Raw genomic sequence first — 72,089 nt, forward strand, 5'->3', positions numbered from 1 at the left:
CAAGAGGTGGAGAGGAGATGAGCTGGATGATGTGAAGAGATTCCGAGAAGCGTCTGCCAGCCTGTTGTGAAGAACTTTTCTTGTGAGAGGAAATGCTGCAGATGCTATGGTCAGTTCAGAAGGAGGGGGAGGAGTAACGCAGCTCCTGGCCAAGATTCCCCTGCAGCCTGTGGTGACGACCATGGTGGAGCAGGCTGTGCCCCTGCAGCCCATGGAGGTCCACAGAGGAGCAGAGATTCACCTGCAGCCCATGGAGGACCCCACACCGGGGGAGGTGGAGGCCTGAAGGAGGCTGTGGCCCGTGGAGGGCCCGCTGGGACAGCCATTCTGGAGAGACTGCACCCTGTGGAAGAGATGACCCATGCCGGAGCAGTTTCACAAAGGACTGTGGCATATGGGTGGGACCCCATGATGGAGCAGGGAAGGAATGTGAGGAGTTCCTCCCCGACCATGAAACAGCAGTGTAAAACAACGCGTGATGAACTGACCGCGACCTCCATTCCCTCTTCCCTGCTGTGCCGCTCGGGAGGGGAAGGTAGTAGAGATAATGTTAAGCTTGGGAAGAGGGAGGGGTGGAGGGAGGTTATCTTGTTCTGTCTCATTATCCTGCTGTTTGTAGTAATAAATGAATAGTTCTCCCCAAGTCGAGTCTGTTTTGCCCATAACGGTAACTTGAAGGACTTTTTTCCTGTCCTTATCTCAAACTTTGAGCTCTTTTCCTTATATCATCTCCCCCTGTTCTCTTGGAGGATGGAGGGAGTGAAAGAGAGACTGCATAGTCTGGTCCCAATCAGGGCTGAACTACGACAACAGGTAAAATTTTTTTGAGGATTTTTTATATATATCTAAATACTGAGATCAAGATGGCAGCTGAGATGAAGTATTCCTGCGGTAAGTCATACTATGTACTGGAAGAACATTGGCAGAAATGGACCCATATTACTAAGCCTCAAAAGAAAGACTAGAATATATGCAAGTAATCCTTCTGTAAAAATAATTGAGGCTGAAGCACTTTGTCATGTTTTTTTTTTTCTTTTGATTTTGTATCCATGAAAATTGAATTTCTGCCTGTCTATTGAAAAAACAATGTTCAATTACTTTTCAAATGGGAAGGGGGAAAATAAATAAATAAATAAATAAATAAAAGAGTACTTCCCCTGCCTGTAGTCTTCATGTAATTACAGCTTCCTCAGTATCTGACTATTCCTTTTTGGCACCAATTAACTCTTATTTTTCATGTTAAATATATCTTTGAACACTCTCAAAATATCATTTTCACATTATCTTGTGTAGTCATATGTTGGGGCAAAAATATCATATGTCATATTACTGACTAGTTTATATTTTTTTCTAGTCAAAATGAAAAAAATAGATTGATTTTTTTTTTTTTAGGCCTATCATTCTTCTGTTCGTTTAGCCAGATACTTTAACTTCAAAAAATTAGACTTTTAAACTTGGACTTTTAAAGTCTTATTAAATTTAAAAATTAGACTTTGAAAGTCTAAGTGGCCAAAATGTTTTAATGGAAACTTCGGCTGTTTAGCTTTCACCTGCACATAATTGAATTATATATTCCTGCATAAGTCTCTTCTTTTTTTTTTTGGTTCACAAGAACATGAAACCTCTGTGAGAGACTGTGTCGAATATTTGTCTCAACATTGTCGAAACATCAAACCACTACCCAAACAATGGCTTCCCGTTATCTTGCCAGCCAACTCCTGTTGTCTTGCGAACCTGAATGAAGAGCTGGTTCCGAGAAATCTAGCCCTAACACACCCCCCACCCCACCCCCCCCATCCCCCACCCCCCCGCCCGGCATGCGCCCAGAGATGCATATCACCCGGTAATGGGCATACATACCCAATACAATGAAAACAACCAACATAAAAAGGGAACATTTTTTGCCCGAATACACTTCTACTTCATTCATTCAACGGAATACACGTTTGCTGAAATACACATCCACGGAACCGACATAGAGATGACCAACACCGGATGGATCGTCCCCTCATCGAGCGAACTGGACTGTCGGGATGCCGCAGCTCCGTGGTGATATGTATTACAACCAAAACTGTTTTTCCTCTTTCCTTTCTTTCTCTCTTTTCTTTCACATTTACAAACTTCTTGTCAGGTTAATAAAGTTACCTGGCACTTGACTCCATTTTGCGTCTTAATTCTGTTCCCGAGAATACGAGCAAAACGATGCTCCGGTGTGTGAGAGGTCGGTCTAGCCGTTCCTAGCCTCCCAGACTCATCTGAGGTCAGCTAGAACGCAAGGGGGCCTTCCTCTCATCTGAAATTGGAACATGACAACCTCCCAAACATTTTGAAATTCTTGTATGATTAGAGATACTCTGTGAACTATCCCGCCATTTCTATGTTAAGAAAGATGATTTTAAAACTTACCTATGTTATTTTTTTTCCAGTATTTACCTTCTTCAAGCTTCTTCAGCTTGTAGCAACTAAATTTACACTGTGAACATTGAGTGATCACAAATTGTATTAAGCAGGAAAACAAAAAAATCCCCCCACCATGAGAATGTGGAGATTGGTCTTGACAGGCTCACTAACCTTCTCCCGAACAGCAAAAGAAGCAGAAATCTACCATCATATTAAAACAAGCTTGTGCCCCCAAAACCTCCCTTTTAAACCAATGATAAAGATAATCCAAATTCTGTTTGAGATTTTCTTCAGTTTGGAAGACATGACTTCTCATCTTTGGCTCTGAAACCCCAATTTAACAAATCCAACCAAAAATGTAAGAAAAAGAGAGTTTTGGGTAAAAATTAATGGAACTATACTGCATTAATGCTTTAGTGATTTGTGTCACTAGATTTTGTTCTATCTTCAAGATTAAAGACTTTTTCAATATTTTTAATGCGCATCTGTTGTTCATATTTTTTAGTGGAAATTGCTAGCAAGTCAATTTTTATTAACTACAGATGAAAATTTTTCTGCTGAACAGAAAAAAAGAACCTAAAATTATTTAGAATCATAAAATTCTACAGTCTTCCTTGATCAAAGAAAAATTTTAACCTCAGGTTGAATGAATGACAGTTAGTACCTACTGTACAGCTAAAAATAAGGCAACAAGAAAGGCAAAGAAAAAAATGAATTTCTGAGTTGTACCCAGAGAGAGCTCCTTAAAATCCTGGCTGCTGGGAGAAGTCGTGGGCGCTGTCAATTAAGTTTGTGAATCTGGCTCTGACCTTCAGTAGAAGGGAAGGCTTTAGAATAATAGTCCTAAAGGCAGTTTTGAAATAGCTGATGCCAAAGTTTTATCTCATTTTTCTGTCCCTCTACCAGGCCCAGAAAAACTATCTCCCAATTTTCTAATTAACTATGTCCCTCTTGTCAGCAAATTAGAACATCAGAGGAGATCCACATCATAGCCACACACATATATTGTGTAGAGAGACACTGTCCTGGGGTTTGAAAGGGGAACTATCTTCCTACTTATTAAGTCTAGTTTCACAACAAGTAAGTCCTTGTTTTTCTTCTAGTGAAGGTTCAGATGGAATTATGCATCTTTTATTTCTTAAAAAAGAATCAGTTAATATTTACTGTAGCCTACAGGTACAACTTTTAGTCATTCCTAGCAAAAGGTCACAGGCTTTGTACTGACCTGACAGGGCAAAACTGCAGGACTTGAAGAGGTTTTTCTTGGCCAGAGCAAGTTTTATCCTGCTTTAGCAGTAGTAACAATTCTGTAGAATCAGGGGGCTATCTCCTTGCCTGCTTCAGCTTAAGTCTGGGAATAGCACATATGGTAAAGGTCTGCTTTAGGGTGTTGCGTAGCAGCAAGAAGTTGTGTTAGTCAGGACAGGTTATCACACAGCTTTTGAACTTTAGCTGGAACTCAAAGAGAAGGAAGCAGAGCATACTAGGTGATGTAAAAAATAAATTCAAGTGAATGCAAAACTGAAGAGGAGAAAAGTTGCATTGTGAACATCACATGCCTCCAGGTGAAGGACTCAGAACAATGAGGAGTTATTGTAACCCCCACATCACCACTATTCTTTCTGAGAAAGACTGATGCTGTCAACTTAAGACTCAGAGGGACATTGGAAAGGCAAGCAAAGCACTGGTGAAAATTAGTAGATGCTAAGAACTTTACCTAAAATAATTTTACCTGTATCATTAGTGTGGCTTTTCTGTATTAATTTGGACAGTGTCAGCACTATTGTACCTAGACTTGTAGTAACTACTGTATTGTGATAAGCCTGCTAAAACTTTTATTTGAACTAAGAGTAAATTATTTGCTTCATTTATGAGATGTTGGGTTTCTCTGTCCATATCAGGATTTTGGATGTAATATAATACAATTTCAATTTGTAAAAATTTAAATAATCTATTAATCTCCCAATGAAACATAAAAAATGTCACTTAATTAATCTGATAAAATTCATGTGGTAATTGAGGGTTATATGCCCTTATGTAGGAGATCATGAAGTGACAAACATGTGAAATAATGACTCTACTTGCTGTATACTAGTGAATAGTCACATGTAGGGCTGCAGGAGTATTTATTTTTTTTTAATAAAGATTTCTTAGGATAAGAAAGCTTGTTATAATGTGTGAAAAAAAAAAATAAAAAAAAACCCAAACCCATACATTCTAATTTTATGGTAGCATGGTAGATTTAAAAAGAATAAAATTATTTTGACAGGTCTTACACAATACAGACTGCAAAACAAGCATCACCTGGGAAACATGTAATGCGTGGTTCAGCTGTGGGAAACGTATATGAAAGACCAAAATGTCTATAGTGAAACATAGTTTATGACCTTAATCCGGCATGGCAGGTGTTAAAAATTTTGATCAAAATCTTAAGACCCTCTTCAGAATAACAGCATTCTTACCATTTAGCATTTTCATCACTTTCACTGTCAAAACCAAGAATTCGCATAGACTATTTTCTAGGCTTATTTCAAGTCTAGTCATGAGAATTATATGGATAGTTTCAACACCTTATACCTGGAGAAATAGTGAAGTCTGCATTGCTACTTTGACCTTTTCAGTATTCTGTGATTCAGACGACCATCTCTGCTCTTCTTTACAATTGCATGAACCTGGGAGTAAAAGCAGAAATCTAAAAAAGGTCAAGTCAGTATAGCAAAGTTCAGTTTGACAGAATAGGCTAGACATTTGAACCTAGAAAGAATCTCTACCATAAAAACAGAAAAAATACCTAACAGCTACAAGTAGCATCACAGTACATCGCCTGGGTTGTAAAACAACTTTTGGTTGAAAACAAAATCCAAACACCAGTAAGTGTTTCCATTCCCACAGAGTCTGTGGTGCTAACCCAGGCAGTGGAATTGCACCGATGGGCTACACTTTTATAAACATTCCTCACCCTGCAAAGGCTTCCTGCGTAGTAAGTTCAAAGAGTAAGGTATTTTTTAAAAAAGGAACATGAAGTGTAATAAAATGGCTTTTAAGATGGATTCATGTTATGCTGAGATCTAAGCACAGATTTTAAATAATTATTTTTTTCTTAGACAGCCAAAGAAGTCCATCCTTAAACACTGCATGTTTTTTTTTTTTTAACAGACCTTGCTCTGAACTCTAAGTGAGAGTCTGTGTATCAAGATCCTTATTATTCAGTTTTCAACTGGTTATAATGCAGTACAGCTATAATTTCAGTCCAACAGTAGAGATATGACTATTCAGGACAGTGAAATGTGAGAGTTAGGCAAATTATAGGAAATCTTCTTTCTTAGGCAAATTATAGGAAATCTTTCTTCAATATTAACTCAAATTTTGAGTATCAGTGCTAGAATCCAAGGCTGAAGAAGCCTCATGGACACATTCATCAACCTTGCTATTGATAATACTACATATACACAGACCTTGTGGGTCCCAAATACTGCTACTTTAAATTATATCTATTAGATAATGGACAGCAGGAGAAAGCGAGCTGAATCAGAGTTGAAGAATGGGTCTGAACACTGCTCAGGGATGACTTTGCACAACAGGACTCTCTCAGATTATCTAGAAGTTATTCTGAGGGACAAAGTAAAGGTTGGTGAGAATGTGAAATCTTGAAGTGGAATATGCATTTCTTCCATCTTAACAAAAAAAAAATCTGAGGCAATTCTATCAGTTATCTAGATCAAATCCCTTAAAACTTTGGACAAGATTTCATTGGACAGGACTTGTAAAAGGGAACTCTGTGCCATGGCGGAATGAGAAAAGCGCTGTGACAACTTCAGTTTCTGTAGTACTAGTGAGGGTACACATAAAGCAATATAATGTATTCTTATTAGACTTTTTTTTTTTCTTTCCTTTGTCAATGTGGAGCGCAGCTATCATAGTTACTGGTGGTGCAAAAGATTTCAAAGCAAACAAGGTTTCAGCAATCCTTACCACATTCTGAAATTCATCAGCTGCATAGCTGAGGGAAAGGGAGATTTCTCAACGTGCCAGGTTTGGGAAAAAAATGCATTCCAGCCTTTTGCTTTGATTATTCCTGTAAGTACATGGGATTAGATCCTGAAGAAACTGCCCAATCAGACCTTGATAATCTCATATTGATCCCAGGGATATGGGCTAAAGGTAGAATTAAGAGACTATTTTTTATCAAATAAATATAAACTGTCTTTTATACCAGCTATTGCAGGTTCTATCTTGAATAGCTGACTTACAGAGTGTGCAACAGGGAAGCAATATTCTCTAAAGCTATGTAAATTCAACCCATCAAAAAAAACTCAAACAGATCTTGAAACTCATACTTTTGGGCAAAATTAATTTCAAAAGCAACTGATAACAAGAAACAGGAGATACATGCTGCCTCAGAAAAGGAAGTATTAAGGAATGGACAGGTAGGGAGTAAAGGGAAACGGAGAAGACCATGAAAGAAGGCATAAACCTGGACCTTAATCACCTATGAATTTCTGGAAAGGGTCTTGGTCAGGTCATTTGCAGAGATACAAACTGACATGAGAATAATGAATTTAGGAAGTGACAATACCAATCACATGCAGAAGAGGATTCTCAGAAGAAGTCATTATTAAAGCAGCTTAAGGGAAAGAAGAAAAATTTCAGATAGGGACAGGAAACTAAAAAGCACACAGACGTCACATCAGGTCCAAAGACACACAAATTCATGTACATGAACTGAGATAGAGTTGGTGAGGACAAAACATAAAAACATCCAATAGATATTGTCAAGGGAGCATCTGTACATTTGGGCAAGAGCACACATGGAGAAGCCTCAACTGTGCTACTCCTGATGACTGGAATTTTAATGAGAAAGAAAAGTGATGGGTGAGTTTGCAGAAGCCAGTGAGACAAACAACCTGCCTGTCAAGTTAATATGTCACATCCCATCAAGTTGTGATGGGGTGTTTGAAGCCCTATACAATTACACAGTTCATGTAGTTTTTATTCTTGTAGGAATAAGATCAGTTGTAAAAATACTGACCTGTATAAAGAATAAACTGATTCCATGGGCTTCTGATCTGTTAACAGCAAAGGCAGCTAATAACCCAAATAATTTTTATCCTGAAAATAACATAAGAATAAATACGGACCATTGCAAACTGAGCAACAGCCGTATTACATGGGGCTTTCCAGGTAGATTATTTTGTTCAAAGAATTAACAATGACACAGACAACATAATTTGTTTTAGCCTGTATAGTCAAACCAACATGCATTTGATGTAGAAGTGGTATACCCAGCCAGGTAGAGATTCTATAACAAATACTGACTGTGTAAGCCTCCTTTCCTACAAAGCTGAGTGGCTTTCTTTCTAGTGGGCAAGTTTTTTCTCATTAGTGTTTCTTACACTTATTAAAGTCATTCTTATTAGATATTAATGCTGATGCACTCTTGTATGTCTGCTTATCACTTATGGTACATCTCTTATATGTTCTGTTATGTTAAAAATTTATGGCTAACCAAGACAGAAGAGCTGTCTCTCTGATTTATTTGATCTGATTTTTATACAGACTCTCCTCTACAACTAATGGACAGCAATTTCTACATGAGGCACTAAGCAAGCACATCTAGGAGAAGTTTCTGGAAAGTAGCAAATAAAGAAGGAGAAAGAGGAAGAGGAAGAGAGAGAGAAGCAGCTCCCACTGCAACAGGAGAGTAGAGTAAGAGCAAGAAGCAGAGACAAGACAGAGCTATGAGGCTGACAGATGTGCAAGACCAGGCTTTCAAAAGTCCTCCAGGAGGCAAGTACTTGAAACCTTATTTCTAATATTTCCAAGATTTTTCCATTTTTTTTCTCCATCAGTTATGGCATTAAGAAGAAGAAACTTCTTTTCAGCAGATGTTTCGGTTCTTGATCCTTTGAGATGGTAAAATCAACAATGTTTTGTGTTACTGCAAACTAGTTATGTATAAAATTAGAACACGGGTTTAAGACTAAACACAGGAACAACTAATCTAGAAGACAACTAAGGCGTTTAATGATCTTCAAACTAGAAATAGCTCTTCTCTGACTTGGAAAAGACACCCTATTGAACTGTTTGTCTATCAGAGATGGCTATAGTCATGTCCAGCTATTTTAATGGCAGCATATACCTGCAAAAACTCCAGCATCAACGTTTCTCTCAGCCTTGTGAGAACTGGTTCCTTCATAGAGTTTCTCTGTATAGTCCCTTTAAAGATTAATTTATCCTATCAGGTTTCTTCAGGAAGTAATGTGTTACTTAAAGCATTTAGCATGATATTTGAGCCAGCTTTCATTTACAGGGACTTGCATGTTTATAATTCCTCTTTATTGAGCACAAAGAGAAAGATGTTCTAAGAGCATCTGTCATGCTGTGCACTGAAAGCATATTGAAATATTAAGCAGGATGAGAGAAATGAAGTATAAACAGACATATTAAACCTAGATTTCATCAGTTAAGATTTTGATATTTGAAGGTTTTTCTTTCATACGTAAAAGTCTTCATTTAGAAACCTAAAAATACCCATTGGTGATTTATCAGTGAAAATTTTACTTTTCTAAGGTCAATTTACAAATATGTTGCATACTAATAACTGATATAAATAATAGGAGACAAGGTTATTGCTGCTGGGTAGGAAAAATCAGTATAAATCAAGTATTTTGAAGAACTCTTGTGGGTTGTTTTTTTTTTTTTTGTAGCAAAAGGAACTCTGTAATTCTTTGTCAAAGGTAGCATTTTCCAACAGAATAGCAGTAATATATTGGTCCCATGAATTCCTGTGGATTAATTCCATTGTCCCACATATGGACATCCACCTCAAACTTTAATTCTGCACATAAGAGAAACAGCAGATATATTTTGTCTATAAGGTGTTTTAGTAATCAAATATAACCGCTGCTTGTGGGAGTGAACTTCTATATTAGATAGAAATATACAAAGTTATGGTCCAGGGTAAGCAGTGACTAGAAGTGAAAAGGCGTAGCACACCAACAGCAGGTTTGCTCTGCACAGTGATCTCACAAACACAAACTCCTCATATGAAGAAAGGAAGAATTAAATCAAAATAGAAAAAGCTTATTTAATCATAAACTTAATTTTTTTTACTTGCACAAAAATACATCCACTATTTAGAGAATAGCATTATAATGAGATTTAGTCAGTGAATCTTACAAGCTTAGTCAATGAAGAAAGACACCCAACACCCTTCCTAAGTACGTTGTTGTTTTACCTCTCTGTCTTCAAATCAAGACTGGATTTAAAGATAATTCACATGCTTAGAAGGTTCTTTCAGGCAGTTCATTCAGGTCATTTGCTTGGATCGTTCTCTTGGCACCTTTCATGAGGAAACCTTCTCCTCCCTTCATGGCCTTATAAAAGATCTTTTCAGTCATTCAGGGAAATGTGTCTTTACAGTTTGCAAGCTGAATATTGAATTTCCAGTCATCAAATGTTTTACATTAAAATCAATACTGGGTTTGGGGGTTTTGTTGTTTCTTTGGCGTTTTTTTTCAGCTACAAAATAGTGAAAACTGGGCTCTGATGGTTTATTTTATGAAAACTTGGCTCTTGATTTTTGTTTGACTGGTAAACATTTTAGATTTATTATTTTACATATTCTGGAAGTAGGTTGATAAAGAATTGAGGCTGATTTCCATCCTACATGAGGATGTAGGAGAGGAAGTAAACTTAAGCCTCGTTCCTGAACACAGTCTTAAGGCACAGGAAATCTGGAGGACTGCAGTAATTTTACACTTCTCTTACTTCTTGCCCATATCAAAGACAAGATGAAACAAAATTTGTGGAGGCAGAGAGTGCAGCACAGCTGTTTGACATTGACGAATTTGGGCTATGTCCTTGAACACCACTTGCTCAATAACAAAAAACAGCAACTAGAACAAGATAAGGAAATACCAAAGGCAAAAATAATAAAGACAACCAAAAAACTATAACCAATCCAAATGAAGCATAAGGCGCATGAACAGTATATTGCTACCAATCAAATTAGATTATTAAGTGTGTGCGCTTCGCGTGTAACTTAGATAGACTATAAAAGACTAATGCTGACTAACAATAAAGGTCTCTTGAACACTATCCATGGAGTCCGTGTTTTTACTGCCACAAAAATGCTTTACAGGTACACATGAATAGTCAATGATTTGGGCACACGTGCAATTTGGTGTTGCAGTCAGGCTGCAACACTTCAGAAGACTCTCAGAAAACAGGGTAACAGGATGATAAAATCACCCAGTATCAAACCATATATGTAGAGTAGTTAGGTCACCACAGACATGTCTTGATAAACATTTCATTCTGTACTCATATAGAAGATTTCTCCCTAATACTCTTTTTAGGAAAAAAAAAAAGAAAACAAAACAACACAAAAAAAAAAACCCCAAAAGAATGGTATTTTAGGCATCCCTATCATACCAACAATATTTCTTACTGAGGGGGAAAATATAAACAAGGAATAGACCAGGTTTACCATATCCTTGGATTTAGTTCCTGGCTACTTCTGCAGGTAGAGCAGCCATTACAATTCTGTGTTACTTCCTCTCTCCTTTCACTTTCTGTTGTGCCTCACACACATCACCCCGTAAAACTCATAAAACAAAAACCCCAAATCCATAGTGGGAATTAAATCTCAGAGTCTAGCAGGTAACAAAACAATTTTTATGTAGGAGTTGGTATCACAGAAGTGGAAGGTACCAGGGCTTAAAACGTGCACATAGTTACATACATGAAAAATACATATGGTATAAAGGACAAAGAGGCAAAACCAGCATATTCTGGTTTGCCAGCCAGAGGAGATGCTGACTTTTTTGGAGCAGATCTCTGTTCTGAAAGGTCTCAGCTTATAAACAAAGAAGGTCTGGTTGGGGATGTGAAGGTTGAAAGCAGCCTTGGCTGCAGTGACTATGAGATGGTTTAGAATCCTGAAATGACAGAGGAAGGCAAAAAGCAAGATCACCACCATGGACTTAAGGATGGCAGACTCTGGCCTCTTCAGGGATGTGCTTGAAAGTGTCCTGTGGGATGAAGCCCTGGAGGGAAGAGAGTTCCAAGTAAACTGGGTGTAATTCAAGGATCAACTCCTGCAGGCTCATGAGCAATCCATTCCAATAAGCAAAAGCAAAAAATGCCAGGGGGCATGAATAAGCAAGGACCTCCTGGTGAAACTCCAACATAAAAGGAAGTATACAGAAGGTAGAAGCATGGACTGGTATGGAATATAAAGACACTATCTGAGCATGGAGGAAAGCCATCATCCACCTGGAGCTGAATCTGGTGAGGGATGTCAAAGGCAATAAGAAGGGCTTCTATAAGTACATAAGTAGCAAAAGGAAGTCTAGAGAAAGTGTGGGCCAATTGCTGAATGGGTCAAGAGCCCTGTTAACCCAGGACATAGAAAAAGGTGAGGTACCAAATACTTTCTTCAGCTCAGTCTTTAGTAAGGCCAGCCTTGAGAAATCCAACGACCCAGAGACAATGTGTGTCCAACATGATAAACTTCTATGATGAAATGACTGGCTTGGTAGATGAGAGGAGAGAACTAGGCATGACTAGAAAACTGAAAATTGGCTGAACTGCAGGGCCTGGAGGACAGTGACCAGTGGCTCAAAGTCTAGGTGGAGACTGGTAGCTAGTAGTGTAACACAGGGGTAAATACTAGATGCAATCCTGTTCAACATCTTCATTAATTATATGAATGGTGGGACAGAGTGTACCCTCAGCAAGTCTGCAGATGACATAAAACTGGGAATAGAGGCTGATATGCCAGTGGATCATGCTGCCAACCAGAGAGACCTCAATAGGCTGGAGAAATGGGCTAACAGGAACATCATTAAGTTAAACATGGGTAAGTGCAAAGTCCTGCACCAGGGCAAGAACAACCCTATGCATCAGTACATGCTGGGGGCCACCACTTTGGAAAGCAGCTTGGCAGAAAAGGACCTGGGGGTCCTGGTGGACACCAAGTTGAACATAAGGTAGCAATGTGCCCTTGCAGAAAATAAAGGGTAACAGCATCCTCCTGTCTCTGGAGTTCTGTGTCCAGGTCTGGGCTTCCCAATACAAGAAAGACATGAACATACTGGAGAGAGTCCAATGAAGGGAAGATTGAGAAAGCTGGGACTGTTCAGCCTGCAGAAAAGAAGGCCTGAGGGCATCTCATCAGTATGTACAAATACCTAAAGTGAAGGTGCAAAAAGGACAGAGCCAGGCTCTTTTCAATGGTGCTCAGTGACAGGATGAAAGGCAATGGCACAAACTGAAACACAGGAGGTTCCCTATGAACATTAGGAAATTTTGTTTGCTTGTTTTTTCTCTTTTTTTTTTTTTTTTTTACTGTGAGGGTGATGGGACACTGGCACAAGGATTCCCATACAGGTTGCATAGTCTCCCTTGTTGGTGATATTCAAAAGCCAACTGGATATAGTCCTGGGCAGGTATTTGGACATCTGCTCTAGGTGATTCTGCTTGAGCAGAGGATTTTGACCAGATGACCTCCAGAGGTCTCTGCCAGCCTTAACTGTTCTGTATTCTGTGAGATCCTTGATGAGAGAAGCTGAAGACCTGTCTCAAATATTCTCTGAGCATTATTGCTGCTCTTTTTCATTATCATCATCTTTTTCAGATGAATCAGAACTGTCAAGTCACTCAAGTGAAAAACAGAAAAAAAATGGAGCAATAGCCGTCTATTTGCACTCCTAGATAAAGTAGCTGAGACCTTTCAGAACAGTAATCTGTTCCCAAAAGCCACCCACTAAAAACCAGCTTTTTAAAAGTATTCCTTAGAATACTTTTGTAATTCTTATTGTCAACCGCTTTCTTCACTGACCCATAAACCTGTGTTTTAAGTAAAGCATACAACAGTCTTTTGCCATACTGTGACTTCTTGATGGAACTACGTTAAGGACTCATGCTGTGCGAGTTTGCAATTAAATATTTATTCTGGCTTAACAGTTGTTATAGCAGAATAACTGTTATGATAGCAGAATGATCTGACAGTGATAAAGAGTCTAAAACAAGTACCTGCCATATCAGATCTGTATCAAGAAACTAACAAAAAGCAGAGTTAGGTCAGAAATTTACAGTACAGATAAGGAGCTTTACAGTGTTGAATCTCCAGGTTACATGGCATTTATTAGTGCTAGGATAACTATAGCAGCTTATAGAACAAACCAGTTAAATCTATTTAAAAAAGAAGTCAACATTACTGAAAAAATTTCCCAAACATGATCTGATAAAAATGTCAGAATAAGAATTCTGATGGGGTTCCTTATGCTTCCATTTTTACACACGTAGCAAAATACTGTTGAATGATATCACTATCTTCTACTGCAGAAGGAGCAGCAAAGTATTGAAGAAGATACTGAAGAAGATATTCTACTGTAGTGAATCTTGATTTAGGAACTGACTATGCCTATTTGTCGTGGAAGGGGTGACTTAGATCACTTAAAGAATCACTGTTGAAGGTGTTAGCCATTTTAATATGATGCTGTAAAAGCGCATCTTAAAGTTCAATGGCAAGATTCACGCTATTAATTCCTGCATGGAAAAAACATACAAAGGAAAATTGAGTTACACTCGTGTTAGAATGATTCATAGAGAGATCGAAGACGTAAGGAGTAAGGAGGACCCTTGTGTTGAGTCAGTAGGTTCAGAGTGGAAACTCTTTCTTTCTAAACTCCTGATGGGAGTTTAGTCTCAGACTTGGTCAACAGTTTATGTCTAAAGAATTATAAATGTGCAATCAGTCCTTTATATAATTTAGCAAAGATTAGAAAGTTTCATTAGTATCAGTTCAATATGCAAAGTTACCAAGGCAAAAATAAAAATTACCATACTACAAGGTTATGCATTATATCGGTTGCTTACCAAAGATCTACCACTGGTAAAAGGTCTCTCTGTCTCGAGAAGCAACCTTGAGAGGCGTCCCAGCTTAAGAGGAGATCACTGCTGCACAGCCACACTCCCTAGCAGGGAGAGCTCAAAGAAGGCTCACTTATGCTGTCATATTTAGAGGATGAAGTAGTTGGCTCATAGTCAAATTATATGTGATGGAAGAGGTATGCATGAGACTCCTTGTACCCACAACTTTCTTTGCTCCTTGATAACTTATATTTGAGAAGTCTGGTGAGGTTCTCACCAACTGGAAAACAAACTGGATTTTTCATGTGGAAATAGAAATGAAGACTTACTGAAGTTCTCCTATGATAGGAAACTCAGTTTCTATCACACCTCTCTGGAGAGACCAATTCAAAAAAAACTTTCTCCTTTGCTTGCAGTCTGATAGGTAAACTCTCTGCAAAGTATGACAGCCTGTACCACTTCTCCCTAAAAGTACAGTTGATTTCACATGAAACTGTGCAACACCAGGGGACATCCTCTCTCCCCTATCTCCATTTTTAGAAACTGCAGAAAGATTCTGTACAGACTGTTAGGCAGCATACTTACTGGTTAAGATTTGTCACACTTTTAGGTCCAGATAGTCACACAATCTCCAGTGTTTGTTCTTTACTTTCAGCTTGGACTTCCATAACAAGCAGGCAACCTGATTTTTTTTTCTGTTTGCTAAGCAAAAGATCTAGCTGCAAAAACAGCATAATAGCTTTGACTGCACTATCTTCTTTAAAAAAAACAAACAAACAAACAAAAGAAAACAAAAAAATCAGCCACTTTAAAAATTATATTATCAGTTTTTTAATTAAATGCTGTTAATATTTCTTCAGAAGTTAATAAATCTGCAAGAAAACACAATTATTGCACATCTTTTAATAGTAAAGTGCTCATCTCTTGTAGAACACCATGTTGCTTAGTAAAAAAACCTACTTAACTTTTGATTCACTTGAACAGTGATAGTATACAGTATGTAAAATCTAGTAGAGTTATACTTCTCATTTTGCCTGGAGGTGCCTGGAAAGATATACTTTTACATGCTTAGCCATCTTTTAAAAAAAAGGTACAAGAAAAGGTAGTTCTGTATGACCAAATGAAACAAAAGATCTAAGTGTTTAAAAAGAAAACTGTGCATCTTAAATTCCAACTGAACCTTCACTATTTTATTATTCATGAAGCTGGCAAAAGTTCATACAATCCAAGAGTCTCCAATAACTTAGCAGGCTTAAATTGCATACACTTAGGAGTAACGGTGAAAGCAATTCAGTAGTTGATGATACCTATTTCACATTTTCACAATTTGAGTTTATCTTGTCACAGTCATTGATAAATTGCTTCTGTGCTAAGGAGACATACAGTATTAATCCTATATTTCTTTCTGTAACAATCTCCCGGAAGCACTTCATCAGCAGTACACGTTTTTTTACTGTTCAAAGCGAAGAGCATGTCACTGCCATGTAGTTCAGATCTTTGGTTTCTGTATGGCAGCATCTACAATTGGTCAATGCAACCACTTAGCTTGTAAATTAGATTTCCACAGTCCATGCGGTTCACATTATAGCTTAGTAATCAAGAAACAATTATGTCATCATGTTCACCACAGAGCTAGCACAAACAGAGATACTGATACCATTGGCTCAGAGTCAGCTCATTAAAAGCAATTGTGTGAATAACACAACTGTATTATAGATTCAGTGCTTTGTAAAAAGCTGGCCTTCTACTGCTGGCACTAAAGTGATGGAATATCACGTGGTGCAGTAAGAGATGCTTGCTTTTACAAAGTATACATTACTTGAACAGACTTAAAAATATGGGAGTGAGGGAATGATGGAATTAACCCTATTCTTCTTTGTGTGTAAGAAATATTCTTAGCCTAAAGTAATTCTTGTAGAGATTCGTAACTGATTTTTAGTTGAGATCTTTATGGGTAAGGAATTATGGAGATACAGAGAAATGCCAGGAAATCGTGTAGTTTATTGTGAGCCTCAGTGGAAACTGAAATAGCAGATACCAGCCTTCCATAACAATCTGCACACCAGGATTTTTTATCTAACACATTTTTCTCAAAAGCCCATCCATGCCTGCATGAGTTCTAATATTAGCCCAAAATGTTTTAAATTAAGTGATTTACTGTGACATATTGTAGGTTGTTTTTTTTTTTTCTTTTAGGCTGATATCAAGTAAAAATATTTAATTGAATATGCTGCTCCTTCCTTTCATTTAACCTATAATGGATAACAGATCTTTGTATCTGCTGTTAGTTATATTTTGCTTTTCTTTAACTGCTTCTTAAAAGCTGGTTCTTTGAGTTACCTTTCCCTTTCATGTTTTTTTTTTTTTTAGTATGTGCTCTTTTAGCAGTTCAAACTCAAGAAGCTTCTATATGTATGTGTACATGTACACATTAAAGTAATATCACCTTTTCAAAGCCTGTAGGCTCATCTACCTTCCCTTTTTCTTTCTGCGTGTCTTACTGACATTCAGGTCATTGTATATACACAATGTGTATACACACCATATATAGAGGGAGTATATATACATATGTGTGTTCATATACACATACAATAGATATATAAATACATAACTAAACTATGGTAGAGAGAGAAAATACATTTCATTATTTTTGTTTCAAACTCTCAGCTCTTCTAGGAACTATTTTGCTGTTACACTTCAAAAGTTTGTAAGAAATTATAGGAGGTTGACCATTTATCAAGAAGAACTTAGAGAAAAACCTTTTAACATCACAGGAATTATTGTTTAAGAAGAAGCCTGGGTTTATATACTTCCTTCAACACTAAATAACTGTATTGCAGGCTTTATCCCTTACAAGTACTTAGGAACATGCTGAGATCTCTTATCACAGGAGTTCTATACTTATGCATAGGAAGCCTCAGTAACTCAGGGAACATATAAGGCTTGCATTTTTGCATACTAAACAATAGAGTTTCTCAAGCTGTCTTTTTCAACCCCAATTTTGGTCAAGGCAGAAAGTATTTATCTATGTGTCAAAGATTTTTGAATATCCAAGCACAAAACACTTGTACTTTTTTGTCCTCCAGGAGTCTAAAACTACATGGAAGCTTTGAAGCATCTGGTGAACGGACCAACATACACAAAACAGAGTGGTTTTCTCTCTCTTAAAAATATTTTTTTTTTCCTTATGTCTGTTTTGATCCTGTATTTTCATCATTTTCTTTCAGAAAAACAGCAGGTACTCAAAATGATAGCTTATTGTTTGGTATTTTGTCATATTTAAGTTTTGGTAACAGGCTTTAATCTTGGGAAGAGCTTTATATTACACTGGAGTTGACTTTGCATAGTCTGTAAATGGACTACTTTTCAAAAACAATATGGATTTGAAGACAGTTATCAGATTAATTTGTACCACCAGCTGACTTAGCCAGATACTATCTATCAGTGTAGGTAAAGTAATTAACAGTTGTATTTCTAGAATACTGGAAGATGAGCTCTTGTCATAAAGGAAATGAGAACAGATTACTCTCCAGAAAGGAAACCGATGGATAGAAGGCTACACCTCACCCCATCCCCAGTGTAATTGTGTCATTTTGCCAAAGAAAAATAAATATAACCTCAGGAAAAAAAAAAAAAAGAAAAAGAGGAAAATTATTGGCCTATATATACCATTTTGAAAACTGAAATTAGAGAAAAAAAAAATTCAAAATCTTAGCCCTTCACAAGGTGCTACACACACCTGAAGTGAGAATAAATGAGTAGATAATAAAATAATTCTGCCACTTACTTTAATGGGATCATTATACTTTTTTTTTTCCCCAACCAAATAATAGTTCACTTTGAAGAAATAATTAGATCTGCATAGAACTTTTCACAGCAAGCGTATAAAACTCTGCTTCATGGACTTAGCAAACAAATTCTAAACTTAAAGGGATTCAAAAGGCTTTTCAAGTGCTTTAAAATCCCCACTGTTTTTGTTTGTGATTAGATATATGCATTCAGTAGTAGCTATTACACCAATTTAAGCACAATGACCTTTGTACTTCCAGGTAACCTATCCACTCCAGATCCTACAGCCTGTGTAATCCCAGGTATGGAGGTTCTGCAAGAGGCATCTCAGTAAGAACGATGGACTCTGCTACCTTTCAGTACTGGGTGAAATACTTCTGGCTTTTAATGCAACAGCTATTTGAAAGTGAGAGTCGTATTTCTTCTCTCACAATGTATGGGAGGACAAGCTACGAGGTGTGTAGCTGGAAAATGCTGTCAAGGGACCCCCAGTTGCCAGATTTCAACTAGAATACAAATTTTATTGCAACTGGCTGCCAGTAGCTGTGATTGTTACAGAAAAAAAAAGGTTTTCTACAGTGGTGCTCCACAGGCTGAAAGGAAACAAACAAACAAAAAAAATACTTTGTCTTAAACTAGTGTTACTGAAATCTGAAACAGTAACATGAGTCCTTTAAAAAAAAGTTTCTGAAGTTTTAATGCAACTAGTTAACAGCACTGTTCTAGTTCATAGTTATGGATTACTTAGCTATTTTATAAGGAGAGTTAAGGTTTGAAGGATTATACATGTAATTTTTCAAAGCTCAGCTTCTTCTTTTTCTCTTTTAGTGGTGGGCTGGGTATTAGTAAAGCAAAGACTTCACTTTCTCTTCTCTGTCTCTAAAATATAGCTTCTAGTGATTCTCAATCATTAAAAGCAACAGGAAAAACACTCAATCAGAAATGTATCATGAAAAGTTAAGTCAGCATGACAGCCACTGTCTTTCCTGGGCAGCTCTGTGGCTGGCTGCTTTGCTTAACATCTCAACCAGAGAGGTGCCTGAATGTTAGAAGTGTTTTGAGTTTTTTATTAAATGGTAGATTACTTGATACACTTCTTTATTTCACGAAGTAGGTAAGAGTGCTAGATATATAAAACAAGCTCTTTAAGCCTGAAAACAGTGGAAGTGGAGTAAGTATATTAGTGGCAGGGCTTGTTTTCTCTTCTTTTCAAGGACAGAGGAGAAGACAAAACAGTTAATGTGGTTACATTTAAGAAAATGATCATACCATGTGGTACCTTCTGACTGAAGTAGTTTTTGTTTCTCCCAAGTTATTTTTCTTCTCTACAGCTGTGCATTTACCACTTTTGGATTTATTACTGATGATGCTTCCAGGAGACCAGTTTCCTGGAGAGTATGTGACCAGCAGTATTATAGTTCATCTTAAAAAAACATTGTGAAATCATACCTAGCAATAGCAGGAAACTAGACTCACTGACTCCAACACTTTCGGTTCAACTAGATCCTAGGGCCAGGTAATCAAAATCTCACCTTGAAACTCCTTCAGTTTGGAGGGAGAAAAAGCAGTGAAGAAAAAAAAAAAAAAAAAAAAAAAGGCTGCATCATTTTCTGATAAAAACATCTTGGCTGCAGCTACTCTAGATATGAAATACATTGGCAATTTTTCTGGTGTTCTTCCAAGGCCAAGTCAGAATCACACTCTTCAAATGTCCTGCCACTGTGCTTTCAGATTAGTAAATCTGTAAACTAGAGCTAAGCATAAACTGTGTCCACTATAGTCATCTAGGATTATACAAAGTATCTGTATATTAATGTACTTGCAGACTGACATAAAAAAAAAAAAACCAGGTATAAAAAGAAAGACAAACCATACCTAGTAGATTGAAGAGTGTTTTCCTCACAAGAAGAAGTGATAAACAAATTGTTAATTTAAATATTTAGGTGATCACTAGCAGGTGCTGATTACTGTCTGAGTAGATAGGGTTACACCTGGGCATCCCTAAAGCTATAAGCATTCTTTAGTAGTAGTTAGAATAGGAAATAACACTCAGGGGAAAAAAAAAAAAAAAACCCTGTGCATTTAATATTGTCTCTGAAAACTCCCTTCACTAGGTTTTCATTTTGGATGGAAATACAGGTAATACAGAAAAAAAAAAGCTCCTATGACCAGCATTCACAAGCTGTCTGGCATGGATTAAGACAGCATGGGGGCTGTGTGAAATTTTGAGGCATCTCAGTAGCTTTAGCACTTCAAGGCCCTGTTAAGTTTTCTCCAAACGAAAACCTATCCCAACCTAAACTAAATAAAGGCTGATGTATTTACCAAGCAACTAAGCTACATTGTTCAGCTTATTTCTATGGTCTATCAGTAAGGCTGACACCTCCCGCATCTCAGTTCTCATGGCTTGATCCATACTGTCTGCATAATCCAACATCTTAGTAAATCTTCTGGCAGTTTTGTAAGTTACCAGGCCTCTCTTTCTCCCACCAAACTTTATCAAGTAGATTGAAAACAGCAGTATTGCTGCATGAAGGTTAAATTCACCAGCAACTAAACAAACAAAAAAGCTACTGAGATACTTATTTGTTTACAGAAAATAAGTGCTAGGTTTTACCCTATGATGTTACAGACAGCATGTCAAAACTTAGCAATACAGAGGTATGTTTAGAAACATATCAGTATGCAAGATCGATGCTAACTGTACCCCAGCAGGAAAACAGTAATTTTTTAAAAAAAGTTAAATTACTGTAGACATCTCCTTCATAATTTTCAGTTTGGACTCACTTGGTGACAATAATTCCCCTAGCTAAACAAACAAACAAACAAAAATCCTTCAATGGCAGAGATTAACTAAATCTCAAATTAGACATTGATTTTACTTTACAGTAAGGTATTGGAAAGCATTGTAAGACTACAAAATAATGTCTTAAAGAGTTACTTACATGATACTTGTCACCTCCAATGGAAGTATTAAATATAAAAGCCCTTACTTTGAGCTTAAACTCATCTTAAACTGGTGCTCTGGCATTAATGTTATGCTCAGTATTTTTTTTTCTCATTTATAGACTTTAATGTACAGAAAGGTAAATTTAGAATCCAGACTACATGGTATTAAGCATGGGATATTCAACTTCACTATATATATTTTCATGGACATACATGTGTAAAGAACACATCTAGGTACTGTTTTCATCTTCATCTCCATAGTTTCTTTGTTCACTTTACTTTTTGGATTAAATATCTACAGGTAATTGAATGATGAAAACCTGCCATCAACCATCTACACATCCTGTCTGTCATGAACAACTAGTGTATTAAGTTAATTGTTTATAATCCCAGGAATATTAGAAACAGCTCTGAAAAACTAGACACATCTGAAAATTGTTAGTTGGCCCTGCACAACCCCTGTTGTTGAATCCATGGAGGAACTAGAAGAGAATGAGAAAAAGAGGATGGTATGGTATCTGCTTAATACTGTCTAAGTACTATTCAGAGAGGAAATTAATATGGCAGCAAAATTCCTACAGAATCATTTAATCCTCTCAGGAGACAAACATAAAAGTGTTGCTTCAGTGACATTTGAATGACGTGTAGAATTGGAACTAATTCTTTCTTACGTTTTCCCTCAGTAGCAAGATAAGCTATACCCGTGCTCTTCCTTTTAAACTTGTTTTACTTCTAGTTCCATGCTGACAACCTGCCCAGCACATGAACACATGTGTGCTAATGTATATGTGCATGCACACACACACACACACTCACACATACACACACACATTGTCTATTCAGTTAATGATTCTGAGAAAATAAACTAGTTAAAATGTCTGAGTACTAATGTTTTGATTAACTTAGCATTTAATTTTAGGGCACTATCTTCAACTAGACATCAAGTAAAATAAGGATCTTAGAATGTACCATCACTCTGGACTTCAGTAGATATTTTAGTGCTACGAACAGTGCTCAACAGGTTTACTACATACAGGTAGCATGTGCCTGTAAAGTCTTGGGAAAAGAAAAAAAACAACTCCATAGCCATTATAAGTAATATCTGTTCAAACATGGAATTACGTCCAATTTAAAGAATTAATTTTTCTATAATTTAATAACTTTATGAATTTGATAATTTAGAAAAATGTGGTAATATTATTGAAGGCAGTGTTATAAAGTAAAGATATAAATCATTAACTTCATGTAAACCTCCTAGAGCTTTAAGGAGTTTCTTAAACAACTCATTAGTCTTTTTTCATTTAGCACAACAACTAGAAGAAGTACAGAGCACATATTTGTATCTATATCTTAGTGCAGAATATTTCTGATAGCCCTACTCTCAAAAGACAATTGATAAACATTACAAAGCAAAAAGCTAAAAGTAGGGATATTTGCTTGAGTAACTCTTTCTTCTCAATTTAAATTGCTGTCAAGAATGCAAATCCACAGAGAATGTAGAGCAGTTGATATTGGCATTTCTAAAATTTTCATCTTTGTAAACATTTAGAGGAGTTTTGCAATTTAAAAGCTTGATGAAAGAAATCTACAAATAGGGACTAAAGAAAAAGCAGCATTATAACTAGATTGAAATGCAAGGAAGACAGTGCCCAAGTGTGACTAAATATCATTTTAAATGCACAAAAACATTACTTATTTTAGAACTAGTGTGAGATGTTGCCTTGAATACAGTCATAGTTCTTCATTCAGTCCTACAAACTCTAAGCAAGATCATCCTAGTCATATTACCTAACTGTGTACTCCATCCATTCAGTTGCTTTGGAAAAGGCATTGTCACTTCCAAAAACTGTTCATACCTCTTCCAAGCAGTTTATGGATTTGAAGGGAAAATCCCTGCTTCATAGACAGGCCAGTATGAGGTCCTTCAAAGTACACACTATTATGGTCCATATAACAAAATTTAAATTTAATTTGTATACAATTAAAACAGTTTGGGTTTTTTTTTGTTTGTTTGTTTTATTTAGTTTAATTTTGTTACTAAGATCAAAGACAAATTAAAGTGACAAATTAAAGATGGTTAGTGTAAGTTATATATATATGATATCTCACCTTAAAGCTTCAAACTTTTGAAGTAAAAAGTTTTTGCTGTCAAAATTTCTTGATCAAATGGGGAAAAAAAAAAAGAAAGCTCTCTCTCTAAAGGAAGAATTCAGAAACAGAATGAAACTACTGGCAAAATCTTTTAAAAATATTTAAATATTAAATAGTTATAATCCAGAAGTCCTGACATAAATAGGCAATTTGCATGAGAAGTCACTTGAGAAAAGTAACAAATGTCCTGGCAAACAGAAGGACGTAAAATAAACACAATGGCTTCACTGCTGATATTTCCAGTTCCAGCTGTTCATGCAAATAGAACTTACCTTTTCAGCTATTACACTATGATTATGCACCACCATTGTTATGGGGTTTTTTTTTATTATTTCCATTGTCAGGCAGCATCATTCACACATAACATCTCTGCAGAAATTTTTATTTGTGAGGCAATCTTTAGTTTAAACATGATACACAGTTGTAATACTATTACTGCAAAGAGTAAATCATCAATATTTCAGAGATTTTGCTTACATGATACTGGTACGATTGCTCATTATCCACCTTCAGCACATTTTAAATAATTCAGAACAGTCACAGATTAATACTAATGTTTTAGGAAGCTTTGAAGAAGATCAATGCTTTAGAACTTCATGGAGCTTTGGTAGTTTTGGATAAAATTCCCACATATCATTCATGATTTTTCAACGCCATTGTTAAGGCATCTATCCTAATTCACATCAGTCATATAGGAAAAGAGTTTAAAAAGAGAGAGTTTATTGTGTCCTGGGGACAGTGAATAGGCTGGCAGTGCACAAAAAGTTGGGAGAGAACAGCTGACCAGAATTGACCAAAGTGATATTCCATGCCATATAATGTGCTCAGCAATAAAAGCTCAAGGAAATGAGGAAGAAGCAGGAACGTTTGTAGTTGCCTCCTGATGGGAAGTAGTGAATAAATATCTTATTTTGCTTTGCTTGTGTGTATAGTTTCCCTTCACTTATTAAACTGTTTCTATCTCATCTCACAAGTCTTCGGACCTTTGCTTTTCTGATTCTCCCCTCCATCCCTCCTGGGATTGGGAGAGACAAAACAGCTTGGGGGGTGCTTAGCTGCTGGCCAGGGTCAACAACAACAAGAAAAAAAAAGATATATATACACATATGTATGTTTCCACAAGCTTTGCACTTCCTTATTTGCAGTTTGTTTTCTTAGCCATTAGAGTGAAGATAGTTCATCTTCTAAAGCTTTTTTTTTCCTGAAGCTCCATATTCCAGAAAGCCTTAACATTTGTAGTGAGATTTTCCATTTGTTTGTTTTGTTTTGTTTTACTTGACATTAAGCTTTCTCATGTAAACATTTATCTGAGAAACCTTAAGGATATCATAAAAATAGTAATAGCAGTTTCAATGTTAAATACTCCAGGAGAGCTTCCAGAGATGACATATCTAGAGAAGAATTAAAATTAAGCTATTCAGACTTCATTGTAAATTACTTGACAGTGTCACCTCTGAAAGATGTCTTCAAATTATTGTATTCCTCTTTAATGCTTGAATAATTTCCCTGTTGTAATTAATGGTAGCTTCAATTAACAGTACCTAACTACCTGAAGAGTTTCAATTTTGGCAGTTAACAGTTTTGCATGAAGATACCCAAGGGTTTCAACATGCAAAAGGTGTTTGTGAAAGCAATTGAGTTTTCTGCAAAATGTCTATAGTGCTTTTAGTCACATTCTCACATTTCTTCTCCACTTTTAACTATTACTTGTCCTAAGCAATAGTGAAAATGGAATATATGCAGGTGATCCCAATAGTGCTGTATGGGCATATATATAAAATTTTCTTCCGACCACTTCAATAAGGATGAAACAAAACCTCATTTTAAGACTCCCAGAGAAGTCATAATAGTGCCTGAGAGAAACCTGAGGTAAATTAATTTATGTGAGAACTGAAAAAATCTTCTGCCTAGAAAAGATATATCTGTTTTTTGAGTATGGTATTTTACTTTGAATTTACAATATAGTAGTCAATATTTTAGAGTTAAATATTTGGCAACAAACTAAGTTAAGTGCATAGAATATGACACATACCCCTATATCGAACCTTAATGTTTTAATTTATGTTGAAAAAACAGATATTGTACCTCTTAAAAGTGATTATTATAAAATAAAATGTATTTTTGTTTGTTTAATAAATGAAGTTAAGCTGATAATGCTGATTTGCGTTAATTTTCCTGGAGGAGAATTTGGCAATCCCAGGCACAAATATAGGCTGGGCAGAGAATGGATTGAGAGCAGCCCTGAGGAGAGGGACTTGGGAGTGACGGTGGAAGAGAAGCTCAACGTGAGCCAGCAATGCGCCCTTGCGGCCCAGAAGGCCAACCGCATCCTGGGCTGCATCAAGAGAAGCGTGGCCAGCAGGTCCAGGGAGGTGATTCTGCCCATCTAATCTGCTCTGGTGAGACCCCACCTAGGGTCTCTGGTTCTGGAGGTTCTGGAGCCTTCAACGTAAAAAGGACATGGACCAGTTGGAGGAGGTCCAGAGGAGGGCCATGAAGATGATAAGAGGGCTGGAGCACCTCTCCTGTGAAGACAGGCTGAGAGAGTTGGAGCTGTTCAGCCTGGAGAAGAGGAGGCTCCGGGGAGACCTGATAGCAGTCTTCCAGTACCTCAAGCAGACCTATAGGAAAGATGGGGAGAAGCTGTTCAGTAGGGACTATTGTGACAGGACTAGGGCCAATGGTTTTAAAATAGAGGGAGGTAGATTTAGATTAGATATTAGGAAAAAATTTTTTACAATGAGGGTTGTAGAGCAGTGGAACAGGTTGCCCAGAGAGGTGGTGGATGCCCCATCCCTGGAAACGTTCAAGGCCAGGTTGGATGAGGCTCTGAGCAACCTGATCTAGTCGGGGATGTCCCTGCTCCTTGCAGGGGGGTTGGACTAGATCACCTTTGAAGGTCCCTTCCAACCCTAACCATTCTATGATTCTATGTTTTCTTTATGTATTGTCAGCTTCATATGTTCTTTGTTTAAAAGCATATATATTCTGTACAATTATTTTATACAATGTTACTAAGTTTGTGCTTTATTAGAGTAAATTTGATTTGAAATTGTGTTGCTTCAGTACTGTAGCAACTCTGGAATATATTAAATTAATACCTTGTAGCTTTTAGAAGTCCTTCCTTTAAAACCATCCTTCAGTTTCTGTCCTCTGAGATGGTGTGCTACAACTACTAAGAGAAATACTAAGAGCTGTCTGCATATCCTGCAGTAACACACGTATTTTATGTATAATGTTCTCTTATTCTTTAGAATAATTTATTTTCTTTGAATCAACCCTCCATGTAGTTTGGAAGAATGGGACATTCTGAGAATTACATGTGTAATAAAAATTCAAGGTCTTGAATTCTTGCATCTAGCTTTACTCTCAGTGAATTTCACTGCACAGCGTGATGGAGTACGTCCGGAGTTAATGATGTGTGATCCCAGTACCTGAGGAGGGATGAAAGATGAAATATTCAGATACTTCTCATCTACTTCCCCTGCCCTGACACATGAACAGCAAAACATTTAAATCTTGGCTACCAAAAAGCAATCTTTGTGTCATACAGAACAAAAGGTATTTTTAGGTTTATAGTGGGGAGAAGAATACACCTCCTCTGTCTTATGTTCTTGCCTTCAGAAAAGAAAATGGAATAAATGACAAGAGGTTATATAATAGGCAGCAGAGAAAAAAAAAAAAGAAAACCAAACACTAGTGAAAGTGCTGTTAACATTCAGAAAAACATAGATTGGCAACACCTTCAACAGATACTGCCGGAACAGTTCTTGCTTGCAATCCGAGAAGCAACTTTGATTGAATATCTTGTCCATCACCGCACTCTGATCTCAGAATTACCTTCTGTGCAGGAATCACATGGCCTGCAGAATCACTGGAACTCTGTCAGGTCAGGTTACGGTGTTCACAAGCAGGTTGGTGCTTTAACCTGAAACAAGCTTAAGACCTGTCATTCTGACATGTAATTGCTAGGCCTTTAAAAAAACCCAGGAATATAGATCAGAAAGAATGACTAGGTGGAATCAGGATCCTGAAGATAGCACAGCAAGCTGACTTGCACTCTCTTCTATCCGCCTTCTTCTGTGACTCCCTGTCATCAGTCACATGCAAATATTTGGTGGGAAAATTTCCTCCTTTCCTCCCATCTAGACACACCTAATATCTTTTTCAATTGCTTTTACCATCTTTGTGAGCCACTGTCTTGAGTGCAAATCCAATCACTAAGGTAAATAAGTAAAAGGCAGCTAAAATTCTTTCCAGTATATTGACAGGAATAACTTCTAGTTCTGTAAGTATTATCTTAGCTAGTATAAACATGTCTACCAATATATTTTCTGTATAAAATTTAATGTTTCAACAAATAAGAAACATTCACTTCTCCTGGGATATTTTTCCAATATTCCAAAGGATTTTTAGGCAGGATTCATAGGGTGTCTGGCTCACAGCCACAGGCAACTAGACCTATAGTCACAACAGCCTGTGGAAGAGTTAATTCACATACACCAACTTCACTGAAGACTGCACAGCACATTAACACAAGTAGCAAACCCCAGGTCTGAGAGCTACAGAGTCCAGAACTGCAGTTACAAATCACACAGATAAGTAAAAAATAACAGAGAAAACAAACTTCTAGCTTACACATTGGTGGAGAAGCCCTTATCTTCTGCAGTTGGTCAGCTAGAATGATAAAGCACAGAATTGTTGCAGTAAAATTATGGTGCAAGTAAACAATGAGGAAACAGTAACAAATTTTCCTGTGATGCCTTTGAGATTCCAGTAAATTTTCCTCCTAGATACTATTCTCCCAGGGTTAACCTTCCACCTTTGGGATGGCTCCTATCCTGTTATAAAATTGCTTCCGTAACAGGCAAACTGTATCTTGAAATAACTGAAACACTTTCCTTTTATTATTTCATTCAGATGATTTCTTTAGCACTCTGATCATTCATAAGTTAAAAAATTTTATTCTTATTTTCTGTCAAAACCTATGTTACCAATAAAGGTACTGCTATTCTCTGGTAAGTGTGATTTAGATTCATACTGGGATTGAAGTACATCTGTCAATCATTCTGCTTAATCAAAATCCCATGTAATATCAGCTAACTTCAAATAAGTAAATTTGGTATTAAACAATATACTCTTCACATGTGGAATATCTAAAAGAATCTAGACAGTGAGTATTGGACTCTGACAACCTATTTGTAAAAATTTCCATTAGGCTTTTAAAACACGTCCTATCACATTTGAATAGTTGCATGAATCCTTCCTCCCCCTTCCAGTTACTCCCAAACACACTTAATCAGACTCAATATATTTCTCAGTAATTTTTGTGCTGAACTAGGTAAGATTTTTAATTTTTTCTTAAACTAGATGCTCCTTCTCTGATCATCTTAGCAGACAATTACTACTCTTGTTCCAAGTTTACTGGTCCTGTACTGACATAATCAGAACCACACAGAATATACTAATTGAGATGTTCTCTGTGCCTTGTGTACTTGTCTTTTGCTTTTCTTTACTGCAGATACTTCGTCTGACAGATCTTAGCATCAATTTTTCTTTTTTTTTCTCTGTTTCTTATATCCTATGACTAAAAAAGTATATTCAGATTTCTCTCCTCTTCTGTTTCAACTAATGATGTATTTCTATATAGTAGAACTCCTCAGTATTATTCATTAGTCCATGACTTTGAAATTTTGTGCTAAGAATTTTATTTCTTTTTCTACTGGGAAGCAGAATCTAATTATTCTTGTCATATTATGTCATTCTTCACAGCATCAGTAATACCTCCAGATTATAAGCACACACCTCCTTCAGGCTATTAATAAGCTCAACTTCACATATTTAAGCAAATTTCATTTTTTATACTCTCATTAAAAAGATCAAACAACAACCAAAAAAAGCATCCATTGGAAACTGGCATCTTCCAGAATGTACTTTAGCGTAGAGTTTTGCAAGAGAGAGTGGCTTCAGGTCCAAATCTAGTCTCTGTTCTGGCCACTGTAACCAATGATAGCTGAAGTCTTAGATGGGCATATATTAGCCAAGAAATACACCTTGCCTTTTATTATTGTTTGTTATCTTCATTACTTTCACTTTTGTGAACAACTAGAGGACTGATTTGTCTTCAGTAAGAATTTGTGTTGCTACCCGTAGACCACTACCCATAGACCACATTATTAATTTGGAAGCTTGCAAAATTATAGAAGCTGTTTTATATGTATGGCACATGCGTACCACATCAATTTTTCTTAATTTTATCCTAGTTCTTAAAATCTAATTGCAGAGGAGGACGGGTCATTGTCTCCTTTTTCAGGAGATACAGGATTTTCATTTTTAAATACTTGCCTGAAACAATTATATTGCAGGAGAACTTTCATAATAATTCTCTTAGTTCTTTGGATTTTCCAAAGCCACATCATTCTTTTTAATCATGTTTTGTCCATCAACAATAAAATATTGTCAATCTAAGCAGAACAGCATTACTAACAATACTGGTTCTTCAAAGGCTGCAGTATTTCCTAACTAAAGCGCTCAGAAGCCATTAATGATAGTGCCAGCTTGTGGCAGGATTAAGAAGTTTTTCAGGAAGGGATGACTATAATTATTTAAACATCACACTCTCCAATAAGAACTCAGATAGGAAATCCAGAAGTCAGTAGTCTTTTCCAAAAATATTGGATTTTTATCTAGAAAAAAAAAGTCCAAAATGTCAAGTCTGTCTACATGATTTATAATGCCAGTATTAGTCTAGTGTCTAAGCAGTTTGCCTCCAAATTCTTACAATACTTGTACTATCTTAAAGTCTGCTGCTTGTGCTTGTAGCCCAGACAGCCCACTGCATCCTGGGCTGCATCAAAGAAACATGATCAGCAGGGTCACGAGGATGATCAGAGGGCTGGAGCACCTCTCCTATGAGGACAGGCTAAGAGAGTTGGGGCTGTTCAGCCTGGAGAAGAGGAGGCTCCAGGGAGACCTGATAGCGGTCTTCCAGTACCTCAAGGGGGCCTATAGGAAAGATGGGGAGAGGCTGTTCAGTAGGGCCTGTTGCGATAGGATGAGGGGTAATGGTTTTAAAATAGAGGGAGGTAGATTTAGATTGGATATTAGGAAAAAAATTTTTACAATAAGGGTGGTGGCACACTGGAACAGGTTACCCAGAGAGGTGGTAGATGCTCCATCCCTAGAAACATTCAAGGCCAGGTTGACTGGGGCTCTGAGAAACCTGATCTAGTTGGAGATGTACCTGGTCCTTCCAGGGACATTGGACCAGATGAGCTTTAAAGGTCCCTTCCAACACAAACCAATTCTATGATTCTATGGGGTTTTTTTTCTGATTTGCACTATGAAACCAGTATTTGAATCACTTTGAAATGCAGGTTTTAAATCTCATCTTGTAACACAACAGTTAGAATGTAGAAAGAATTGAGGTTGTTACTTTACCTTTAGTCTGAAATATTCTGATTTTTTTTTTTAATTTCTCCTTTACATTTATTTTGAATGGAATATTAGTTCCATCACTAGCAGTTAAGAGTAGCTGCAAGCTGGGAAAGTTAATAAAATTTTCTTTTGCCTCTGTCTTCAAAGTCTTGTTGTTTAGTACAGGGAGAATGAAAAAGGAAAAAAAAAAGAAAAAGGTTTTAATAATGAACAATATATTAGTGCATCATTACCTTTCCTTGTAAACAGCACAATGCAAAGTTCATGGTCATTCTGACATCATGATACTGCTATGTAATGAAATTTAAATTCTGGCAAAGCACTGTTAATGTTGATTAATAAATAACAACATAGGAACTGGGAGTTCTAAAGAAGACAAAACTCACAATTTGTTAAATGCCCTAGAACTTAAAAATGGCTTTTGATAAATTAGAAACACTGGCAGGTCCACAGGGCTTAAATTCTCAACCCATAGTCTGGAGGATTTACTCTTGGTCAAGTTTTAAATTGTTGTTTTTCTGTTCTGGCTGCTAAATTGAATTAAGACTGCAAGATGGCAAAATACCTTTAAGCCAAAGCAGGACTTTCTATTTCAAACCAAGTAATTTAAAGCCCGAAAATGCTACTTGAACAAAAGTATCACTTGTTATTTTTTAAATGCTTAGGAATCTATGAGGTAGTGGCAAAATTAGTCTATCCAACAATATTATTATATTAGAATAAGATATCCTTTACTTTTCACAAGGATTCAACATTTAGTTACCAGCAAACCGTATTTATATTGCTTACAAATCAATAACATGCCTTTAAAAACAACCTCCTTTTGGTGAGGAAAGAGAGGGAGAAAATTAGCACTGGTTGACAGTTACATCCATAGTGAACCCCCATACTGAAATAACCCCTGTTAAACTTTTTATTAGTCTACTTCTATCATTCCTCCAAGTGATATTACTATGTGACCACAACAATGCTTGTTCTGCCACAAGGAAAAAGATCTTATTCTGCGGTTCTCATAGCTTTCCTTCCTTATAGCAGTTTGAAAAATGGTACAGTTTAAAGTAGCAAGTGTTGTAGCACTATAAGGATATAAAAGTTCACAATACGATTTTCTCCTAACAAACCATGCTAGAGTTTTTTATTGATACAATTTTTTTTTCTGCAGATTGTTTTTCCTTGTAGATTTCTTGGTCCTTTTCTCACATTGTAGAAAATGCTGGTTAGACTTCTTAGCAGAGACTGTAGACTGAGTAGAAAATCCACTTGCTGCAGAAGCACTCAGGTCAGATAGCTCTAGTTCACTGTGTCACCAAAGCTTTCTGTGTCACCATGTCTGGAAATCTCATCCCTGAACCATAGTTGACCCGTTCTTGAAACAGAACAAGAGAGGAAAAAACACTGCAGTAAAAACATGGGCTTTGTCTGGTGGTTCTAGTATGAAGGTAGTGAGGATTTCAAATGAGCTGTGATGGTGTGCACATGTGCTTTTAGTACTGCACAGAAAGACACTAAAACCTACTGTGCCTGTTTGTGCACTTTTCACTATATTTTCAACACAAGTTTGTTCAGATCAACACAACAGAAGATCAGTTACTCATTTACTGGTACTTCAATAAGGAGGTATTTGTCCTTGTACTTCCCACTGTTTTAATATGTCTTGCTGTTGATTTGTAGTTCATTTTTTACAGTGATTCTACCCTAAAAACTCCAAAGAGTGCAGCAGTGATATGTATGAAATGGGAAAGCAGTATCTGTAAAAAATACATAAGTATAGGTATAAGTACATGTTAACATAAGTATATTATTATACGTAACATATAAGTAGATATTCATATACTTATATAAGTTGAAATAAGAAGTATTACATGCTGAGATAGGTTTTAGCTTCAGATTCTCCATGCAGAAAAAAGCACAAGTGGATTTCCACATTAAAGAAAGATTAAGAGGTACTAATATGAAGCAGTATTTATGAATTTTCATTTAGGATGCCAGAGTTAAGAAAAAGTGCATTTTCAGATGAAATAGTGTTGTGGTTTAGCCCCACTCAGCAGCTAAAATACCACAAAGCTGCTTGCTCACTCCCCCTCTCCCCAGCTGACCCCTCCAAGGGGATGGGGAGGAGAACTGGGAGAAAAAAAAAGGACAAAACTCATAGACTGGGATAAAAACTTTAACAGAAGAGCAAATAAAGAGAAAACAGAGAGGGGGAGGAACCAATAACAGAATATATTAAGCATATGATTCACAGTAGATCCTGACATCCATCTCATTCCTGAAGAGTAAGAAACCGCCTTGATGCCATCCCCACTTTATAGACTGAGTGTGATATCACACACAATCAAATATCCCTTTGGCTAATTTGAGTAAGCTATCCCAGCTGTTGGCTATTTGGTAAACTATCCCAGCTCTGTCCCATCCCAGCTTCCTGGGAAAATTAATTCTATCCTAACCAGAATCAGGAGAAATGGACATATAACAAAGTATTTATTAGGTAGATTTCACTTATTCAAGCCAAGGCTTGAAAGTAACAACACAAAGAGAATATCAAATGCTCTTGCTTTACACTAGAGACAGTGAAGAAGATTTAGGGATTTATCCTTCTAACAGGGTTCAGAGAGCTCAGCATACTCTCCCTTTTAGGTCTAATATAGAAGTTAATAAATTTCTTAAAAGGATAATATGAATTATCAGTACCAGCTCTTTATCTTTCAAACAATGAATTATTGTAATTTTAACTTTAACCTTTTATCAACATAAGAAATTCTATACTTTATTTTCTCAGAGTTAAATGAGATTAAATATCTGCTGATTACTCTTTCTAGTGGGGGGATGATATTAAGTACTGTTTCTTGAAACGATCTTTCAGTTTAGCACAAAATAACATACTTTGCAACACAGAAATTGATATGATTGTACACACATTCCATTTCAATTATTTAGTTAAGAATAGATATCTTCTTAATTTTAATTTAAAATAATCTGTTTCTGTTCTTCTCAAGGGAGAACCAGGGTTTTGCAATGACAGATCAAAGTAAGCTTCCAGTTACCTTTCTCTGTTTAACAAATAACTTTGCCCATAAAATTTTCTTTGAAAATAATAAATCTTTCAGACAAAGAGCTGAATAATAAAGCTATTGGTCTAGGACAATAACAAAGTTTGAATGTAAGCTTTAATGCAATCAACAAATGCAAATGGCTGAAATGCAGGCTGGTTTAACAGGACTCAGACAGCTGTATTGACGTACCAATTACGTGTTGTGATTTTCCAGTTACTCCAATGCAACTAAATAATATTTGTTAGCTCTACTTACTAGTATCTTTTGGATGAAAATGAAGACTTGGTTTAACTCATAATCATGTATTTTGTCTGATGAGTTTCTTTCTAAAATAACGGATAGAGGAAAAAGCATTTACCATGTAATAAGAATCGGGCTGTTTTTGAAAGACTTGACATATAAGCATTATCACTATAGTAAAGACAAAAGCATTTGGGAATCAGCCTTATGGTGGGATGATTAAATAATTTGCAAGCACGTGCTCAGAAAAAAAGATGGGTGTGAATCTATGGCTATAGGCAAGACTACAGCTTCACTACTGAAGCCATTTTCTTTCTCCTCAAGATCTCTTACTTCTACTCTGATCTTCTAAAAGGTATATACTATGTTGATTAAGATAAAGGAGAAGTAGCAACCAGTGAAGTAAGTAGGCTTCTGACAAAACAAATCTGAAGCAGACATTTCCCAGAGTATTTAAAGTGTTTCTGCTCCTACTGAAATATGATCTGCTGAGCTTTGGGCCCAGCATCTCCCCTAGAAGCCACTTCCTACCACAGTGGTGGCTCTGTGGCCTGAGGGTAGAAAGCTTTCCCACAAAACTTTCACAGGAACCAGACTTAGTTCATGCAGTTCATTCCCATTAGGTCATGCAAGTATTAAACTTTTTTTTTTTTTTTTTTGAAACAGCTTATGGAAGTGAATCATTCAGAAAAGCTCACCTTTGGAAATATCTGAAAGTAAAAATTTACTAATATTTGTTTGCACTGTGTCTTAAAAAGAGAGCAAGATTTTTATTCCATTTTATTTCGAAAATTTGGGCAGTTTTCAGTTACGTGTTTCTGAAGTAAGGCTTGGATTCTCAAAATCCTCATGCAATTAGCATTCATTATTTTAATAAATGCAGTGTCAAAACTCTGATAAACATGCTAAAGCCTATTTTATGACATACATTGCTACCCTTACTTAGGAATATACTATGATTTTATAGATTTTATTGCCTTTGTACTGGTCATTTTTTAATCATTAATAGTTTGAGGGATTGTGGTTTCTTCATATGTGTGTTAGAACAATTCTAAGGAAATCTTTCTTTTCTTTGGATTGATATTTCCACTAGCTACATTATATTTTAATGCTTAATTTTGTTGGTTTCTTTTTTTGAAACATTTTTACAAAACAGCTGCAGGAATAAGTTCTTTGTAGGGAATGATAGGTCTGAGTTGCAGAACAATCAGTGGGGGATAAAAAAAGCATTTGTTGACCTTTTTATATTTCTATAAGACAACTGTTTTTCTGTCTTGCAACTGATTCAAAACTAGTCAATCTCAAAAGATATCTTGAGATAAGAGGAGGAAAAAACCTCTTAATGCCACCTTGACTTTAAATACAGCATTGCAGTGCCACTTCTCTGTCACTCATGTAGATAAAAATTATGAGTAACTGAAGATCTGCACTGTACTTATAGATTAGTATGCACCTGTGATCACAGACACATTTATTTCTGTGGAAGTGAGAACTACTGTGTTTTATTATAGGTTTTCTTCTGATGCATACCTCAATAGTGTGAAAATGGATCAAACTGTTGTACATTGATCCCCTAGAAAAAAATGTGATCATGAATGAACATTTCTGTCATTTTATAACAGAAAGCAAGAGCTACTGTGGTTTAAGGGGAAAAAAAAGTAAACTTGTAATTAGGCTAGATCAACTGTGTTATTTACGTAGTTAAATTGAAGCACAAACTAAGTTAAGTTCGTTCTTCACATGCAATTATCTCTTCTTAAATGAGAACAAAGTCAACATACATAAACCAAAAATGCATTTGACTTTCAGCAACATCCTCAGGAAGGAATGCATAGAAACATACTATTCATACAAAACAAAGACACAAAGATGTACTGTGAAAACATCTCGTCAATTTTTTAGCTTTCCCGTTAGTATTTTAAGTCATTAAATGGTAAAATTATTGTTCTGTGCATGGTGTTCAGACTCACTCATTCCACGACAGCAGATACGCCTGACAAAGTGACTGCCAATGAAGTAGCCCCTGATGACTTCACAATGAATGATTTTGTCTTGATGCTACCAGTTGAGATGGGACTATTATATTATTGTAACCACTTTAGAGAGGGGGAACATGAGACACAGAATGATATGCTCAAGGTCATGCATTAAAACAGCCATAGGCAAAAAATGAGTTTACTAACTTCCAAAAAGTAAGATTAGATGCATTTGAAAAATCTCACAGTGCGTCCTACTTTCAAGCTGACCTATTTGAATGCCTTTACAATCTGTCCCTTATCACTATGAAAAGTGTTGGTCCTGCAGCTGAAAGATAGCTCATGCCACTCAAGATTTTCAAAATTGTTCTGCAAAGTAGAAGGTGTCCCATTGCACATCATTTCAACTGTTTGCAGAAAATAACAATATTGGTGAGAAATAAAAAAAACCTGAAAGCTCAAACTTGAGTGCTTTCTGGGAAAATGGACAGGTAGATTTAAAAAAAAAAAAAAATAGAATACCAAAAAGTGCTGAGAGATAACTGCAAATAAACAGTGGATTGAAATCTCATATACTTTAAAGTTAATTTGCGTGATGTGAAAATGTACTTATAAGTAGAAAAGAGAGATAAGAAATCTTTGGTGTACATTTTTTCTACTGTGTATTTGTTAGCCTTTAATGTCACATTTAATACATTTCTACTTAGGGAACAGAAGCACTGTTATGTAATTTACAAGGAAAATTACATAATAAAAGAAAAATAGCCAAAATTTGATTGAAGCAGTTCAGGAATAGTCCACCACCTGATTATCATTGGTCCAAGCTCTTCAATGAAATTTTTTAGGGATACACATATTTCCAAAAATCAAGGTGAATTTTCTTTTTGTTAGTAATTGAATAATGGCCAAATTTTGAATAACTTACTACCCAGGGGCCAGTTTTACTTTGATCTATTTAGAGAACTTTTTCCAGCAACATGTAGTCTTACGCTGCATTCTCTGAATAAGAATGTTCAGTAAAGAAGCAAAATTTAGTAAAACAAATAAAGTATACATTTTAATGTAACCTGAGACAAACATGCAAGAATCACTATCTGAATTAGCTATGTATCTTTCGTCTCTGGATGTACTAGTGTGCATTGTAGGTGTTATATATATTCAGTTGTAGAACAGTATCTATATGAAACAAAAAGAAACAAGCTGTCTTTGATTCATGCCTTTTTTATTGTTCACATCAGAGCTTTTGTTCTTATTTTCCCTGCTCAGTTTATTGTGCTGTGATCATCACATGCTAGCCATATATAATTGGATTTTACTTTCATGTCTTTGCTATTTTTCTGAGATGAGAAGCATCAAAGAAAGCAGTTCTGGTTCGCTCTTCCTTAGCTTCAGAATTTCTTTTTTTTTTCCTGCTCTGGAACAATGAAATGTGAATCTCTTCAGAGCCTTTGGACCAGAACACAAGGTAATAGTTGGGTCTCCTACCATTTTTGCTACAAGTTGTCCTCTTGCTGGAGGTCTTTTAAGCTTTTGAAGGCTTGCTCTTGTAGCTCATTAAACTTAGTCCTGAGTATTAATGCCTCCACTGTCCCTGAAACACTTTTGTCTTTCTTGTCAGTCTGACTGGGAAAAGTCTGCTGCTGTAAAGAGCTCTGGTAACCATACCTGTCACTTGTTTGGATTAAAGACAAAAAATAAAACAAATATGCATAAGTGGAAACAGCAAATATGAAGCATGATTTTTGACTACAGGATATAAGTGATTTTTTATTTTTTAATTTTTTTTTTTTTCAAATGCTGCATGTTGCCTGGGAAGCTGGTGAATGTGTTCTGGAGTATACTCAATTTATAGCTACATAAAGGGCACATTTCAAGGCTAGACAATTGCAATTCAATACCAGAAAACATTCTGAACAGCACAATTAGAATTTTAAATAAAGGGAATGCTAAAAATACCAAAGTAAAAATGGATGTAGTGCTTAAAATAGATTTTGAGCTAACTCTAATTAATGATAATTGCAATCTAATTCATTAGGATTGAGCTGATCCTGATCAGAAAACCTGATGCAGCACACAGAATACATTCCCTGACTAGCAGCAGGGGCAATCAGCCTTCAGCTGGGGAAGCAGCTGCCCATGGTTAGATGTAAGAGATTAGGGAACTATCTGGAAAACTTTGAAGCTCATGGTTATTTCAGGATTTTGAAGGTATGTGAAGAGCTCAAAGAGGAGAATTTGTGGTTTCCCCTTCTGACAGATGGTATTGAGGAGCAAGACTGGTAAGAATTGGATGTTGTCTTTGTGGGTTTTGTCTTGATGTTGGAAAAAGAGAAAGTTGCTATAATAGCTAAAGTAGATCTCACAGATATTGTAAGAGTATGATGGTGAAAAAAATCCCATGCGCAGATACTAAGAAGGCATACACAAGTATAAGGTTAACATCAGGTGGGTACAACAAATGCGACAGACCTGAGAAAGGAATCTAGTATGGCTGATTTGTTTTTTCAGGAAAATGTTTCTTATACGAAAAATTACTCAGTTAAACTGACAGTTACTAAGAAATGTATGGCAGGGAAAGATAAATATCTAGTAAGGTGTAGCATGGTATTTAGTAGGTCATACTTGATTTAGAATGACCTCTAAATTAATCTTTTTTCATTGAGACTGAAGATTGAAGAAAGGGGAAGAAACTTGATTTATGGTCTTGTAGAAAGATGAGTGGGGTTGTAATTTAACATATTAATGTCCTATTGAAGCTGATGTATGGGACAGAAATAAATTAACATCATGTCAAGATTGAATCTGTCAAAGGACTGGAATATTTGATTATTCAGGCATGGAAATCACTGGGCTCGAACTTTCTAATATCACTTAAAACAACTCATTAGTAACATTATTGTAACTTGTGATTGTGAATATAGAACGTATTGGATTGCTTTTAGTGATTCTGAAGTATACAACATTTTAACTACATCAGCTTTTTTTCATTGTTGGATTCAACCTTTGGTAGTACATGACAGTGTTTAAGTGATAATTAAAATTGTTGAATTTCCTACTACATACATTACTCAAATTTAGTGCAGAGACTTGCAAATCAATGCAGTTCTCAAGATAACTAATGTATTTTGACAAAAATATAAAAGTCAGTACATGTATTTCAACCTTCTCCCTCCCAAACTCTTTAATGATGGTTTGAAGACCAACTCCTTTTGCATACGGTGAAAGAGCAATGACTGTTTTGTTGACTTTCATTACTGAAAGATACTGAAGATGAGGCTTTTTGAGAGCCCTCCCACATGAGTTGGCTGGTGATATGAAAGGTGGAGAAAGGACATGGACGGGAAGAACAGACTTAACCAAACAGCTTTGATTCTTTTCCTCTGAATAGAAACATTTTGGGTTACTGCTCCGGAAGTAACTGGCATAGGTAAAGCTACATGTGTGGTGATCACTAAAGAAGTCTGCACATATACAGCTCTCTTAAAGCCTGAAACTTCTTTTCCCCAAAGACAACAGATAAGTTCATTCTGATACCTCAAAGAAAGTGAGTACACTAAATGTGTGCATTAAATATGTACAACTTAAAAGGGCACAGTTTTACAGTATGTAAAGCACTTCTGAATTCAAACTCGAAACCTCGTGTAATCAGAGACATCACTTAAATTAGGGCCTTCTAATAAAGTTTAGAAACCTGTTCTGCTAGGCAGTTTTTATCTTCAGTGATACTTATATTTCTGTAATACTTCAAAAAGTTTGTGGAGAGAAATTTGGATGAGATTAATGACTTTCGCTCAGTATTAAAAAATTTTATCTGATCCAGGTGGAGAGGTGATCAGATTCATAAGTTCTTGAAAGTACAGTTTGCTAGCTATTACTTAAGAAAGGAAGGGAAAACTAGAAAGATAAAATCCTGGAGGAACACTAGAGGAAAAAAAAAAGTCTGTTATAGGAGAGAAAGCAGCATGAAAATTAATAAGTTGTTGTTTTCCTTCCACTTAGTGAATGGATTAAGAAACACATAGAAATGAAAGCAGCAAGCACAAAGAATTTTACCTGTTCAAGTAAGAGAAAGGAACTGTTGGTTTTTTAGCCTGTCTTTTTCTGAGCAGAGGATGTATGGAGAAAAACTCCCATGCAGATTTTTTTTTTTTTTTTTTTTGCTTCTGTTTCAAAGTTTTCCTTCAGAAGTCTAATGCTCCCTTAGCAAGCAGAAGTCTTCCTTTCTTTTAGCAATGACAGGTATTGGGCAGGTAACGACAGCTTGCCTGAGTTGGAATCTGGTGGTGATTGTTCCTTTGGAGTGTCATGCAAGTTTTCAAAGTGACGCTGAAGAACAGCATGTCACCACATTCATGGAAAAATCTCTCCAGATCCAACTGAAAGATATTTAGATGCTAATGCCTGACTCTCCTATGCCACTGAAGCCAACAGGGTTGTTTGAAAATGTGGCTGTGGCTAAATGAAAATCTGGGTAAACTAAGGTATGAATGTTTGATTGTAAACTAACTTGTGAGATTATTTTTTTTCTTCTGATTTGACAGCTGGTAAAGGGTATTGAGAAAGAAGTTAATCCCTTAAAATTTATAGGAAATGGGAGTATATGCTAGCAGTATAACAAGTCCTTAAGTACAGTGTCCTGAAGTAGATGAAGCCTTGTAAGAACTGGTATTTAAGGTTGTTTAAATATTGCTTTCACTCCTTTTTTTTTTTTTTTTTATAACTTCAGTAAAATTTAAAATAGGACTTCCTAAGTACTATGCACAAGCAAAATCTCCATGAAATTGAAACTAAAAAAAAATATGATTCATGACTTTTTAAGACTGCCTTCAGGTTGGAGAGTGTGCATGCCAAAGACAGAAAATAATTTAAACTTTCTATAGTGTTGCAAGCTTGGCCTGAGTAGATAATTTCATCTTGTACAAATGAGGTTGAAGAAAGCACATTAAAACTTAACTGATGGAAATTTACGAATTTGTATATTCTGAAGTCTTGTTTCATATGGAAGGAAATTGCTGGGAGTCTTGCTCTTGTGTGTAAAAAAAAAACAAATTCAAAACAAAACAAACAAAAAAAAAAAAAACCAAAAACTTTTTAAAAACTTACTGTAAAGTTCTGCCAGTGTACAAGTAAGAATAATAGTGGCCAGTACTCCTGCAAATAGTCTTCTAAGAGTCAGCATTGCAAAGATAGTAGAGGTCGTGCAGTTGAAATGCACATTTTTGTTTTAGTAGAGTTCCTGGGAACGTTTTGTATGTCTTTGAAAGTGAAAAATATAGTTCATAGATCAAGATAGGAAGAACCCTTTGTGAAAAGATTAGCATTGTTGGTCTTTTAATTTGGGAAACAGTGCATCTAAAGAATAAAAACTTGCAAGCTTAGCAATAAAAATCAGAGAAATGTTATAGGCAACATGACTCCCTCTTTTTACATGTTTTGCCATTTATAAGTTCTCACAATTATCTCCTCTTCTTCAGCTGAGGAAGCTCTGGGGAAGAGCTAAAAGTAGGCCATGGACCAGAAACAGTTGCTGTCTGGTTCCCCTAGAGGCTGAGGGTTGGGTGGCAGGTGGGTTTTCTATAAAGTTAACTTTAGCAGCACCTTAATAAAGTCAAAGACATGAATTACGTAGCAGCCTTATAGGAAGCACAGCTCTTGTGCTGAAGGTAATTTGATCCTAACACAGGAACAAAACTGCCTTTGGGCAACAGATTGGCAAGATCTCTGGTATGGCTCAGGAGTATCTTAGAATGCAAGACTACAAAAGGGGCAGGAATTCAATTGTTAAACTTAGCCAGAGCCTGTCAGCTTCTGTAATATCACCTCAATGATATATCCTGAAGTTCCACAACAAACTGAAGTTCCATCAGATTTGGGTTTCACTGTACAACTGTAAGCTGTCACAGTTAAAGATGCGCCAGAAACAGTGGAACTCAGAAATGGTGGTCTTTGGTGTAGGTATATGCTGTCTGATTATTGAAACTCTATGTTAGTATCTTGGATAATCTGTAAATGTAGCACCTGATCACAGTATATTCAAGTCTCAATTACCTATTTTGCTCAGACTTTTCAGTGTGGCAATGTTTGTAATGTTTAGGTTTGCTTAATAGGATTTTTCTCTACTCAAATTCCAACAAACCTTTGCAAGAAAGCAAACTTGTGAATCACCACAGTGGACGAGGTCCTCAAATAATGAAACAAACTAATAAACCATGAAGTATCAATATTGTTGTGTTCTGGCATAACTTAGTTGGCAAGGGTAGTTTTTTTTTTTTGGGGGGTGCTTTTTTTTTGGTGGTGGTTTTTATTTTGTTTTGTTTTTCCTTTTGTTTTGTTTTTGGTTTTTTTTTTTGTTTTTCCTTTTGTTTTGTTTTGTGGTTTTTTTTTTTTTTTTTTTTGGTTGGTTGGTTTTTTGTGGTGTATTGTGGCGATATGTATAACTCATTGCAAATGAGCTTCAAATCTGAGCTAAATTTTTGTTTTTCTATTCTCTATTTTAACCTTCTTTCTGTGAATAAAAGTGTTTAGGATCACTTGTTTTCAAAATGACATATTAAGTTTCAGATACTAAATATCATCATAGTATATGATGGCATGTGGTTCTTATATAGTCCTGGTAACACTTTGACCTTTTGTAATTCTAGGACTGAGGCTTTTTCCTAAAGATACTTTGTCAATATGTCTCTGTCTTCAAAGAAAAGGAAAATGAGAAAGAACTTCTGGTAACCAAGAAGCTTGTTTCTATGGAAACATTTTGTTTCCTTTGAAACATTCTTGTTTTCTTTAAAAAACAAACCATCTGAAATAAACATCATCAGTGTGACAGATGCAGATGTTCATGTATCTATTCCTTTGAGACAAGTTATGCACAATTAGCGTTGTTTGGCAACCAATGCTGAAGAAATACAGCTTAGTTGCTGGAGATACCGAGCAATACAGTGTTCTGGATCTCATTGGGTAGTGAATAATTGCCATCTTTGATTCCACTTAAGCTGGGACAAAGAAGTAATCTTGTGTCTGCTTAGGAATGTAAAGCCAGCTGGGATGCATGTACTGACTCATCATCCAAGGCTCTTATTTCCACCCCTGCCTCACCAAGTTTCAAGACTTAGTTGATGTCCTGGAAATAGATTTATGTCCTTAATGTTTCTAATTATGGCACTATCTATTGTTGTTTGCATATCTAAAAGTTCTCCATTTAAGTGCTGCAGCACAAAATTGGCCATTTTTTTTTTTCTGAATATAGTGGAATTGTGTGGCTTGTGAGAAGTTGAGAGTAGAAATAATTGTAGAAAAATATGTGGTGTTTGAAGCAGCCTGCAAATCCTCTGTCAAGCTTGTGAATTAACTAGTCGAATGTTTGGCATACGTTGCCAAACATAAATCCCTATTTACCTGTTCTTTATCTTGCTATAAAGGCTTCCTAACTTAAATTTATGTCTTATAGTGGTATTTGAGAAAGAACTGGTTCTGAAAGAGTAAATGCTAACAACAGCAGTAAATATCTGAAAACCTTGTTTTATCCTCTAAATAGGGGTAAGAAGCCTGCATTCAGGAGTGGAATTACCTTATGCTGTCTTATGAAAGAGTGTGCTAATGATCTTACTCGCTCACAGCTAGAATAAGTTTTAAGAGCCTCATGAGTTTCAACATCTCAAATGCAAAGTGCAGCCTGTGGGGAGGAAGAAGTCTTTGCAATCATATGGGCTGGGAACTGAACGGCTGTGGAGCAGCTCTACTGGAAAGGGCCTTGGTGCCTTGGCAGACCTTGGCTGAACATGAGCCAGCAGTGTGCCCTGGCAGCAAAGGTGGTCAAAGGTATGCCCAGCTGTATTAAAAGTAGCACAGCTGGTAGATGGGGAAAGTGATTATTCCCCTCTACTCAGCACTTAGTAGACTCTCTCCAGAACATTGTGTCCAGTTTTGGCACTGCATCATAATCATTATATTATAAGAATAATGTTATGAATTAATAATGAATAATGGTATTAATAAATTGGAAAAAGTTTGGGGAGGCGGAGGCGGGCGCAGGGCTGGAGAAAATGTTTCGGGGCTGGAACACTTGGTTTATGAGGGGCTGAGGCTTGTTCAGCCTGAGGGAGAGGCGGCTTTCTGGAGGACCAACAACATCTGCTAGCACCTATGTGGAAGTTGTTAAGACAGAGCCAGGCTCTTCACTACTCTAACAAAGTTGTCAGTTTAGACAGAATCACCAGTGCCTTCTACATTTAGTTTCAATGTAACATACAGTTACATTGATTTTTGGTTAAGCTGCTTCAGCTATTTTCTACAGCATTTAGCCACAGATATCAGTGTTAGCTGAACAACATGTGGTCAGACTTAGAATCATAGAATGGTTAGAGTTGGAAGGGACCTTCAACGGTCATCTAGTCCAACCCCCCTGCAAGAAGCAGGGACATCCCTGACTAGATCAGGTTGCTCAGAGCCTCATCCAGCCTGGCCTTGAACGATTCCAGGGATGGGGCATCCACCACCTCTCTGGGCAATCTGTTCCAGTGCTCTACAACTCTCATTGTAAAAAAATTTTTTCTCATATCTAATCTAAACCTACCTCCTTCTAATTTAAACCCATTACCCCTTGTTCTATCACAACAGGCCCTACTGAACAGCTTCTCCCCATCTTTCCTGTAGGCCCCCTTGAGGTATTGGAAGACCGCTATCAGGTCTCCCCGGAGCCTCCTCTTCTCCAGGCTGAACAGCCCCAACTGTCTCAGCCTGTCCTCATAGGAGAGGTGCTCCAGCCCTCTGATCATCTTTGTGGCCCTCCTCTGGACCCTTTCCAACTGGTCCATGTCCTTCTTGTGTTGGGGACTCCAGAACTGGACGCAGTACTCCAGGTGGGGTCTCACCAGGGCAGAGTAGAGGGGCAGAATCACCTCCCTCGACCTGCTGGCCACGCTCCTCTTGATGCAGCCCAGGATGCGGTTGGCCTTCTGGGCCGCAAGGGCGCATTGCCCACTCATGTTGAACCTCTCGTCTACCAACACTCCCAGGTCTTTCTCCTCAGGGCTGCTCTCGATCCAATCCCCGCCCAGCCTGTATTTGTGCTTGGGATTGCCACGACCCAGATGCAGGACCTTGCACTTGGCCTGGTTGAACTTCATGAGGTTGGCACGGGCCCACCTCTCAAGCCTGTCCAGGTCCCTCTGGATGGCATCCCTCCCTTCCAGCGAGTCGACGGCACCACACAGCTTGGTGTCATCGGCGAACTTGCTGAGGGTGCACTCTATCCCACTGTCCATGTCGCCGACAAAGATGTTGAACAGGGCCGGGCCCAACACGGACCCCTGAGGGACGCCACTGGTGACCGGTCTCCACTTGGACATTGAGCCATTGACCACCACTCTCTGAGTGCGGCCATCCAGCCAACTCCTTATCCACCGAGTGGTCCATCCATCGAACCCATAACTTCTAGGAAGGGAAGGAAAACAGGTGGTAATTAAGGAAACAATATGATTTTTCTGTTTTGTTTTTATTTATTTATTACATCATCAAGGGTCTGATTAAAAGAAACAGAAGTCAGAAGTAGCTAGGTTTAAAATTTATTATGTAGAACCAGGGTGCATGTTGACAGTTCCATAGAAGCCGTTGTATAAGTCAAATCATGTTAAATATCTACAGTGCAAGATACTTAGCTACAAGTAGCAGGGATCAATATTTAAGGATAAATAAATTCTAGACTAAAGTGTCTTCTGTTCTTGATAGTATTACAATAATTTACTGAAAATGTAAGGTTAAGCATACTTTAGACTTCCCCGGAAGGCAGCCACGTTTGAGTGCACTGAGCGTTGTTTTGTTTGAACTGAAAATGGCAAAAGAGACAAGGAGGTACAACTACTCTCAAGGTATGTTATGGTGGGATCCAAAGCTAAGTCTTACACAAATCATCAGAAGACCTCCTTTTCATTTAAACAGTCAGTCTGAATACATAAATTTGTTGGTCTGCCTTTTCTTTCTTAGTCTTTAGTAAATTCTCTTATTGGTATCTAGGTGCTCTCAAAAGGAGTAGTGGTCTCCATTTTCTGTAGAATTCGATTTTTTGCTGAGCAGAAAAACGAGTTCATCGTCTGATATTCTTTTGTTTAGAGCTCACATTACAGGAGAGAGGAATTCATTGCCCACGGGTTGAGAATAACTCCCCGCCCCTCCCCTCCACTCCTCCTCAACCTCTCTAAATGTGATATTGTGATATTGACTCCTCATTTAGAGTTTAAAGTTAAGACTAGGACTGCAGAAAGATTCTATTTTACAGTTTGTTACTGGGGCCTGGAAGTTCATTAATAATTCAAGCAGTGGAAGTATTGTGCTGTAAAATGAAGCAAAGTTCAGGTATATGGTGCTTATCAGGGATTTAACTAGGTATCTTTCCTGAATAACTTTATTTAGGAATGCTGAGTCAGCTTCCAGAGCTAATTAAAGTTATAAATGTGGATACATAGATAATCATAAATGCATTTGTTGATTACAAGCCCAGAGCAATGCTAATATGCTTGCAAGTAGATTTCAGAGATGAGTGAACAAAATAGGGTTGCAATTCAGTTTTAGCATTCAGTACCTCCAAGTTTAGACCACTAACAACATATAGCATCAATGAGATCCTTTTAGCAGCCAAATACAGCCTCATAAACTCACCCAAATAAGAAATTATGACAATTTCAATGAAATAGACTTGCAACTCCATGTACTCTATGAATTCTTAGTGAATCAGTGTTATCTACCTGTTTTTAATTTATAGTGCAACAAATAGAAGTTACATCTTATGACCTGTGTATTTTCTTACGTCTTAATTGTTCTTATAACCTTAATTTCATATAGTATTTTGTATTAAACAAGTTATACTATACGCAGATGATTAGTTCTTTCATTACTGTTTTTGTTTATCATGTAGAGCATGCTAGCATTTACTATACTCTTAAGAAAATGTATAGTGCTCACAAACTGCAGAAAACCAGTTATGATGTGTTTCACAGTTTACTCTAAAGTAGTTATCACCTTTATGTGCTCTATTTTAGTGAACTTTAGTCTTCAAATGAGATTTTGCCTAAGTAAGACTGAAAAATCCTGAGTCAGGCCAATGAGAGGTCATAATGCTTAGGCTTTATAGTCAAGCTGAATAAAACACAGAACTGAAGTATTGCTTGCCTCTGACTTGCACTAATTCCTATAGCTTAATCAAAGTACTGTGAATATCAAGCAGAACAGACCTATGCTGAAAAACAAACCTTCACCAACCACAGGAACAGGATGGAGAAAAGAGGATATTTTCAACCAGCAGCATGGACTGGGCACATAGTTCATATTTGAGACTTCTCTTATTGCAATATAAGGAATTAAGAGAAGTTCAAGAATTCATTGTGTCATCTCTGTAGATGTGTGGGTTTGTTTGTTCATACCAAAGATCTGTGCAGCCTTGCTTGTTGTCCTGTTATGCAACTGAATGTATAAACAGACAGCAAGGGGACTTGTGACAGGATTAACATATGCAACGCACCTCTTCTCCATACTTCCGTAGACCACCAACTATTTAGGGGGTTTTTCTGTGCCTGGCAAAGCTTTGTCTATTCAGTCATTCTCCAATTCTGATTACAAATACTTGTCTAGTTTCTTCTTGAACACTGTAAACTTCTTCCATTCATTATGTCCTCTACAAGGAGCTTCATAGGTCTGCTACGCACTGTGTGAAATTACAGAGAAAATACTTGCTCGCTCTGTTTCAGTACGTAGGTAAGCTACCTAAAAACAGACATCAGAGAAGAAGCTTAAGACTAATCACTCCAAGTTGCAAACATCTCTTAAAGAAATAAAAAGGATATGCTGGTAAGAATTGGACTATAGTCTCAAATATCCAAATGATAAATCTTTCACAGAACTTGTTATATTCAGCATGCTGCAAACAGGAATACTTTTCCTGAAATGTAATATGTGAACTATTTCTTTTTCCTAACCTTCAATTGTCAGATGTCTACTTTCTTCCATATATTTTGTAACAGTGGACCCTGACATCTACACATTTTCATTAAATGTTTTCTTGATTTTTTTTTCATAACATTTTCCATTTATTAATATGAAATACAAAAATAGGCAGCTTTTGACTTGCTGCTACTTTAGCTTCCACGTACAACGTCCTCTTTGCATCTTTTATTCAAATATTTGGTGAAAGGTTTAATTGTGCTACTGATTTAATGGTACACTGACCCTACTATAAATTAAGTTAGATAATCCCTCAGTTGAATCTGCAGAATAGGAAGTAATTTAAAGCAAAAGCTACAGACAGTTGGTACTCTTTCTTGTTTTAGTCTTTCTTGCCCAAGAAATCTGTGAGCCCAGAAGAATAAGGCATAGTAGATTCATTTTTGAAAAGTGACACTGAGGTGATAATTATAATAAACCTGCCATTTTTATGGCTTAAATTAACAGCTAAAGCAACAAATTTTTAATCTTAGTTTAAGAACAAGGTAATGAATGTTTAAAGAAAGCAACATTTCCATTTTCTTTAAAATGTCTGAACATCTCTTAAAAATCTTGTTTATCCCTTTCACTAATATAAATTATATGTAAAAGGGGGTTGGAGGTACAACAGTGATATTCTTCCTGTGAAACTAACTTGTGACAATACCCCTGTCTAGAGTTCCAGGGGAGAAGTAATACATGTTTATTACTATTGTAGGATTTCCCCAACTTTTTATTAACCAAATAAGTTTGCTTGTCAGACTCTTCAAAGCTGACTATTCTAATTGAGTGCATTATTCTGAAATTAATATGTCTGGATCATAACATTCCTTTTAGACAGTAAAAAGGCATCTTCAGAAGTGTCTCAGGTATTTCATCACATAATGATTTAACCAACATAATTCCACATAATTGCAGTTAAGAGTTCAAGAAGTCTTTCTCATCTGGCAATCTAAAAATCTCAGAACTACTGCGTTTGAGTACAGTTCTTTGCCTACAAGATCAGGTTAAAGGATTATTGCCTCCAGTCACTTTTAAAAATAAACCATTTTCTTATTCTGTAACCAAAACTAAAATGCTTTACAAAGTAGTTGTGCAGATATTGTTTGAAATGTCTGTTCTAACCATAAAAACTGCCTTGCCTCTTTTCCAGGGAATCATAGTCATCCTAGCCAATTAAAGCAGCTGATACTTGCCTCTATGGTGACACCAACTAAAACTGTAAATTTATCTGTAGCATAGCTCTTGATCAGTGAATACCATTGGCTAAAATTCATTCACATTCACTTGTTGCAGGCACTTTGTGTGTGAAACCTCGGTACTAGAAATCACAGATTAATAATTCTTTCAGTTCTTAGAAAGGAGAGCAAACGACATTTTACTTCCAATTAGTTATCCACTTTTTTCCACTTGAATTGTGAGAGTGGAAGACTATGACATGCTTGTCTCGGGATATACAGCTATCTGCACCAACAGACAACTGGGATTTGCTTTTTTTCTTTGTTTTGTTTTGTTTTAGCTGTAGAAGTGTGAAGCACAGAACATGTTAAGAAGGCATGAACTGTAGTACTTCTGAATTTAGGTTCAAGTGTATATGACTTGGAAGTTTGCATCTGTAACTGCTTTCTTTTGAGGATTAAAATTCATCCATGAAATCCTAGGCTGAATAGTAAATGTTTTTTTTTTTTGTTTGTTTGTAATTTTGCAGTTCAATACTCTCAGCAACTGTTTCCCTTTTGAAGGAGAGGAACATAAATTCTGAATTATGGGCCACTGGCTTATTTGTCCTCTAGTCTTCACCAGAAATTGACACAATCTTTCATGTTGCAGTAAGTAGGATGTCTTCCAGGATGTGCCTAAGGATGTGCTTTAAACTGAATTCAAGTTAAGGACTGAAAAAAAAAGAAAGAGCTGTAGCTAAGTTGGTGCTGTGTGGGTGGTAAAAGGAATCTTCAAAAAACCCGGATGGAACAGCCTGAGCATCCATCAGTGCCACTTAGAACTACAGTAAAATATTAATGTAAATTTGGTATTTGGTTTTTTATTATATTAATGCAAGTTTTTCTTAAAGAAATACTTTACTGAAAATAAAGTAGGTGCCTCCTTAGGTGAAAGGTAACAAATTAGAGAAAATTGAATCCACAGACTAGTCTCTACTAATTTATTGGTAAAACTGAATGTTGTGTAGTGTGGGAAAAGGGTTTAAAGTTCTGAAGTGTTTCACCATTTTGTGACATTGTCTCCTAACATATGTAAGCTCACAATCTCCCAGTAAGATGCTTTTGTAGCCCAGAAAGCCAACTGCATCCTGGGCTGCATCAAAAGAAGCTTGGCCAGCAGGTTGAGGGAGGTGATTTTGCCCCTATGCTCAGCTCTGGTGAGACCCCACCTGGAGTACTGTGTCCAGCTTTGGAGCCCCCAACATAAGAAAGACAGGGACCAATTGGAGAAGGTCCAGAGGAGGGCCATAAAGATGATAAGAGGGCTGGAGCACCTCTCTTATGAGGACAGACTGAGAGAGTTGGGGCTGTTCAGCCTGGAGAAGAGAAGGCTCCAGGGAGACCTTGTTGTGACCCATAAGAAAGACAGGGAGAAACTTTTTAGCAGAGCCTGTTGTCACAGGACAAGGGGTAATGATAAACTGGAAGAGAGTAGATTCAGTTTAGATATAAGCAAGAAATTCTTCACTATGAGGGTGATGAGGCACTGGAACATGTTGCCCAGAGAAGTTGTGGATGCCTCATCCCTGGAAGCCTTCAAGGCCAGTTTGAATGGGACTTTGAGCAACCTGGTCTAGTGGAAGGTGTCCCTGCCCATAGCAAGAGGGGTGAAACTAGTTGATCTTTAAGGTTCTTTCCAATGTGAGTAGAGTCCTTTGCCTAAAAGATCAGTTTAAAAGATTATTGTCTTCTCTAGATGGCCTTCAGTCACTTTATAAAATAAACCATTTTCTTATTCTGGAAACCATTCTATGATTCTATATGTTGAAAGCTATCACTACTGTATTCTCCTTTTTAACCTTTTATAGTACGGGTTTTGAGGAGAGGTGCTGTAAATTCTTTTTTCCCTAGTAGAAGAACAAATGGACAGGAGGCACAGACCACAAAAAAATATTTCTTAGACTGACTTTAACTATCCTCAGCTCATAAATTCTGTTTTCTTATGACAAATTTCAACACAATGCAGTTCTTGTATTTCAGAATATATTTAGTCTGTTTGATTCAACTGGGTCCCTCTGCTGTTAAAATAGGGGATTTGTAGGTTTTCCCCTTTCTTCCTATTAGTATGGGTGTCTAAGCATATATAAAAAAAAATCAATTCATAATCTTCTTGTGGAACATAAGTACATCTAACTATTTGTTAGAAAAATTCAAATCACGTGGCAGACTATTTTGCTGAAAGTGTCCAGCTCTCAGAAGTATTTCTCCGGTTTCCTACTCTACAGTATGCATGCACAAAAAAAAAAATTACATTTAATATTTTACATTAGAACTAATCAAGCATATATTTGTGGCACAAGCAGAGGGAAAACACAGCAGTCTGAAGTGATAGTCTGACAGAAGAAAGTTAGTCATTTCAATGGTGCAAGCAGCAGTCTGTCAAATATATCCTGTCATGGTTACAGGAGAAACGTCAGGAGATCTAAAGATAAATATAGCAGAACTAATGATGCGAGACTTTATCTTGTTGACATGGAAAAAATATATCTTTATTTGATTAGTTCAGCTAACGGAAACTGTTTCTGTGAGTTCGTATTTTTGCTGAAGCATTTACATGATGAAAACTTGAGCTTACACATTGAAACAGCAATTTGTCTCTCATACAAAGCTGAACTTGAAACAGAAGCCATAGCAGCAGTTAATCTTGCAGTTAAATTAAAATTCAAAACACTTTCTGTATCTTTTCTGCTTGAAAGCTGATTCAGTTCAGCAGATACAGCAAGGTGGAGGCAGAGCCACTCCTATCACAGGCAGCATTGTTGGCAAAATTATTTGGGAGGGTGATATCCCTCACTTTCTGCAATAAACTTATATCTGCTTTAAAAGGTTTATCATCCTTACATATGGACACCCTTGAACTTTTTTGGTGTTAGTTCTTAAGGATTGCATCAAGAGCTGATTAGTCATAGAATCGTATAATTTTATACTTGAATATACTGTTGGGGGGGTTACGACAGGGAGCAGAGAAGGGACTATAGTGGCAGCTTCTGCGAGAAGCTGCTAGAAGTTTTCCCTTTATCCCGTGGACTTGACCAGGTCCAGGGCAGACCCACCACTGGCCAGGGCTGAGCCAATTGGTGGCAGAATGTTCCCTGATGTTGCAGAGGCGTTAACAGATTTAAGAAGTGGAAAATTTAAAAAAGGAGGGAAGAAGCAGGAGGGGCAGAGAGGTGCTGAGCTGGGCCCAGATGGCTGTCTGGCAGGAGACCAGAGAGCCACAAGGCTCACGCGTCTCACACCTCCCCTTCTCTGCCCCTTGCTTCAGCTTCTTTATGTGTCCTTTTTTTTTTTTTTTTTTTTTAATTTTTCCCCTTCTTAAATACCCTATCATAGAGGCAATATCAGGGACCATTCTGTCACCAGTTGTCTCAGTCCTGGCCAGCAGTGAGTCCACCCTAGACCTGACTGAGGCCACTGGACAAAGGGGAAACTTCTAGCAGCTTCTTGCAGAAGCTTCCACCGTAGCCTCCCTCCCTCAAACAAAACCAACACAACTTTTCTTCTCCAGACTGAACAGCTCCAACTCTCTCAGTCTGTCCTGATAGGAGAGATGCTCAAGCCCTACGAGCATCTTTGTGGCCCTCCTTTGGACTCTCTCCAACAGGTCCACATCCTTCTTATATTGGGGGCTCCAGAGCTGGACACAGTACTCCAGGTGTGTCTCACCAGAGCAGAACAGAGTGGGACAAGCATCTCGCCTGACCTGCTAGCCACACTCCTTTTGATGCAGCCCAGGATGCAGTTGGCGTTCTGAGCTGCAAGCCTGCATTGCTGGCTCATGTTGAGCTTCTCATCCATGAGTATCCACAAGTCCTTCTCCTCAGAGCTGCTTGTTCTCCATCCACCCTGTATTTGTGCTTGGGATTGCCATGACCCATATGCAGGACCTTGCACTTGGCCTGGTTGAACTTCATGAGTTTTGCATGGGCCCACCTCTCCAACTTGTCAAGGTTCCTCTGAGTGGCATCCCTTCTCTCCAGCATGTCAACCACACCACAGAGCTTAGTGTCATTGACAAACCTGCTGAGGGTGCACTCAATCTCACTGTCCATGTCACCGACAAAGATGTTGAACAGTGCTGATCCCAATATCAACCCCTGAGGAACACCACTCATCACTGGTCTCCACTTAGACATCGAGCCATTGATCACAACTCTTTGAGTGTGGCCATCCAGCCAAATCCTTATCCACTGAGCCATTCATCCGTCAAATCCATGTCTCTCCAGTTTATAGAGAAGCACATCATGAGGGACACTGTCAAATGCTTGGCACAAGTCCAGGTAGATGGTGTCAATTGCTCTTCTTTTATCCACTGATGCTGTAATGTCATTGCAGAAGGCCACCGAATTGATCAGGCACGATTTGCCCTTAGTGAAGCCATGTTGGCAGTCACCAATCACCTCCTTATTTTAAAGATGAGGACAAACTTTTTAGCAGGGCCTGATGAAGTAAGACAAGGGGTTACAGTTTTAAACTAAAAGAGGGTCAATTTAAACCAGGTATAAGGAATAAATTCTTTACAATGAGGGTTTTCAGGAAGAGAAGAAAAAAATTCAAAATATATGTGTCTCATTTTCTCTTTTACTTCAGGTGCAATGAACATGTCCTTTCAAGTTGCATTATTTTATATGTTGTTACTTTTGTGCAGAGACTTGATCCGTTTAATTTACACTACAGTTACTCTTGACTCAGGTCAAGCTTCTAGTGAAGAAATCTAAACTCCTCTGGCAAGCTTTAAGGTGTTTAGGGATCATATTTAAAGACTGCTGGAAGATATGTCTTATGGTGGTTTGATTTGGTTTTGTTTGGTGTGTTGTTTTTTTGGTTTAGGGTTGTTTTTTTTTTTAGGTTGGGAGTGGTTTGAAGGATTTGATGGTTTTTGTTTTGTTTCTGTTTAAAGAAAAAGGGTGCTATGGAGACCTAGATTCTTCCCTTTTGTATAGCGCCTCATGTAAAGATTTTTTGAAGGATGTTGCTGTTATCCTCAGTTCATGAAATCTCTTTGGCAGCAGTATGAACAATGCAACTGCAAATGACATCAACAGAAACTTCATCAAGAAAATATCTACTTAGATAATAGTTGATTATGACTCTGGTATTAAAAAGCACACTAGTCTCAGTTTGAACATCCAAAATGGACTATTTTTGCTTTTACTGTCTTAAGTACAGTGGGACACAGAATATTGTAACAGATGGGGATGGGGAAATGAGCCAAGTTAACCTAATCTTAGTTCTGGTACTTTCTAAATAATTAATAAATCTAGAGTAAGCAATCTGAGCATGTATTTAATCAGAGAAATCTATCTATTTACTTTGACTGGTGCACTTTCCACCCCATAATTTTAGGTTCTACAATATTGTTGAGTAAATTTATTTCTCTGTTTTTCACTTAATCATTCTAAGATAAAAGCCAATATGCAGGACTTCAAATGTTGCTTTCTTTTCCTATCTAGTGAATATCTTAACCTCACCATGTAAGATACTTGTACACACAGTGACATATATTTCTGTGTTTCGTTTTAAAAACTCATTATTGGTCTGAATAGTTCTGGACATTGATATATTTTTCAGATGTTTATTTCTTCTAATTTCCTAGAGATTTCTGCAATCTCATTCCAAGAAATTACTTTTGTAAGTATAGCAGACCGTATTTTACTGTAAATATGCTTACGTATTAGAACTATATAAAATTTACAAGATTAACAGAGAATTGAAATTAATAACAAATTTTCTCTTTGACCTGACAATGCTGTATTTTGATAAATGTCAGGCATTCTTGGTAGATTAGTAGAGCTGTAAACAAAAGGAGGAATGGAATTACTGGCTAATTAAATACTCAACATGAAGAGGTCAAAGTAGAATAACTCAGGACTTTTTCAATAAATGAGTCATTTAAAATTGTGATATCTCATTTTCTTGATAAATATTCTAATGAGGGGAGAAAATGGCTCAACATTAATCCCTTCTTGTGACAGAGGGTAAGAAATGGGGAAATTATATTAAATTAATCTTATTATGGGCTTGATCCTAGTCTTTCCATTCTTGTTATCTGATGTTCCCAGCTCTTTATATTTACTGAGAGTTTCTGCATGCCAATTTAGCTTATATCAAGAAGAGACTTAGCATTTTTAGTGTATTCATTTAGGGTTTTTTTTTTCCCTTAATTGTAAGTTAAAATAAAGTGATCCTTCACATGTACCACCACTGTATAATGCCTTAATTCCCAGTGTTCATGATTCTTTTTTTTCCTTTAAATTTAGAAAATACTAGATCACAGCAGGAACAGATTCTCAGTGAAGTTTGCATCTGTCCTTCCTCATAATTTGCCGGGAAGGTGGTACCACTCCTCACAAACTGGTGGGTGTTACACTTCTCAAAGTAGCAACAAGCTGTATCTGCTTCTACAGGTTTTTTGCTTATTTAATGGTAACAAATGTATCCACAGATGTATTAGTTTCTTGGATTAAATTAATTTATTATCCTCTGAACTGTCCTGGCACTTCCAAGAATCTGACAGATGCAAAAGAAGGAAAATAATCTAGAAAAGGTCAGAGTCAGTCACTGGTCTTCAAATGCCACGTTTTCTGAACATATCAGATACCAACCATAAATATTAAAATACGTGGAGTGGGTTATTATCAAGAGCACTTTGTCTGTAATGAGTTGTTAAATTATCTTATATACAACATTGAATAGCTTTACATCTCTCTCAACTCTTAGCTTCTTCCCTAGGAGAACATGTTTCTTCATATGTCTCTCTAACTGTAAAAGCTTTTGGGCCACTTCTGCCAAATTGCATAGATGGATATCAGTCTCCCAACATTGGACTTACGTGGAAATTTAAGTTTCACTCATCGTTGCAGCCAGGCAGGTAGGAGAAATAAGTTATTACTGGGAAAGCTTGAGCACGGCCAAACTAGAGTATGTGTCGGTAGAAAAACAGATCTTGATAATCCCAGAGCTCATAGAATTACACTTTTTGCAGGTCTAGGAAGGTATGCTACTGTTGAATGATGATGTGACCAGACTGTCTCTGACACATCACCCCTACTCTATTATCAGCAAGTTTGGAAAATTCACCACCATATCTTCAAAGCTTCTGTTTTAAAATCGTTCTGTTGCTTTTTAGATTTGCTTTGATGAGGAGTTCTCCTCATAGTAGTGTTAGATTGAATAATTTCCTAGTTTTTGCCTCACAAAAAAGGCAAAGGTCTTTGAAGCTCCTGCATCTGAATATTATCTCCTATTCGAAATCTTATTGTAATTCATAAAGCAGGCTTAACTGTTTTCAAGTCCTCTATCTGCTAATGTACATGCAAAAAAAAAAAAAGAAAAAAAAAGGCAGTAGTATTTTGACATTATTATTCCTCCAAGCTTTCATATAGGTGTATCAAAAACAGCTCTTCTCCTTTATGACAGGGAAAGGCAACACAATTGGTGAAGCGAGGTTGATGCATGTTGTTTTGAGGGCCTGTTGGGAACAATTGTCTGTCAGCTGAGAGCTGTGACAGTGGTACCACTACGGCTTCCAAATCTGCCTTTCAGTGCATGAGGTATATCTCAATTTCTCTAGCCCTGGATGAGCAGTCATTTCTTGGAGTTCTCTGCTGAGTATAAGGATGGCTGTCTTGGGAACTATCAAGCGTTAAGTCTAACATGTTTATTTCTAAAAACTACATAATATGCTTCATCAATCTAGCTATTCTCGCTTTCCTTAATAGTAGTTTATAACTGGTTTAAATAGGACAACCTGAACTGACCTGTCTCGATGGATTCTCTCATAGCTTGAAATCATACCTATACTCCTTTTTGAATTTCCAGATCCACTTTTTGAAGAGTAAGGGAATGTTCTTCATCTAGATTAATTGGTGAAGGATGGAGGTGGGATCTGTTCCATATTGTTGCACATGATTTCATAGGGACTGTCCTGGTTTTGGCAGGGATGGAGTTAATTTTCCTCTCAGTAGCTGGTATGTTTTGGATTTCGTGTGTGAAGAATGTTAATAAACACCCTGATGATACCAGTTGTTGTGAATGAGACCAAGGACACCATCCTGCTTTCCAAGTCTCGCTAATTTGCAGATGCAGGAAGCTGGGAGAAAGACAGACAGAATAATTGACCCAAACTGGCCAAAGAGAGTATTCCATGCCATAAACGTCATGCTCAGTATATAAGTGGGGGCAGGCGAGGGTGGGTATCTGCCTTCCTGGCATCCATCTTTCCTGCTCATTTTGCTGGCATCGTTCCCTCTACCTTGCTGGCTCCCTTTTGCTCCTTTGCTTGCTGCTCGGTTTTGTTTCCGTGATCGCTGCTCGGTTTTGTTTCCGTGATCGCTGCTCGGGACGGGCTGTACCGGTCATTGGGACATCGGGTGGTGAGAAAACACATATTGTTCACTTTGTATATTTTTAATATCCTTATATTCTGTTATTATTGTAGTTTTCCCTTTTTATTTTAGTAAATTATTTTTATCTCAACCCACGAGTTCTCCTTCCTTCCCAATTCTCCCCCCCATCCCCCTGGGGAGGGGGAGGGTGAGCGAGAAACTGTGTGGTGATTCGGGCTAAACCATCACAGGGACTTACCTGCCTTGTATTTCTTATGTTGTCTTTTAGTAGGGCCAATTTTCTTCCAGTGTCTGTACAAATTTGCATGCAGCTAATATAAAAGAATTCCACAGGGAAGCCTTCAGTAACTAGCTTTGGCATTGCTGTCCAAATAATTTCTAGCTGTCATGATGCTTTCTTATCATTTTTGTTGTTTTTGTTGTTGATGGCGATGTGTGTTTTTCCAAAGAGCAATAAATGTATTCCAGAAGTGACATACTTCTCTGCATGATATACAAATATCTTTTGGGTATCTTTTCTTTCTTAAGACACTTGGTGCCTCTGAAAATATCTGCTTAAAGAAACGTAAGGACTTACTAAACAGTGGGTCACAGAGCAGCAGGTTTCCTAGGCGAAGTTTCCTTTCAACTCTCCCAAATAAGGGGGGGGTGAGAGGTGAAGGGGGGGAAATCTTTTATGTACAGATAGCATTCAGAAAAAAATTCTGTAATATTCCAGTCCTTTACACTTCATTGTGTCATGGTTACATGCCAAATAATAAACCTTGAAGAAATTATGTTTCCTTCTGAAATTGGATTACCCAGCTCTATCGAGTATATGAATATATATACGGAAAAACAAGTTTGATTTAAGGACTCTAGGTATTAATTGCTTTTGCCTGGGTTCAGGTACTCGGGACCAGCACTACTTGTCAGCTTTCAGCCTGTTGCCAGCAGGCCTATCCAGAAATACTGAAAAATGAGGTAAAAACTTCCATGGATACTTTATTTTAAATAAATTCCTTGGATTTTTTTTTCTCAACAATGTTTCTTTCTTCACAATGATGTCAGAATATTCAGTCATGTAGATGGTCATATTGAGTGTATATGTTTGATTCAATATTTAGAACTAGATGTTTTTTTTAGTTTCAGAGTTAATTAGCTGGCAATAGTAATTCATAGAAATGGTACTTGAAAATTCTAGAGTTGTAGTGTTAATTTTTAGCCTGAGTAAGATATTTCAAAGTCATGGCACTGGAAACCTGTCCAGAAACATGAATGGATTGGACACTCAGGATTGAGGCCATAAGGCTAAATAGCTCCCTGTATAGAAAAAAACTGTAGAAGAAATCTGAACACATGTGGAAGGAGGCAGACACTTAAGCTAAGGTAAATGAAGGAAAATGAGTAAACATTATGGTTAAAAAGTAAGTGGAAAAGAGATCGTTCTGTGTATGTTTTACTATACTCCTGTATTTGAAAATTTTTAACTCTATTTTTAACTGACTTTTTCAAAGGTGATTGTGGGTTATATACTGAGTACAACTTTCTTAAACAGGTGCAGTGGATGGATTTTCTTTATTTTCCTTCCCCTGTAGCAGGGATATCTGAGGATACATATTCTGCCAGCTGCAATTGCCATCAAAATTCCCATAGTTTTCAGAAAAGGATGGAATAATATTGTCATAGTTTAGTGATCTAATAGTTGCCAGCTAACTATAAGTAACTTGAATAATGCTTCAATTCTAATGGTAGAAATAAAGGGCTGAAGTGGGTTGTTGGTTTTTTTTTTTTCAGAATGTTAATTTCCACAGACCAGCTGATGAGCAATGACTTAAGGTATACTCTCATTGACAGGGATGGAAGGAAGTCTTGTTCAATATTGACTGCTGGAAAAAAAAATGCAAAAATGGACATTTTAGGCAAGATATATATTTCTAAAACTTTAATATTTCTCCTGCAGTAACTGTCCAGAGACTACATGCTACAAACTGCTGTTCATAGAATCATAGAATAGTTAGAGTTGGAAGGGACCTTCAACGGTCATCTAGTCCAACCCCCCTGCAAGAAGCAGGGACATCCCTGACTAGATCAGGTTGCTCAGAGCCTCATCCAGCCTGGCCTTGAACGATTCCAGGGATGGGGCATCCACCACCTCTGTGGGCAACCTGTTCCAGTGCTCTACAACTCTCATTGTAAAAAATTTTTTTCTCATATCTAATCTAAACCTACCTCCTTCTAATTTAAACCCATTACCCCTTGTTCTATCACAACAGGCCCTACTGAACAGCTTCTCCCCATCTTTCCTGTAGGCCCCCTTGAGGTATTGGAAGAATATGTTACACCTAATCAGGTTACACCATATGTTACACCTAATCAGTTTCATGCACAGTTAGAAAACCACTGTGCCATCATAAGGTAGTAGATTGTTAAAGGCCTATGAGCAAGTATATGTCTGTGTGTGTGTATATATATATGTATTTTTTTTTTTTTTTTCCCCTCCTTGGTTATCCTCAAACTTCTGTTGAAAAATAAGGCATCATCATGTCAAGGAACTCTAAGCTTATTTTAAAATTGATGTTTATAGTCAGACTTTTTTAAGAGGTTCTAAATTTTTGTATGTATGAACTACAGAAAAGTGTTTGCTTTTGGAGGTTAGCTCTGATGCAGATTTCTACTACAACATTGTGGATGCTGAAAGAGCATGAAGGGATTTTAAAAGATATCTGCTTGCCTCTTCCCTTCAGTATCTGACCATAGAGCCATTGTCTACAAATTCATTTTGAAGCTGCCAATAATGTCTGTCTCCACAGCTTCCTGCAACAACACTTTCCAGAAGTTCACTATTTGCTGTATAAATAAACACTTTCTTGTATCTGTTTTAAATTAATTTCTTCATGCTTTATAGCTTTCTAAAAATATATTGGCTTTTAGAAAACAAAATATTAAATATTGAGTTTTAGATCCATCTAACTGTTTGGGAAACCTGAGAAAGAGAAAGATTAAGTAGCTCTCAGTGCTATAAACCAAAATATTAGTTACAGTTGTTATAGTTCTGGTTAGTATTATTTGGTTGATAAATCAGCATTCTGATTTCCTGCCAGGGTTCTACAAAAACCAACAACTTTACCATTTCCAATAGATTCCTATTTGAAATAAATTAAATAGAACATATTGAAGTAACTTTTGAGTGATACCTTAATAAATCATGGCAAATATGACAGAATGCTGTCCATGGCTATTTTACTCTGGCACAACAGTGCCATAGCTTCTGTCCCAGTGAAGTGAAGGTTCATGTTCCATTGACATGTTCCATACCTGAGGTAATTCATTCACAACTGCTTTAATGCTACAAGGAATTATGTAAAATTTTCATGCAACAAATTTTGCATAAGTATACTAATAGGCCTCCAAGAGTACAGAATGTAAATATACACTACAGTATAAGGGGTGGGGTTTTTTTTTCCACATCTGAAAGATGAACTATGTTTTCACCATTTGGGAAGGGCCTAACACGCAGCTAACCTTAACAAATAAGGGCCAGATAAATAATTTCCAAAACATTAAGAAGTTTAAAATAATATGTATTTTATATTTTAAAACAGCTTCTTGACAAGCACCTCTCCTAGACGTGCCCCCTCGCAGACTCTATTTACTTAATGTCAGAGCCAAAACATCCTTATCAGCAGAATGACTGAAGTTCACATTTACATTGTCACATTTTAGGATGTACTGACTCATTTCTTTATGTGATTGTATGTTGAAGGAATTATACCGAGTTGCAGAAAAATTGCACTAATCACTACATAGAACAGTCCAGTTGCTTCAAAGTAGAAACAACTGAGATTTTTTTCCCCTCCATGGCCAAGGAGTCATGATTCCAAAGAAACAGCAATCTATCCTTCCTAAATGTTCTTCTGTAAACTCCAGCAGTATGAACTTGTGTGGTTTGCAAAATTAGACTCTTAAACAAGTTTGGGGTTGGTTTGCTTTTTTTGTTTGTTTGTTTGGTTGGTTTTTTTTTTTGAGGGGGAATGAAAAAAAAAAAACCCATAAGGCTGAAGATTTATGAGGTGATGTTGTTAAGAGGATATTCATTACTGTTAGTGGAGCTGAGAGTTCAGTTCAATTCTTAACCCAAAGTTTTGATACGCTTCAAGAAGAATAAGGTGGAAAAGATCAAGAAGCAGTGAAAAATTGAATTGCCTTTACAGAAAATCATGGCAACCAAATTTTAAATTCAATAGGGGTTATGCTAACCTTTTTGCACTGAATAACAACTGTCTGTTAAAGGTACATAAAATTAGATATCCAAAACCACAGACAAGCAGAAACAGACCATCCAAGAACTCCAAAGAGCAAATAATGGAAGTGAGATTCTGAAACAGTGCTGGTGAACTATTGATATTCTTGTAACAGAGTGAAAATATTGATGGACAGAAGCCCTAAGAATCAATTCAAATCACACTTCCCTGAATTCAGGACCTGTTTAACATAGATTGAGTAATCTCTTTTCTGTCAGGCTTGGTCATGTCATACACACAAATGAAATAAAACCATCAAATTACTTTCTAAAGGGCTGCAAAACCTTCTATAAAAGTAACCACTAGTAATTAATGTCAGAGAGATCAAGCATTTAACTACCTTAGAAAATATAACATTTACCTTCGTATTGACATGTGATACTGGGATGCTTGAAGAGAAATTAACTGCTTGCAGCAAGCATTAAGTGTAAACAGTTCATTTAGATATCACACATCCTCACAGTTACTTGTTAAGGCAAGTACAAGTCACTAAGTGTTTGCAGCCTTTTACAGATGATTTTTTTTTTTTGACACTGATGGAAATGAGAGATTAAATCAAGTTAAACTACACTTGATGAAAAAGAAATGTATATAGACAAACAAAAGAAGATTTAAATGTTAATATATTACTACAGGAGTATATTGTCATTTTTAGAAATCAATCTTACTGTTCTATCACAATTCCTTGAAATGTGGCATAAAACTGAAAAGTTCTAAGCACTATCTCTGCTGCTATTATGTGAACAACACCCCTGAATTGTTTTAAAATTATAGATAAGTATGATTTCTTGACCTGCTGAAATCAGATCTAGTAGTTTGTTAAGTCAATAATCTTTGAGGGTGGTGAAAGGCAAATGTGATCTCCAAATGTGTTTTTAGAAATAGTTTTAGCATAACTGTATGTTATGCTTGTTTTGCCATTCATGTGGATTTAGCCAAGCTTGAGTCAAAAAGACAGATTTAGAGCTTGCTGTGCCTTTAGGAGTTCCCAAAAAAAAAAACAAAAGCAAAAACAAAAACAAAAACCAACCAAACTAAATCAAAAGAAGGCTACTAGATTGTGATAATCTCAATATTGCCATGGCTATACTTTAATTCCTATGGAAGTTCTTTAGCTGAAAACTTGTTTAAGAGGGAGACTAGACATAAACAGTCCAAGTAGAAGGGTGTAAATCTGCCATTTTGTAGCCCAGGGAAATATCAGATCTATCATTGACCCCTGAGGAACTCTGCGCCTGAACAGCTGTCAGTTTGACTTTGAGCTATTAACCACCACCCCCTGAGCTTGACTATTCAGCAGATACCCACCCATCTTGTGGTCCATCTGTCCAGATCTTTCCAAGTTCAGTGAAGAGGATGTGATGGGAGATTGTGTCAAAAGCTTTGCTGAGATCAAGGCAAATGACATTCTTCGCTCTGAGCAAATTGTTTTCTTATAGAAGGCAACCAGATTGGTCAAGCGAGGCTTACCCTTGATATATTGGTGTTGGCTTTTTCCACTGACTTTTGTCCTTCAGGTGCTTCCACAAGCACCTGTTCTTTCTTTTACAGTTCAGGGCATAATTACTGTTCCAGATGTTGAGCTCTCAGGGCTTCTTTGTATTATTCTGGTATTTATTGGCACATATTAAAAGGATTCATTATATTATTAATTTTGATATAGGAGATACCTGGAGTTGCTGAATTCTAGAACTCCATTATAAAATCTCTTTAGAGTTAAAAATTAATAGAATATATTAACCATTTTAAGGGTTGTATAATATATTAACTAGCTGTTTTATTAGGGTTGTATTTAGTAAATTGAAAATTTACATCTTTATGGTCAAATATGAAGAAAAATTTTGGTCATTTTTTCTTTTGAAAACTATGGGAAATATAAGAATAATTTTTATAAAAAGAATCTCTTTGATACAACATACTTCCAGACACTTACTGCAAGTCAAGTTTCAAAGAAATATTGAGAGTGCTGTTTGCAAGAAACAGGTCTTTTGTACTTCTATTCTGAAATAATTTATCAGTATTTCATATTTTCCTTTTTTTCCTTTATTAACCTCCTGAAATCAGGCTTGTTTTAGTTTGAGTATGGATGTATTTAGATGATCCTTCAAGTCCTTGTACTCTCTTATGAACAGGACAAGTTAGACGTCACTACTTTGTCAAACATAGATAAGTGATGTTGCTTTACATCAGCAGTTGTTTTGAGACAGTGGGAGCAATAGACTGGCAAGATATATATTTCTAAGACATAGAAACAGGAAAATAAAATAAGGAATGAAATTGCTATTAAAATTATGGAAGCAACTTTCCCCTCCACAGCAAGCCAAAATGCTTACATTAACAATTTATTTTAACTCAGTGTGCCTGGTTGCCCTTTACTATCCTTTTTTATAGCTCTGGAAAGTATCACAAACCTTTACAGAACCAGGTTTTGAAATATGTGCATATAAGTTTAGAATCTTAAATGAGTGACTCGATAGGAGAAAGCTTGTAAAGTTTTCAGAGATTTTCATCTTGTGTCAGTAAAACACTGTTTTGGAACACCTTTTCTGCACATAATTTTACGTAACTAAGACATGGTGAGGGAGAAGGAACTTTGATCTGAAGATGTCTTGTTTTCTTTGTGTTCTAAATCATAAACACTTCAATTACAGTTGTCACCCTCTGTCTAAAAGCGCAGTTAAATTTAATCTATCTCAATAGCAGGTAGGAAGTGCTTTGGCAAAGGCTGCAGTACACATACCTTTGTATACTCTTTGTAGGTGCATCTGTTAGTGCTAAGCACCTTTTTTCTATATGGTATTAACATATATAACATATTAAACATTTTGCAGCTTGTTCATGTTTAGAAATCTAGTAGCTTCTGTACTGCTTCTAAATAACAAATTAAAAAAGCTGAAGATTGTTTCAGTTGTACAAATTTCTAGCATTTTGCTGGGATAATACACTGGAGCTCAGACTTTTAGTCTTAGGTGCCACAAATTTCATAATCATAGAATCATTGATGTTGGAAAAGACCTTTAGGATTATTGAGTCCAACCTAACACTGCCAAGTCCACCACTAAACCATGTCCCTAAGCACCACATCTACATGTCTTTTAAATACCTCCAGGGATGGTGACTCAACCATTTCCCTGGGCAGCCTATTCCAATGCTTGATAACCCTTTCAGTGAATAAATATTTCCTAATATCCAATCTAGACCTCCCCTGGTGCAACTTGAGACCATTTCCTCTTGTCCTATCACTTGTGACTTCGGAAAAGAGATTAACACCCACCTAGCTACAATCTCCTTTCAGGTAGCTATAAAGAGCGATAAGATCTCCCCTCAGTCTCTTTTTCTCCAGACTAAACAACTGCAGTTCCCTCAGCCATTCTTCATTAAGACTTGTTCTTTAGACCTTCCACCAGCTTTGTTGCTCTTCTGATGCAAAACACTATAATTTAACTTTCACTATTTATTTAAAATTTTGAAATAATTTCTCTCAGTATCATTTCTCTCACTTAGAAAGCTTATAAATATTGCTATATGAAAAGGTATGTTTTTGTTAATAAGCCAAATAAATTTTTTTAAAAATTAATGAGTTAATATTTCATGTTATAAGGTTAAATTAAAATTAGCTGATGAAGTAACTAAAGCACTATTAAATTTATCCTAATCAACACTTTCTAAACTGATCCAAATTTGACACAAAATACCACAGTTATGTTATCTTCTAAAGATCCCAAAGTAAAAGAGTCAAAGTCGGTCAGGAAATGTTTGCATTTAGAAGTATCTGGGTTTAGAAGCAAGATATTCCTAACGATCGATAATAAAATTCTAACTGTATTTTTGTTGAAGACTCTGATAATTAGCTGCAATATCCTGTTGAAAAACATCTTGAATATTTGCATCCTGGTGCTCAGCTGTGAGTTAATGTAAAGCTGTGCTTTGTTGTGAACGATGGGAAACAGCAGGCATGATTCTTTCAGGAGATGACAAGGTTTTTCATTGTGTGATTTTCAGTTTAAATGCTAATTCCTGTAGGTATTCCTGTCTGTGTAGCAAGTCCCATGCTGGTTTCCATTAATCCATAGCTTGCAGAAGCATAACAAAGTTGAAAGGTGCTTTCAAGATCTTTTAATATATAAGGTTGTCTAATAGCTTCTTGAGTACTGCCTGAGTGAAAAATCTATCAACATTTTAGCACACTCAAGGTACTTCAGATTTAAGGCTGTGTATTTGAAAACGTATGATTTTGTGTGTGTTTTTGTCATGGGCATAAGCACATCTCTGACTAAATAAAACCAATGTAGGAACAGGAGTTTATTTTCAGTGAGTACCTATTACCTCTGATCTGGCACGAAACAACTTTGTTCTGGGCAATAAAGCAACATACATGGAAGAGCAAAAGAACAACGGGATTATCTGTTGCACTGAGCTGAAGGCTACAAGCAAGGAAACCACCAGCTAAACAGAAGTCCATGAATATACATACACAGCAGCACTGTGCTGAACTGTGTCCCCAGTCCTCCTCCCCACATACTCAGGCAAGACAAGCAAGCAAGAGGGCAGGAACTGGCAGAGCAATTTTTCCTTTGTTGTGCCTCTGGAAGCTGTGTCGGACAGAATTCCCCCTTTACTCTCAAAGTGAGATTAAAAAAGAGGCATTAGGCTGACTTTTTTGGATTGAGCAGATAAAAAAAAAAACAGAAGGGAAAAGGAACACCCCCTGTGGGTGACTACAGAATCCTAGTTCAAAGTTTGTTTCTACATTAATGACATTTTTGCTCCACCTACTGGTTGGAAGGCTTGAAGCCTTTTGAATTGCCATCAGGCACTTGCACCTCTTTCTGCAACTAGTCTTCTTGTTCCAATTAGAAGATTAAATTTCACCATACAAAAGACAGAAAAAAAAATGTCGATACTTGTTTCTAAAATTTGAAAGGGAGAGAGAAACTCTGATTTTAACGGGGAAAGAAACATCATGGCTCAAAATGTAAAAACAGAGAAGTGTTCCCTGTAGTAGGGTTTATTGTCTAAAATCTGTCTTGCTAAGCAAAGCACAAAACTGTCCTTATGTCAGCTTCTTTTCATGCTGGTATAGTAAGAGTGAGCACATCTCAGATCTGATGTCTCATTCTCCCACATTTCTTGATTACTAGATGATGTCAAGATAGGACTTCTGAGTTTATTTGCACAGCTGTTGTGATTAGTTACGCTTGGTTTTAAGCCAGGAGGTTCTCAAAGGTTTACTTTGCTATTTCTGAAGTTGTCAGCTCACTGCCTCTGTCATTTTAGAATGGTATCCCAATATTGATTTGTTGGATGTACTTTTTCATTCTTGCTCATTGGACTGAAGTCAAGGAATAAGCTTCTTTGATAATTACTGATTCAACAACTGTAGCTTTCTCTCCTGATTGCAGGCTGAGGTCTTTGTGAGAACACTGTGCAGCAATAGCACAACAAATCTTTTACAAGATTTACGTGGTGAAATTAATGTAACTATACTAATCAGATTGCAATTTTTCAAATGGGAAAAAATCACAAGTCCGCTAATAGCTGAGGTTTCATTGACATTTTGTAGATAATTCTAGTTGTGCTAGGTAGAATGATTTCTCTGCTTGAACTAGTGTTTTTGAATTCACATTAAACCAGGCCCTGTTAATCACACACAGAATCATGGAACAGGTAAGGCTGGTAGGGACATTTGGAGATTGACTAGACCAACACTCTTTCTGAAGCAGGGCCAGCTACAGGAGGTTGCTCAGGGCTGTGTTTAGTTGGGTTTTGAATATCACCAAAGATGGAGACTCCACAGCCTCTCTGGGCAACCCTTTCTGGTGTTTTGTCACCCTCACAAAAACAAGCTTTTTACATAAACAAATTTGAATCCACAAGAAGTTATGCTGGTACTGCATGATACACATATCACAGTGAGGTATAAAGGGAACTGCTTGTGTATTCTCTGCAGGACTGGATTACTATAACTACAAGCATAAAAAGAATGACACTACCTAGCATAGGACTGGAAACAGGAGTCATGTCCCTGAGTCTACAAATGGGATCAGAAAAGACCATTATGCTTTTGTCTCACTCTCACTCAATGAAGAAACTCTGCCCCAAACCTTTCCTGTAGCTGCTTGTCTCTTTGATTTTGTAGGCTCCCTTAGCTGTGTTTCTGAGTCTGTCTACACTTCCACAAGTTTAACAGAAGAATTTCTGAACTATTCAGAAATTAAATAAAGAAAAGGCCAACTGATTGTTTTCTAGATATAATGCAGAAGAAAATAAGTGCTTTTACAGTCATCAAAGGTCTGGAAATGCATTCCTGCAGCCTGAAAGTGTGTAAATTCCAGAAAACACATGGATTTCAGATGCTGCTGGAAAAATGTGTATCAGCTACTTTTAGGTATTCATTGACTACAAACTGACTAATACCACCTGATTTTATTTCCTTTCTACAGTGTGCTTCAAGATAAGCATTGCATTTATCTAAATGTGTGTCTTCTTTCAGTAAAGATTATGGGCTAGAACGAATAATTACAAAAACGCCAACTTTGAGGCAACCGGAGAATTTGTAGGGGTATTCAACAGAGAATTTGCAACTTTATGTATCAACTGACCATTCTACTAAATAGCTATTTTACATCTGAGTTTACTCTGACTTGGTGCTGCAGTATCAGACACTGTGTGGCAAGGCTAAAGCAGGAAATACACACATTACACACACTTGTACACACATATACACATAAAATGTATTTTAAGAAGGATTAAAAAGTTTTCCTGTGCATGGAGATCATTGTCCCTAAGGTAGAGCTACCTCTGTTTCTGATTATGTCCTTTGTGTATAAAGAAGTTTATGCATGTTGGATACATGATTTTTGTTCTTTTCCTATTGCCTGAAAACTTGTCATCCCAACTTTCAAGGTTGCATTCCTTTAATAACAAATAAAACTGGGGATTTTTGTGGTTTATGTTTATACCCTTAGAGACCTCTGTTTTCACCTGTGTTCTCAAGCTCTCTCTATCATCTTATGCTTGTACTCTTGAACTAGTACTTGTACTCTTGTACTAGTTAGAGAAGCAAAGGCTTGTAAGAAACAGGCTGCTGTCTTATTTTTCTTTTGAAAGGACCTCTGTTATGATGTAAGGTTTTTATCCACACACATAGAATACACTCATAAAAGTATCAACCTTTTCAGAATTTCAGAATATCAGAATCTTAACTTTGCGATTAAGACAATTTGATCTGACAAGAATATCAGTAGTGTTAGAGCTCAGGAGATTCTATTAAAATTAAAATTACAGTAATAGATTTCTGTTCTTTGGACTATTATGATAACAATGGAGTGTATTTTGAACAGGCATCTTATCATTATTATATCTGTTTCATTAAGGTGATTAAAGTTTCTTAGTAGAGAGATCTACCATGCTATGAAAAAATACCTCAGTGAAAAGACTTGAGCAGTCTTAAGGCTACATTTTTTTTTTTCTTTTAAGCCAAAGAATGGCTCATTTGGACAAACAAAAATATTATATATTGGAAAATGAAGCACAAGCATATAAAATATTGAAAGATTTAATTAACTTTGACTAATTGGGATTATTTGAGGTCAGGTGAAGGATTTCAGGAAAATAGATTTTTTTTTTTTTTTTTTTTTTTTTTTTCCTACCAAGAGTTTTAACAAGATAGCATCAAAAATGCCAAGACTGAATATCTTGGCTTGGCATTAGGTAGGAGAGCAGTACTGGTGTTTTAAAGCATATAGTTAACAGGGTAAAATTACATTTTTAAAATCTATGAACAGCAGTAGATAAGGAAAGAGAAAAAGTAGATCTCTGGAATGTAAAAGAAGAAAGAAAAGAGCAAAGCAGTGACCCAGACAGAACCTTGAAGAAATTTAAAACTGGTAATGCAGGAATAGAGCAGAATTTATATATAAGCATGCAGAATTTTTAAGCTCTTGTACTACGGATAGATGTATGGATAGAGCACACAGTAGATTTAAGGAGCTGTGTGTAGGAGTGTGGATCCAGAAATGAAATGAAGGAAACCAGTACTCCTACAGGGTACTTGATGTTCACATTTGTATTCCCAATATGAAGTTCTTGAACTCTAATGCCTTTATCATATCATGGAATTATATTCCATGTTCCAGTGGAATGCTATCCAGCAGAAGAAGCTGTGCTTTTTAAAAATTGTACTTACTGAAATGAATTGTCATAAGAATTACATCATTATATCGTAAACTTACAATCATATTAGAATTGCAAATTTCATGGTTAAGAATATCTTAAGTGCATATACATTCCCAAGATCTACAATAATTTTGAAATATTATTAAAAAAGTGCCCTGCCTGTGACTGCTGCCTCTTATTCTTAGAGAATAAGGCTATTCTGTCTGCATTTTATTCCTACTTGAAAAAAATGGTTTATTACTGTTGTTTTCTTTATTTTAGCAGAAACTATAAGTACAACTTTAGCATAGATTTTTTTTTCTGCTCTTTCAAGTTAGAAAAAATAATTTTCCCTGTTTCTCCATTTTCTTGCTGCACTGAGGTATTTTTCTAAAGGCATACCAAAATAAACAATCTATGTGTAATAAATTGCCTTAATCACCTTACCTTGATGTAAAATTCTACTGAAGTTAAAGAAACTGTACCGGCAGAAATAAGTAATGCATCTTATTCTCACTGTGTACCCTTGGCCCAAAATTTTATCTCTTCAAGTAACTCTTGGGGAGGAGGAAGGCAGGTTCAAAACTTATGAAGTGGCATGTGTTAATCTACTGCAGTTAAAAACTGTATTACATTTTGATTGGCACGTACTTCAGAGCTTACTACTTTTTCCTGCAGATGCTCTATTAAAAACCAATTAACTGTCAGTGTAATCAGGTATTTAGCTTATCAGTTATGCAGTGAAAAATGTTGGGGGTGATAGCAATGACAAACAGGCTTACCGACTAATCAGCTGTCTAAGTAATTTTAAAGTCTTTCATGTTTAATAAAAATTATGCATAATATCAACTGTTAAAGGCTTGGTGATAAATATACCTGTGGAAAAGCCTTGGGGAAAATTTGGCTTGAAATGTGCTCAAAAGGCAACTGAAAGATGCAAGAATGCTATGGCACAAAATATTTTGTTCTCTTCTTTATTATGTAACCTTCCTCAGAGGTTAATAGAAAAACCTAGGAAGAGAAAATCATTTAACTAGGGTTCATTAACAAACAACCTTTTCAATAATGTCAGAAGAACTGGCGTTCTAGGAGAGACTTGAATCTGTAATTGGGGAATATTTAATTTCCTGATAATTCCAAAGCAGATTAATACTTTTCTCTAATTATTTAAAAACATTATAGCTTTTCCCTCATTTCTTCTAGGCAGGCAACTATTGGGCATAACTGTCAGGGTTTGCGTATCAGGGGCTGCAAGGTGCCTTGTGTGAGAGGAGGTCAGGAACTAGCCTGTGCCAGTCAAGCCAGGTCCAGCTGGCTTGGCAACAGATAGAAAAAGCCCAGTGTGCACCAGAACTTCAGTCTGAGAGGCATACAACACCACTGCTCAGACATCATTAAGAAAGGGTGGTAGCTGTGGGGAGAAACAGACATTTTTATGAAAGCTATGAGGAGGCACAGGAGTCAAAAAAGGGGATGCATGAAGAGATGTGAAGAGGTACCTTTTTGCAGAAACCAGAGAAGGAGGTGCAGCAGACACATGGAAGAAGATGTTTGTGGTGTGTTGACCTTGGTTGGACACCAGGCACCCACCAAGCTGTTCTATCACTTCCCTCCTCAGCAAGACAGGGGCAGAAAATAAGATGGCAAAAGACCATCAAGATCGTGGATCAAATTAAAGGCAGCTTAATAAAGCTAAAGCAAAGGCTGCTCTTGGAAGTAAAAGAAAGCAGAAGATTTATTCTCTACTTTCCCATCAGCAGGTGATGTCCAGCCACTTCCCAGGAAGTAGGGCTTCAGTATGTGTATCAGTTGCTCCAGAAGACAAATATCATAATAATTAATGCCCTCTCCCCCACCTTTTCTCTTAGCTTTTGTTGCTGAGCAGATGTCATATGGCACGAAATATCCCTTTAGTCAGTTGTCCTGGCTGTGTCCCCTCACAAGATCTTGCCCACCCCCAGCCTATTGGGTGATAAGGGGAAATGCTGGAGAGAGCTTTGATGCTGTGTGAGCACTCCTCAGCAGTAGCCAAAACACTGGTGTGTTATCAACCCCTTTCTAGCTATCAAGAAGAAGCACAGCACTATGAGGGCAGCTATGGGGTTAAATTAAAACTAACTCCATCTCAGCCAGACCTAATACAACATTGTTGAGGGTACAGCTGGAGGAGGTCTGAGGGGCTGTTGGAGCTCTGAGAGTCTGCGGAGCAGGGCCATCCCTAAGGTACTGCAGCCCATGG

Source organism: Chlamydotis macqueenii, chromosome 2 (genome assembly GCF_036417535.1).
Source record: "Chlamydotis macqueenii isolate bChlMac1 chromosome 2, bChlMac1.mat, whole genome shotgun sequence".
Taxonomy (NCBI): domain Eukaryota; kingdom Metazoa; phylum Chordata; class Aves; order Otidiformes; family Otididae; genus Chlamydotis; species Chlamydotis macqueenii.